Source organism: Hylobates moloch, unplaced genomic scaffold (assembly GCF_009828535.3).
Source record: "Hylobates moloch isolate HMO894 unplaced genomic scaffold, HMol_V3 SCAFFOLD_12, whole genome shotgun sequence".
NCBI lineage: Eukaryota > Metazoa > Chordata > Mammalia > Primates > Hylobatidae > Hylobates > Hylobates moloch.
In genome coordinates, this window is record NW_026652287.1 from 76,627,809 (window position 1) to 76,699,897 (window position 72,089).

Consider the following 72,089-nt stretch of genomic DNA (forward strand, 5'->3'; position numbering starts at 1 on the left):
AATAATGCAAGAAGCTGCTGTGATACTCTGGTCTTTGCAGCACATCAAAGAGGTTAAGAATATGGTCTTTGGAGTTAGACAACCCAAGTTCAAATTCCAGTGCCTTTGTTAGGACCTGGAGCCAGAATGTCCAGATTAAAATCCTGGCTCTACTACTGATCAACCCTGTGATCTTGGGCAAGTTCCTGAACTTCTTTGTGCCTCTGTCCATCTGTAAAATGAGGACAATCTGTGACTATCTCATTGGCCTGTTTGTGAGAATTAAATGAGTTAGTACAGTTAAGGCACTTAGATCATGCAGGGCATGAAGTAAGTGCTGGATAAATGTTTGGCTTCTCCTTTCTGCCAGCTTAATTTAAACACCTTGTGTAAGTGGCAGAAACCATGCACAGCAAGCTGAAGCAAAAACAAAACAGGTGGTGGTGGTGGTGTTTATTATAAGAATATAGGGATGACTCATGGAAATCTAAGAAGAGGAATGCAGATGGGCCTCGGATGAAGAGACAGGGACTGAGTTGCCATTAGAATGCTTTTCCCCAGATGCCTTGAATTCTCTAAAATGTTGTCTGAACCCATAAGTTTTTAATCTGTAATTGACTTATGTGTGTAATATGATCCAGTAAGATTTTTCTCCATTTGGATTGTCTGAGCACTACTTATTGGATATCTTATTCTCCCACTAAACTATAATACTACCCCTGTGTTATGTTAAAAACATATGCATGTGGGCCAGGAATGGTAGCTCACACCTGTAATTCCAGCACTTTGGGAGGCCCGAGATGGGTGGATCACCTGAGGTCAGGAGTTCAAGACCAGCCTGGCCAATGTGGCAAAACCCCGTGTCTACTAAAAATACAAAACAAAACAAAACAAAACAACATATGCATGTGTACCTACGCCTAGGTTTTTTATTTTATTTAATTGATTGTCTATCCCTATCCCAATATCACATTGTCTTAATTATACTGCTTTATAATAATCTTGATATCAGGGTGGAGTCAGGGTAGGGGGCAAGGTGGCTCACACCTGAAATCCCAGCACCCTGGGAGGCCAAGGTGGGAGAATTGCTTGAGGCCAGGGGTTTGAAACCAGCCTGGGCAACACAGTGAGATCCCATCTCTAAAAAAACTTTTTTTGAAAAATTAGCCAAGTGTGGTGGCACATGCCTATAGTCCTAGCTACTTGGGAGGCTGAGGTGGAAAGATCTCTTAAACCCAGAAGTTCAAGGTTGCTATAATCACACTGCTGCACTCCAGCCTTGGTGACAGAGTGAGACTCTGTTTCTAATCATCATCGTCATGGTCGTCATCTTGATATCTGGAAGTACAGATTTCCCTAGCTGTTCTTTTTTCAGAAATATCTTAGCTATTATTGGATCCTTATTCTTTGGGATAGTTTAAAATAAGGCTGTAAACTCTGACATTTCTCATTGAGAGATAGGGTCTCTGTCCTTTCCCCTTGTTATGTAGCATTACTTCAACTGTATTGGCTGAAGTAGTCACAAGCCCATTGTTATGAACAGAATTGTTCCCCTCCGCCTTTCATATTTTGAAGCCGTAGTCCTCAGTGTAACTGTATTTGGAGATGCGGCCTTTAAGGAGATAATTAAGGTTAAATGAGGTCATCAGGGTGGAACCTTAATCTGGTAGGACTGGTGTCCTTATAAGAGAAAGAGACATTACAGATTCTCTCTCTCTCTCCTTCTACATGCACGGAGAGGAAAGGCCATGTGAGGACACAGCAGGAAGGTAGCTATCTGCAAGCCAGGAGGGGAGAAGCCTCATCAGAAACCAAGTGTGCTAGAACCTTGATCTTAGACTTTCAAATTCTGGAACTATGAGAAAATAAATTTCTGTTGTTTAAACCACTCAATCCATGGTATTCTGTTATGGCAATCCAAGCTGACTAATGTACCCACCCATGCAATGTATGATCCTGGATTAAAAAGGGGACATTAGTGGGACAATTGGTAAAATTGAGCAAAGTCTGTACATTAATTTAATAAGACTGTATCAATATTAATTTCCTAGTTTTAATCATTGTACTGAGTCTGTAAAATGTTGATATTTGGAGAAATATGAGAACTTTAGAACTCTGATCACCTCCCTCCTGATGTCCATTCATTTTTTTGTTCATCATTTTGTCTATTTTTTAAAAATTTACAAATTAATGAATAATATTTTTATAGACAATATTTGTTTAGATTTACTAGTATAAATATATACTGGTTTATATTTACTGCTATAAATATATACTGGTAAATCTAAACAGATATGGTCTATAAAATATATACCAGTATATAAATATATACTGGTAAATACTATATATTTACCAATTTGTTTGTTTCTCATTCTTTCTTACATCTCAGAATTTCTTTCTAGGATCACTTTCTTCTTTTTAAAGAACATCCTTTAAAAATTCCAGTGGTGTAGACCACTCATCCCCAGTTTTTGTTATCATTGTCTTTATTTCATCCTCATTCTTGAATGATAGTTTTTCTGGGAGCACATTTCTAAGTTAGTAATTAATTTCTCTCAACATTTAAAAAATGTTTATTATGGCTTTAGTTTTATTGTTGAGATGTCTGTTGTCAGTTTGTCATTTTTTGTAGGTTATCTTTTCCCTCTGAGTGCCTTTAAGATCTTCTCTTGGTCTTTGATGTTCTGCAGTTTCATTCCATACAAATTTTCAATTTATCATGTTTAGTTTACATTGTACCTTTGCAATCATATCTTCTCTTTTCTGAAAAAAAATGCAGCCATTGTGTCTTTAAAAATTTTTTATTGGCCGGGTGCGGTGATTCACGCCTGTAATCCCAGCACTTTGGGCGGCCGAGGCGGGTGGATCACAAGGTCGGGAGATCGAGACCATCCTGGCTAACATGGTGAAACCCCATCTCTACTAAAAATACAAAAAATTAACCGGGCGTAGTGGTGGGCGCCTGTAGTCCCAGCTACTTGGGAGGCTGAGGCAGGAGAATAGCGTGAACCCAGGAGGCGCAGCTTGCAGTGAGCCGAGATTGCACCACTGAACTCCAGCCTGGGCGACAGAGCGAGACTCCGTCTCAAAAAAAAAAAAAAAAATTTATTTTATTTCATTAGTTGTTTTCATTCTCTTTATTCTTACAGAACGTCAAGTGGACACCTCCTTTTGTTGCATATCTTTTACCATCTCTTTACTTTTTTTTCTATCTGCCGTGCTGCATTTTTCAGATATGTCTTTTAATTTATTAATTTTCTTTTGTGCTGTGTATAGCTTCTATTTAGCCCATCCATTGAGTTTTTTATTGTACAATTTTATGTTTCATGTCTGTTTAGTTCTTTTTCAAATCACTTTTGGAGATTTAGTTCTTGCTCAATTTTGTGACCCCTTTCTAATTTTTTCAAATATTTTATATATGGCTTTTAAATTCCTTGTCTGATATTCAATATATGTAGTTCTTATATTAATATAGTATATTATAATATAATATATTATATATTATAATATTGAAATACTATATTATAATATTAAAATACTATATTACAATATTAAAATACTATTTACAATTTAAAATATATTTACAATTTAAAATATATTTACAATTTAAAATTTATTTACAATTTAAAATTTAATTACAATTTAAAATTTATTTATTTATTTAATATTTATTTATAATTTAATATAATTTAATATTTATTTATAAAATTTATTTATTTTTAATATTTATTTAATTATAATAATATAATATATAATATTATTTATAATATAATATATAATATAATATTTATTTAATTATAATAATATAATATTATAATAAAATTTATTTTTTTTTATTTATTTATATAATAAAATATAATTATATTATATTATAATATTAATATAATATAATAATATAATATATTATAATATAATGTATATTATATTATTATATTATATTAATATGTTATAATATTAATATAATTATATATAATATATTATTATATTAATTAATATAATATTATACTAAATATAATATATAGATAATTATATTGCAATAATATAACATTATTATACTATAATATATATTATCTATGTTATAATATATATTATATATATTATCTTATGTAGTTATTATATTAGGTCCAATGTATATGTGGTTTCTGCTGACTCTTACTCATGGCGTTGTGTTTATTTTGGGTTTGATGAACCTTATTGTGAGTTAATACTTGAGAGCATGCATTGAGGATTTCCCTCAGAGAGGATTTGCAATGTTCTACTTGGGATCCAGAGGAGTTACTTGACCCGATTCATGTTCCCTTTCAGGGTCTCAGTTTGGCCTGAGAGTCTCAGCTCACTGCTCCTACCTTGCTGCTATTCCACGGCTACTCCCTTGCAGTGCTGATAGTGGCAGGTGCTTTCAGGGTATCTAGGTTTCCTTCTGTAGCAGCCAATCTTATTTGTTGTCTCTCATCTCTGTCATACCCTATAAACCCAAGAGGTCTATTTTTTATGCGGGATCTAGTTGTTTTGTAGAGGGAAGTTCCCTTAGAAAATTGTACTTCTTCATTTTGATTCAGGGGACTTTTCACTATCCAACATTTTCTTGTATAATTAGTTGTTTATTGTTTTATAGTCAGTTTACCTTAGTGGAATGTAAACTTCCTGAGGACAGGGACTTTGGTTTGCTGGTATATCTCCAGTGACTGAAATATAATGCTTAGTACATAGTAGAGCCTGGAACTTAATAAATATTTCTTGAATATTAAAATGAATGAATCCCATCTATAAATTCATGTGTATCAGGTATTACATCAGGTTCTCTAGATACAAAGATGAACCTGACAAAATGTCTTTCGTAGAGGTACTTACTAGAATTAGTGTTGAAAGTAATTAGATATGAAAGTAAATACATTATACAAAGTACTATGGTCTCAATGTCTTTGACTCCCCAAAATTTACATGTTGAAACCTAATCCCCAATTTGATAGTATTAAGAGGGGGGCCTCTTTGGAGGTAATTAACACATGAGATGAGGGTGGAGCCCTCACTAATGGAATTAATGTTCCTAAAAGAGTCCCGAGGGAGCCTATTCTCCCCTTCTACCATGTGAAGACACATAGAAGGCACCATCCATGAGGAATGACCCCTCACCATACACCAAATCTGCTGGCACCTCAGTCTTGAGCATCCCAGCCTCTAGAACTGTGAGCAGTAAATTTCTGTTGTGTACCAGTGCCCCATCCAATGTATTTTGTTCTAGCATCTTGAAAAGACTAAGACAGTACTGTAGTGCACACATACAAACACAAACATATGAATAAATAAGATAATATCAAGGCATATACAGCTATCTATATCCAGAGCCTATATGCCGTGTTCAGTAGTTCTCACCTCATTATGTAAGTTATTATAAGTCATACCTAGGGAAAGCAATGTGATTGATTTTATTCTTTGGATACACTCTGGCAGAGAGTGGTGGGTGATCAGAGCAAACACAACTGAAGGCAGGGAAAGAAGATAAGAGATTACTGCAGTTCATGCTTCATCTATTCAATATGGTAGGGTTTCGTTTTGTTTTGTTTTGTTTTTTGAGTGCCGGCGATAAACCAAACACCTTTCTAGGCACTGAGGAAATACCTAGAATAAGACAATTAAGGTCCTGCTGTCACAAAACTTACATTCTGGTTGACTAAAAATAAATAAGTAAATGAATTAACACGTAGATAATTTCTCTCTCTCTCTCTCTCTCTCTCAATAGGGCCTCACTCTGTCACCCAGGCTGGAGTGCAGTGGCATGGTCTTGGCTCACTGCAACCTCCACCTTCTGGGTTCGAGCAATTCTCCTGCCTCAGCCTCCAGAGTAACTGGAATTATAGGCACCTGCCACCACGCCTGGCAAATTCTTGTATTTTTTGATGGAGACGGGGTTTCACTATGTTGGCCAGGCTGGTCTCACACTCCTGACTTCAGGTGATCCACCCGCTTTGGCCTCCCAAAGTGCTGGGATTACAGGTGTGAGAAGACATAGATAATTTCAGATAGTAGTAGGTTTTGTAAAGGAAACAAAACCAGGGTTGTTGGAAAACAGAGCTGTCAATCGGGCAGGGTGGTGGCTACCCAAGGAAGGCCTCTTGGAAAAGGTAGCATATGAACAGAGACCTGAATGACAAGAAGGACACAAGAACATTTTGGGCAGAAAGAATGGCAAGTGCAACCCTATGTTTTGTGCTTTCAAGGATCAGAAAGTAGACCGGTGTACCTGGCACCAAAGTGATAGAAGAGCATTTGTGGAGTCTGGAGAAGTAGGCAGGTGTCAGACCACCTAGGTCCTTATATGCCATGGTAGGGAGTTTAGATGTTGTTCAAAGGGCAATGGGAAGCTGCTGGAGGATCTGGAGTGGGCAGGGAGTTGGGGCGTAATACTACTTAAATCTTTTTTTTGTTGTTGTTGAGATGGAGTCTCACTCTGCCCCCCGGGCTAGAGTGCAGTGGCGCGATCTCGGCTCACTGCAAGCTCTGCCTCCTGGGTTCATGCCATTCTCCTGCCTCAGCCTCCTGAGTAGCTGGGACTACAGGCGCCTGCCACCACACCCGGCTAATTTTTTTTTTGTATTTTTAGTAGAGACAGGGTTTCACCGTGTTAGCCAGGATGGTCTCGATCTCCTGACCTCATGATCCACCTGCCTCGGCCTCCCAAAGTGCTGAGATTTTAGGCGTGAGCCACCACTCCCGGCCTCTACTTAAATCTTTAAAAGTTTATTCATGTGACTGCTCTTTGAGGAAAGGTCAGCAGTAGTCCAGGAAAGAAGTGTATGAACTACTAGATTGGGCAAGATATGAAGAGGCCCAGGCTCAGGCACGGAGACTATCCAGGCTGACCTCTCCCCTTCCTGGACTTAAGTTCTTCTGTAGCTTATTTGCCTCTGAATCCCTAATGCAACCTAGTGCCTGGCACACAAAGGAGATGAAGAACACTTCAAAAAGGGCTTGAGTGCACAAATGGCTACCAGAGGATTCTGTTCTTAGATGGCATCAGCTGGTAAACTCAGTTACTTAAAAGATAATGTTAAGCTGTGTGCCCAGTTACAATGTGGGTCAGTTAAATTTAGAGATGCTCCTTGGTCACAAATCATGGTTACATTGTAATCATGGCAATTAGGGTAACATTATTATTTGTTTTTGTTTTTTTGAGACAGTCTCCCTCTGTTACCCAGGCTGGAGTGCTGTGGCATGATCTTGGCTCACTGCAAACTCCGCCTCCCAGGTTCAAGCGATTCTCCTGCCTCAGCTTCCCAAGTAGCTGGGATTACAGGCACATGCCACCATGCATGGCTAATTTTTGTGTTTTTAGCAAGGATGGGGTTTTGCCATATTGTCTAGCCTGGTCTAGAACTCCGGACCTCAGTTTATCTGCCCGCCTTGGCCTTCCAAAGTGCTGGGATTACAGCACGAGCCACCATGCCCGGCCCATTATTTGTTTTGCAAATGCCTTTTGCCACAGCAAGTCTGGGTAATTCTGTGTATATAATCCAATACAAATCTTTCACCACTACTAGAAATTAATTGCAAAGAAATATGTACTGTGTTTGTTTTGCCAGTAACATTATCATCACATACAAGAAGATAACATATGTTTGGGAATTTTTATGCTAATAAGTATCAGGCTTTAGAGATGACTTCATTTAGAATTGCCAATGGAATATTCTATTTATGTAAAGCAAACTAGTCTCATTTAAAAAAAAATACTTCCAGGAAACAACTACTCCTCTAGAGAAGTAGAGTATAAAATTCTAGTTAAGAATATGGCTTTGGAGACAAACATGGCTGAGTTCGAGTACTAACACTGCCACTCTTGGGTAAGGAATTTCCTCAATTTTGATTTTTGGAAGATAATTCCTGTGTCCAGAGTTGTTGTGGAGAATGAAAAAGATAATACCATTTCTTTAGACTTCTCAGCATCTAAACTCTTTCTGTGTTATAGAATTCCCCATTTATGAGTAATGGGTGGGACAAAGATCCTTCTACTTTGTAGATGTTGAAAGTGCTTAATACTTATTTTCTTGGGTACTTTATTTTCCTTGCAATGAGGACAGGTCCATGTAACCTTGGGCTTCATCATTCAGCTGTAATAAAACCAAATTATGATGCAGGAGCTAATGGTACAGGAGGGAAGGATCTGGGAGCACTCTCTAAAGGCAGCAGAGGTGGTTGCTGCAGTGGCGACCAATTGGGTTCTTGGTACAGAAGTAACATCAGTGTGGGCAGCATTAGCTGCATTAAAACTGGTTCTTGGTGCAGAAGTGGCATCAGTGCAAGGTGTACCATCTAGTGCTTGGTGACAGTGACAGTAGTTTCCTCATTGGCCCAGTTCTGTGGCATTACTCCTGGAAATCCAGCCAAAAGCCTGTTTCTCCAGACTGCCCAGGCAAGTCTATGAGCATTAATTAAGCTCTTCTACAGTGTAGTCAGCTGGAGTTAGCCTCGGTTGCTGGAACCAAGAACTGTGGTTGATTTGGATTTTATACCTGTGCTCCCAGCACAGTGACTAACAGAGAATACTCAATAAGTGTGGCTATTAGTAGCAGTATTTATAACAACATATTCCTAACTTCACCTGTAAAATGTCAAATTTTATAATAAATTTTAGTGAATTTGATCCAAATTTAAGAGCTATATTTAATCTTGTCTTTATTGGTTCATCTCTTTGAAATCTATATTCTGAATTATACTTTGATTAATATAAGATTATTTCCTAGACTGTAACATTCTTGAAAGCAGAGATTGTCTTTTTCACAATTGAATTATTTCCCGGCATAGAGCCTGACACAGGTGGACCCTTAGTAAATATTTGTGGAGGAAGTACATGGAGAGGTAATTGATGAAATAGAAGCACCATCTCAGGAGCATAGCTGGCAGACCTCTTAGGCAGACCTCTAAGTTGGCATTATCTCAGTGAGGTAGTTTGGTCCAGGATTGGTTCTCAGATCTATAAACCTAGAAACTTAATATTACACCTTAGCCAAAGGTGATCAGAGCACTCTCTTGGACATAGACTCAGACTAAGCAAACTCATAAGAGACAGATGTATAAGATATAGTTGTTTTTGCTAAGAAATATAACTTTGGGGTGTTCTGGAATGCTGCTCACTTACTCATTTAATAACTATTGATTTTGATAAGTGTTTAATATGTGTCAGCTACTATTATGTAACTGTATAAACAGTGAACAAAACAGACAAGATTGCTGCTGTCATGCAATTTGCACAGTTGTGTCAACAAAGAAATATTTAATTGTAGATAATGGTAACTGTCATAAAGAAAAATATAGCAGAATAAGGCGACGAAAATTTTTGGGAAGAAGTGTGTACTATTTTAAATTGGATGACCAGGGAATATGCCCCTCAGAAGGTTACATTTAAGCTGAAACCTGAATGAAGTGGAGGAGACTGTAGCAGGTAGGGAAAATATCACATGCAAAGGCTCTAAAGCAGAAATAATTTGGGGGTGGCGGGGATGTTGAAGAATAAAAAGTAGGCCAGTGGCCGGGTGCGGTGGCTCACGCCTGTAATCCCAACACTTTGGGAAGCTGAGGTGGGCGATCACTTGTGGCCAGGAGTTCGAGACCAGCCTGGCCAACGTGATGAAATCCTGTTGCTACAGAAAATACAAAAATTAGCCAGGCGTGGTGGCACATGCCTGTAATCCCAGCTACTGGGGAGGCTGAGGCACAAGAATCACTTGAACCCAGGAAGCGGAAGTTGCAGTGAGCCGAGATCACGCCACTGCACTCCAGCCTGGGTGACAGAGCAAGACTCCATCTAAAAAAAAAAATAAAAGAAGTAGGCCACTGTGGTAGGCAGCCTCTAAAATGACTCCCAATGAACTCTGGGAGAGTGAAATTCCCTCCCCTAGAGTGTGGACTGGATTTAGTCACTAGCCTCCAATGAATAGAATGCTGTAGAGATGATGAAATGTCACTGCCAATGTTAGGTTAAAAATGTTGGCTTCTGTCTTGAGCATTTTTTTTTCTCTCTTGTTTTCTTGCTGTGCAGAAAAAGATTAATATAGCAGAACCGAGACTGCTATCCTTAGAAATGCCAGCTTATAAGGTTGGCCATTGGCTGGCATCTTGGAACTTGACAGGTAAATAGATCCCTATGCTAATATAACTATCCCTAAATGATGAGGGAGGCTCACTATGCCTAGACTGTTTGTGCAAACAATATGGCTTATGCTGAATACCTGCTTTCTTCCCAGAAATCTGGAATTTTGGCATGAGTGAGGCAGAGGGTGCTTGTGCGACCAGCCTATGACAAGACTTTTGGTTGCTGAGTTTTAATAGGCTTCTTTGGACAGAAGCATCACACAAACATTTCTGCATTTTTGTTGCTGGGAGAAGAATGTGATTTTTGTGAGCCCTTGTGGAATGTGAGAGCATAAGGGAGCCTGCAAATGGATCCCTGCAGACTCTTCTGGGGCCTGCTTCCTTTGTAATCTGGCTGTTTATCTTTACTATACTGCTTTAATAAATCCTAGTGTGAGTGCAACTTATGAGGACTCCTATGAGTCCTAGCTCATTTCTTAATGTGAGAGTGGTCCTGGGGACCCCAGACACACTTGTTCTGATGAAGCAAGCTGCCACAAGCCATCTTGTGGAGTGGTCCACACAGCAAGGAACTGAGGGAGGCCTCTGGCCTACAGCAAGCAAGAAGGAGCTGGGGCCTTCAGTCCAAGGGCCATATGGCAAAAAGGTCCACTTAAGTGAGCTTGGAAGTGAGTCCTCCCCGTGTTGAGCCTTCAGATGAGACTGCAGTCATGGCCAACACCTGGTCTGCAGCCTTGTGAGAGACTTCAAGCCAGAGGCACTACCTAAACTGGGCCTGGATTCCTGGCCTATAGAAACTGTGACAGAATAAGTGTTTGTTGCTTTTAAGTTGCTGTAAGTTGAGGAGTAATTTGTTATGCAGCAATAGGTAACTAATACAACCAACAGGGCTAGAATATAGGGGATAACGGGAGTGTGATAGATGGTGGCCACAGAGTGGTAGACAGGGTCCAGATCATATATGGCCTCGAAGTTTATGGTAAGGATTTGGATTTTCTTCCATAGAAGGATTTGGAATAGGGAAATCTGGTTAGCACATTGTCTTCTTTAGACCACAGGTTTTCAACCCTGGCTGCATTTTAGAACCGCTCAGGGAGCTGTTTAAAAATACCTATGCCAGGCCCCACCCTCAGAGATTCTGGCTCCGTTGGCCCTGAGAGAGGCTCCAGTGTTATTATTTTTTAAAAGCTCCCCAGGTAATTCTGATGGACAGCTCCAGCTGAGAATGAGATGTGCTTTAGGGTAGCAAACCTATGTGGAAAACCAGAGAGGACTGCTCAGAACAAAGGGAGAGAGTCACATATTTTCAATACTGAATTATTATATTAAATTAAGCAGGCCTGATATATCTTGGATGGCGTGCTCTCCTGTGTTCAGTGCTGGAGAAATAGTCACAATTGCTAACCCTTGGATTTTCCCTTTCTGCGATAACTGTCATCCATCTGTTCTTTTCACACAAGGTACAAGACTGTGGATTAGGCTTTAGTTTTAAAGATACCAACACAGTCATACAAATATAAATCTTTGGCCTTCAACTCTTTTGATAAATTCCAACCAGTGGCAACCGAAAGAGTCTTTTGTCCTACATTTCCCCAAAAAGGGGGAACAAAATTAACTTTTTTTTTTTGAGACAGTGTCTTACTTGTTGCCCAAGCTGGAGTGCAGTGGCATGACCTTGGCTCACTGCAACCTCCACCTACTGGGCTCAAGCGATCCTCCTGCCTCAGCCTCCTGAGTAGCCGGGACCACAGATGCACATGACTATGCCTGGCTAATTTTTTTGTATTTTTGGTAGAAACGGGGTTTTACCATGTTGTTCAGGGTAGTCTTGAACTCCTGAGCTCAAGCAATTCGCCCGCCTCGGCCTCCCAAAGTGCTGGGATTACAGGTGTGAGCTGCTGCACCTGGCCAATTCTTTAGCCTACTTAACTGTCTTCTAAAATGACCAGATCTAATAATCTATATTACATGAATCTATAATCAATATATGCATACAAGAACAAATTAAAAGACATGCAAATGCTTCAAAGAATCTCAATTTCTTGAAACTTCAAACCCCATAGTGAGAAGTGTAAGTATTAACATACCAAAACAGAACAAAACAAACATTTTCATGAAACTACAATTTTGGACTTTCAGGTGTATTATATTTGTAATCAGTTATCTTTTATATTTTTGGCTAAAGAAATGTGTCTAGGCCGGACATGGTGGCTCATATCTGTAATCCCAGTACTTTGGGAGGTAGAGGCAAGAGAATCGCTTGAGCTCAGGAGGTTGAGGCTGCAGTGAGGTGTGTTCATGCCACTGCACTCCAGCCTAGGTGATAGAGTGAGCAAGACCTTGTCTCAAAATAAAAAAGAAAAAGAAATTCATCTGAATCTTAGATTTTGATCAACACACTAACATTCTGGACTGAAATATAATTTAAAATGTTAATGAAATTTAATCCAGTTGAAATGTAAATGTAAACATCTTGATTTGTAAGGTTTAATATTAAAAACTGTGTAGCTTTTTGAGGTAGAGAAGAAGATAATTATGTTTGCTTCTCCTTCCCTGTCAGTTTGGGGCCTGACTGGAAAGGAGATTCACTTGGGGAAAGTGCTGATCATGGTCTTGGGACTGGGGGAGTGAGGGAGTACCCTTACGCTCATATTGAAAAGAAACAAAAATGGCATGTTCAAAAGCATTAAAGCCCAATTACTCATTCACTCAACAAACATATCGAGTGCATTGTATGCCAGGTGCCCTTCTAGGTGCTAGGGATATCTCAGCGAGCAATTTATACAAGCTCCCTATTTATGAAATTTCTTTATAGTGGGAGGTCGTGAACTGTCAGATACTAAACAAATGTCAGGTAGTAATAGGTGCTATTATTATAATAAAACAACATAATGTGACTGGAAAATGGGACAGGATAGAGGATGTCACTTTTGTTCATTTTAACGGTCTGCTAGATATCAAATTTACTTTAGAAGAAAACTGTTTGACCCACAGTGTTCCAAGTATTTTTTAATTGCCTATTTTTATTATTTGGGAGATTTCACATAACAATCTGGATTTTTGTCTTCTCTTGAAAAATCAGATGATTATGCTGAACAGGTATTTCTGCATGACAACAGTGTTCTTTCAATAGGGCATGTCATCTCCTCTTCTTCATAATCCCTCCTTTCCTAACAGAACAGCTTCCCTCATTTACAAGATCTGCCTGGCTTCTGAATTCTGAAGAATTATCAACTTCCGGGCTAGTAAAAGAATAAGGGCCAAGATACAGTGTGCAATAGGATTCAAGGCATGCAGAAAGCCATGAGCCAAGGAGCCTAGGGGAGCAGGCATAGATACCTGTGTAGACATCCGAGATCACATTTTGCTTGGTACCAATATGGCAATATGGGCTTGTAATGGCATACAGAGTCCTTTTTATTTTGAGACAAGGTCTTGCTTTGTCACCCAGACAGGAGCACATTGGCCAGAACACAGCTCACTGCAGCCACCACTTCTCGGGCTCCAGTGATTCTCCTGCCTGAGCCCCTCAGGTAACTGAGACTATGGGCACACACCACCATGCCTGGCTAATTTTTGTATTTTTTGTAGTGACAGGATTTTGCCATGCTGCCCAGGCTGATCTCCAACCCCTGAGATCAAGCAATCCACCCACTTGGCCTCCCAAAGTGTTGGATTACAGACATAAGCCACCACGTCCAGCCCAGAGTCTATTTTTTGAAAGTGTCCGGAGTGGACTAGAAACTTTAGTATGATGGAATACAGCAATGAACCAGTGGTCAGGGTCTGAGCTAAATAGCTATATAATTTTACATAGTCACATGTTTTTACATGACTATATGTTTTTCTAAAATTTGCAAAAGTAGGATATTTTCAGATTTCCCATCTATTAGACATTCTCCAATGTCAGATGGCATTGAAATGGCAGTGGGCATTTTAAGAATCCAGCTAAAGAAAGTTGAGTTGGGAATATGCCACATTTACTGCAATTTGGAAAACCATTTTGGAATGTTCCAGTACAACTAGCTAGAAATTATCGACTGCTAGTTTGGAAACATGTGAAGGGTGCTTTCTTTTATTAACTTTAAATTTAGTTACTAAATAATTGAGAAAAAATTCTGATTAAAAACAGTAATGGAATATGAAACAAAAGACATACAGGAGAACAGTACAGTTAATGGAGATTATTCTGACATTGAGAGGCAAATGGCAGCAATTTTTTTTTCAGAGTATAACAAAAGCAGTAACTCAAAAAAAGGAAGAGACAAGGTTATTGGATTGTTTGATACTCCAACCTGTGAAGAAGAGTTTATCACATGGAAAACGATGTAAATTTCTCACTGATTTGACATATGTGTGGTTACTATGTATTGCCTTTTTGACTGCTTTTTGAAAAATGGATGAAGGCCCTTTAAATAATTTTTCTTTGCCAGCTGGCACTGAAGCTTTGCAAATAGAGGGTGCTGGAGAGACATTGCAGGAGGAAACGGGTTTGCTTCCTGCTTGCAATGGGCTTGGATAGGTTCCTGCAGCACACAAGATTTCAGCTTAAGCCTTCTCCAGCATCAGACTCCTGCAGTGTATAAGGTTTCTCCAGCACGGGCTCCTGCGGTGCTTGCAGCTTCTCCAGGGCCCAGCCTCTGCAGCACACAGGAGCCTGCAGCTTCCCCTGGCAGCACCTTAGGCAGTTGTGTGAGAGACCTCTCCATCATCAGCTTTCACCAGCACTACATAGGGCAGTTTCCTGGCAAGTTCCACTGCTGAGCACCACACCAGCCTCTCTGCATATCAGCAAGTCAATGTCTGTTCTCAGTCCTGGTTGTGGAGGAGGAGGTCTTGGTGGCTCTATCTTAGCCTTGGGGATAGTAGCTGCTCCTGTTATCTGTGATTTCTGTATTTTCTTGATTTGTTCTCTTTACTTCTTTTTATTAAACTTTATCTATTATCTATCAAATTACTGTGTGATTTTTCTCTCCCATTTGGACCCAGACTGATACAGCATGAAATTCCAATATCTATTAATATAACACACATTTACTATATATAAATACGAGAATATTGATGACAAACTGGTTAATGGCTGTCATTAACTTAAAGAGTATTTAAAATTAGCCAAAAAAACACAAATGCCTCAAGAAGTTTACAGCTCATACATGAAAGAAACTTGATAGAGGTTTTTCCAAATTTGACCATTTTTAGGATTCCACAATCCTAAAAATTTATAAAGCCTTACAAGTAAGAATTATAAGCCTAAAATAAATTTTTCTAAACTATAATAAAAAACAAACTTTGGTCCACTATGCTGGAGGAAAGACCAAATTGCCTTTCAATTCTCTTCAATTAGGAAATATTATGAAATTATCACATGAAGTTGTGATTGAAGAGTATGCAGTCAAAAAAGGCAGGAAAGAATAACAGAGGTGTGTCAAGCAATAGATTAATTATGATATTTTCTAGATTTTGTAATGTTTATGGTGTTTGTCAGCTTTTTAAAATGTGTAATGTGGCTAGGAGTGTTACAAGAAAGCAGTCCCGATCCAGACCCCAAGAGAAGGTTCTTGGATCTCACGCAAGAAAGAATTCAGGGCAAGTCCACAGTGCAAACCAAAAACAAGTTTATTAAGAGAGTAAAGTGGTCAAAGCACAGCTACTCCACAGGCAGAGTAGGGCCTTCCCCAAAGTAAGAGGAGGAACGCATCCACCCTTTGTACAATACTTGTTTATATATAGGATAAAAAAAGGTCATGGGGAGATGTGCTGTGCTACAAGGGTTTGTGATAAAGGGTTAATTTCCTTAATTACTGTATTTTGCAAGAATCGTTGTTATTATTATTTTTAAATCAAAATTAGGAATGCATCTGTTCTCAAGCTATCAGGATATCTATCGGGTCCCTCCCAAGTCTGTTTAGTAAACATTATCAAGCTGTTCCTTAATTGTAAACATCTAGAGGCTAGGAATACCCAACTTTCTGGGAATGCAGCCCAGCAAGTTCTAGCTTCATTTTCCTAGCCCTCACTCAAGATGGAGTCGCTCTGGTTTGAACACCTCTGACAGGTGTGGTGGCTCACACCTGTAATCCCAGTACTTTGGGAGGCTGAGGTGGGAAGATCACTTGAATCCAGGCTGGGCAACATAGCAAGACCCCAGTCTCTACAAAAGAAAAATTAAAAAAATTAATTTGGCATGATGTCACGCACCTGTAGTATCAGCTACTCAGGAGGCTGAGGTGGTAGAATCACTTGAGCCCAGAAATTCGAGACTGCTATAGTGAGCCAGGATTATGCCACTGCACTCCAGCCTAGGTTACAGAGTGAGGCCGTATCTCAAAAATAAATAAGTAAATAAATAATAAGATTTGCAATGTGTGGTGATTTCTTTTCTTATTATAGACACTTCTTTGCATATCTAATATTTTATTAATAATTGTGTATTCTTTTTCTTAAAGAAGATCTGCCCGTTGTATAAGGTTGTCCTCAAATCTGGATTGGGCCCAGATTTGGATGGTGACCAGCTAGCTCTCTGGTCTCCATCTTGTACTGAGGGGGTTTGTCTGGATCAGAGTCTCCACCAGGAGACTCCCTCCCCGGAGAGGTGTTACTGATAAGGCAGTCTGTGCCTGTGGATGGCACGAAACAGGAGCAAAATGTCAACTCCTGGTTTGGATGAATTCAATTCCCAAATTCTAAGATCCCAATGACATAGTCTCTGCAGAAATGTCCTCACCCAATATGCAGGAGGAAAAAAAAAGTAACCCCCAGCCCCCAGAGGTTGGGGCAATTCAGCTTCTGCTTTGATGTTAAACATAGAAAGAGCAGGGCTCTGCTGGCTCTGTGTGCCCACTGATACCATGTTGGGATGACCGACATTCCCCCACCCAGAGGTCCAAACAACATTTTAAAAGTCTCATCCTACACATTGTTCTGATGCCTGGAATTCAAGACATCAGAAGATGTCATCATCAAAGAGACAAAGCCTTTATTTCTGCAATAAAAAACAAAGCTGAAGATATAGATACCCTCAGGAAATGTAATCCTGAAGTTCACTCCAAAATGACTGCAATTATTTGCTTTTCTTCACAGTTTTGTGTGAGGAAAGGAAAAGGGGGGAATGATTGGAGAGCAATTTCAGAAAGAAGAGAGTTCCTTTTCCATGTCAAAAGGAGCAGTACGGAGACAAACCATTTCCACATTCAAGTTCTGCCTGAAGCCTGGTTGGAAAAGCTGGCTAAAAAACAGGGGAACATTTTTAATAAGAAAAATATACATGAATGTATTCATAGTGGATAGAAATAGCCTTAAATATGTAAAGGAAGAAGGAAAACCATCAGGAAATACTGCCAGCCCTCCAAGAAATATGAGATGGAAAATTACAATGAGCTTACCACAAAGCTGCTCCAACTGGAGGGCGTGAATTTTCTGAGTCCTTTTTCATATTTAACAGCATGTCTGGTAATGTTTCAGGGAATCTCATTACTCTTTATTCCTTATTTCTCCTTATGGGAAGATAAATTTGGCTGCATTTTCTTTTTTGGAAATGCACTGTTTTAGTTTTGCTTTTGTCATTTTTGAGAAAATACATATGTTGTAACCTTTGCCCCCTTTATATTTGACAAATGTTTTTACATGGATGATAGATCTCTATAAGAAAATGTCTAATGCTGGGATATCCATTAAATATCTTTCATTTCTATAATTATAGGAAGAGTCCAAGTTATGATATGTGTCTCTCCTGTTGCAACTGTCCTTTTTGGGAGGAAGTTGCACGTACGTGATAAAGACAGAGGATCAATACTTTTATAACAAAGTTTTGTCTGTGAGCGTCATTTTACAACTAGGAAGCACTGTGGTGATCAACTACTTTAAGCTTACGGAAATAGAGGCCCACGAAAGTTAAAATATTTAATATTTGACCATTGGTATGAAAGCTGAAACTGGAATTTAAATTATTTTTTCTTCATACTGGAGAGTCTCATAGCATGAGTACTTCAACAGGGGGCCCTCTCAAGTAAAGTGGCCGATGGATATTGGCTGATTGCAGGAAGATCAGAAGGCTGAGTTTTTTGTCTTAGGTCACTGCAACATAGTCCAAAAAATAATACTGACTATCTGGTGTCACATGTTCTTTTTTCTTTCTTTCTTTCTTTCTTTCTTTCTTTCTTTCTTTCTTTCTTTTTTTTGTTGTTGTAGCTGAGACAGGGTCTTGCTCTGTCACCTAGGCTGGAGTGTAGTGGCACGATCATGGCGCACTACAGCCTCAACCACCTGGACTCAGGTGACCCTCCTACCTCAGCCTCCCAGGTAGCTGGGACTAGAGGCATGCACTACCATGCCTGGCTAATTTTTTGTATTTTTTGTAGAGACATGGTTTTGTCACATTGCACAGGCTGGTCGCAGGCTCTTGGGCTCAAGCAATTCACCTGCCTCATCCTCCCAAAGTGCTGGGATAACAGGCATGAACTACCACATCTGGCCTTTTCTTCTTTTTAAAAACAATATTTTTAACTTTTATTTTGATACAAGGGGTACATGTGCAGGTTTGTTATATGGGTATATTGCATGATGGTGAGGTTTGGAGTATGGATCCCTTTACCCAGATAGACAGCATAGTACCCAACAGGTAGTTTTTTCAACCCCTTCCCTTCCTTCCTCTGTCCCCACCTAGTAGTTTGCAGTATCTACTATTCCTTTCCTTGTGTGCACGTGTGCTCAGTGTTTAGCTTCCACTTATTAGTGACAGCATGTGGCATTTGGTTTTGTTTCTGTGTTCATCTACTAAGACTTATGGCCTCCAGCGGCATACATGAAAAGAATGAAATTGTGTCCAGCTGCAAAGGATACAATTTCATTCTTTTTCTGGCTATGTAGTATTCCACGGTGTATATGTACCACAGTTTCTTTATCTGATCCACTGTTGATGGGTACCTAAGTTGATTTCATGGCTTTGCTATTGTGAATAGTGCTACAATGAACATACAAGTGCACATGTCTTTTTGGTGAAACAATTTGTTTTCTTTTGGGTATATACTCATTAATGGGATTACCGGGTTGAATGGTAGCTGTGTTTTTAAGTCTTTTGTGAAATCTCCAAACTGCTTTCCTGATGTCACATTTTCTTCTTTTAATAAGCCACCACCTAATGTGCCTGATTATTTTTGAGGTCTTCACTTTATCTTCAGTGAACTCCCGAATGTCTTTTTTTTTTTTTTTAAGTTCTATACCCTAGAATCTAGAAAGTGGGATTAGCATGGAAAACCAGATTACAGGAACAGTAGAAATTGTGGGCTGAAAGCATACTTATTTCAGAATGTCTCTGGATCATAGTTTCTGTCTGTATTACATCAGCAATGACAATGTTTTGATTAACTTAGGAAAGGTTGAGTTTTTCTTTTTTTTTTGACTCACTGCAAGCTCTGCCTCCCCGGTTCATGCCATTCTCCTGCCTCAGCCTCCCGAGTAGCTGGGACTACAGGCGCCTGCCACCACGCCTGGCTAATTTTTTGTATTTTTAGCAGAGACGGGGTTTCATCGTGTTAGTCAGGATGGTCTCGATCTCCTGACCTTGTGATCTGCCTGCCTTGGCCTCCCAAAGTGCTGGGATTACAGGCATGAGCCACCGTGCCTGGCCAAGGTTGAGTTTTTCAAAGTTCTTTCTCAGGAGCATGATTTGATTGGCTACAGTTAGTAGTTGTGGGTGATGCTCAAAGGCCTTCTTCATATACTCTCTAGGCCCAGGTGGGTAGATGTACAGGTTGTGGCCTGCACAAGAGCACCAGGCCTGGCAGGATGGAAGTGGAGGCTGAGGTAGAGCCCATGCTCTGGTCATCAAGCTCTATACCCTGAAAGGGGTTGCAACAGCTAAAAGAAAGGGATGCCAAAGCCTCTCCATAGTCCTGCATTTGACTTCACTTTAGTACCAGCATGATTTGTGTAGACTCTTGTGTAGGATTAACTAGTTTAAGAAGCAGACCACCACAGTGAAGAAAAAGACATCAAAGGAACTAAGAAACATACTGAATCACAATATGTATGCCCTGGCAAACATAACTCCCTCCAAATGCCTCTTTGTATATTTATTCTTTATTGGTTCAAATCAGACATCAAAGAGTGCATTTAGGGCAGTGACCACATTCACATAATGAGAGTGGAAAAATATTTCAATCAAAAATCAGGTCTTGATTATGGAAATCATACAGGAGTGAAATATTACGAATGTAATGAATATTGGATGACTTTCAATTCTAGGTTTACATGACACCAGAGAATTCATGCTGGAAAGAAGAGAGAAGGAATTCTCTAGATGTGGTAAGTCCTTTGGCTGCTGGTCAAATACCTTTCATCACCAGAGAGCTCATACCCAGGTAAATATGTGGTGCAATCAATGCAGAAATATGAGGATTTAATAGAATGGATGATCCTCATTTGATTCAAGATCCTTAGTAGATTTTTAGCTTATTAAGAACAAATTCCATGTTTTTCTAATTCCATTTTGATTTTACTTGACAAAATGTCACTCAACAAGAGTTATTAGTTGAAGCGTTGAAGACATATGAGAAGCCTCCTGCCGCTCCGAGATTTTTGCTTTTCCTAAATGTCTGTTGCCCAAGGCACAATCCCTTGTCTTTTCTTATGTTGTTTTCTATGCCAAGAAATCTTTCTCCATCTCTTCAACTTAACACTCTAAAATGTCAGTTTCTTTGTCCAGCTGTCTTTGACTTTTCTAAGATGAGTTAGTCACCGTCTCCAGCCCTACCTTCATACGTTATTCATAAATGTACTACAATTCCTGTCATTATTATGGTTTGTTTATGGCTTGCTATGCCAGTGGATTGTGAATTTTCATTGTTGTTTTAGTTGTTGGATGAATGGATAACTTGGCAGTGCTAAGAGAAAATGCTTTTATGTAGTTTGATGTTCTCAGAAACATCTGTAGCCAGAATTTAAAAAGAGAAGAGAGTTTAAATCAGTATTTTTTTAAATTGTGCTCATACTATAATAAAAAGTACTACTGAGAAAGAATGAGACACAGTCCTTTTCCCTAAAAGTAGTAAAAACATGCTGGGTGTGGTGGTTCACACCTGTAATCCCAGTGACACAAGAGGCTGAGGTGGGAGGATCACTTGAGCCCAGGAGTTGGAGGCTGCAGGGAACCAGGACTGCATCATTGCTCTCCAGCCTAGGTAGTACAGCAAAACCCCCACTCTAACAAAATAAAAGTAGTAACAACAGTCTAGCAGGGGAGATAAGGCATATAAATAAACGACCACTGGGTGAGGCAGAAAAAGTGTACTGAGTGTGTAACGCCAAAGGTTGTTTTGTTTTTGTTTTTGAGATGGAGTCTCGCTCTGTTGCCCAGGCTGGAGTGCAGTGGCGCAATCTCGGCTCACTGCAAGCTCCACCTCCTGGGTTCACACCATTCTCCTGCCTCAGCCTCCTGAGTAGCTGGGACTGCAGGCGCCTGCCACCATGCCCAGCTAATTTTTTTTTGTATTTTTTAGTAGAGACAGGGTTTCACCGTGTTAGCCAGGATGGTCTCGATCTCCTGACCTCGTGATCCACCTGCCTCGGCCTCCCAAAGTGCTGGGATTACAAGCGTGAGCCACCGCGCCCGGCAACGCCAAAGGTTCTTGCTTTAGCCACACAAAAGAATTGGTGTGGCAGCTGCCTGTGGCGAATGATGGAGACACTGACCAAGAGAAAAAAACTGTAGGCTTTATTGAGCAGAGTGACAGTACAAAGCTTCCACAGCATGCAAGGGGTCCTGAGCGGGTAGCCAGAGTTAGACTATGCAGTTGCCTTTTAAACTCTTTAAGGTGGGAAATACGTGCAGAGGGAAGATGTTATCAGAGCAAGAAAAAAAGGCAGTAAATTATTTTGTGACATGTCTTAGATTTTGAGGAAAACCGGAATTGTAACTTAGGTTTTATCTACTTTATGACCTTCAGTGGCATGGCAAAGAAGACAGGAATTTACAGGACTTTACAAAGTATGTTTACAAGGAATTGGAATTGGGAGCATAGATGAGGTCCACTGGTCACAGAAAAATGGGCAGTTAACATTCTTTTTAGTTTCAGGGGAGGGGGAAGGGAGACAGGGAGAGAGGACACAGGGAAGCTTACAGCAAAATATTTGCTCTTTATAGCTTTCTTGGGGAAGAAAACACATGCATAAATCCTGGTGTCAGGAATATTTTAAGCATATATTTTCAATATTATTCATCCAGGACCGAAGGAAGTCCTGATGCAGGAAATGAGTGAGTTTCACAACTTTCTGAGCGCCTACTGGACCCAGGAAGCCTGGCTGGTCCCTCTTCTCAGTCCTCCCTCTAGTCAGGACACCCCAACTGCTGTTGGGAACTGGGCAGCAGTCGTTCTGGCTACTTTTTGCTGGTTAGGGGCGAAGAAGGGGCCCTGCAGTTGTGGTGTCCTCCAGAGGGGAACTTTTTAGGCTAGTCGAGGGACCAGCAGATTGATCCAGGAATCCTCGACAGAAGCCGTGAATTGAGCTCATTTGAGGTTCCATTTGTAAGACCATTTGTAGCTTAATGGCCTCGAACCTGGAGGAAACAAATTGGACAAGGAGGTTAAAAATGCAAGGCCCAAAGGCAAGTAATAGTAGGATGGCTGTCACAGGGCCTAGAAAGCGAGGAGCCAAGGTATCTATTGGTTAAACATATTCCAACGTCTTGAGTGTTCAAGCTCTTTTTTCTTACTTTTTATCCGTTCTTTTATTTTTTTGACCTTTTTAGTAATGATTTCTGACTGGTTAATGAAATAGCAACATTCTTTTCCTAAGAAGAGGCAGGTTCCTCCTCTTTCAGCTATTAATAGGTTTAGGGCTCTTCGGTTTTGAAGGACTACCGCAGCTAGAGAATTAAGCTGGCTTTGTAGGGTCACTAGGGAGACAGAATGCCAGGGAATGCAGAAAAAGGCATCTTTGAAGTCTAGAACAGAACCATTCTGCTTTCTCTGGTATTTGAGAGAGCAGTGTATAGGGGTTGGGTACAGCAGGATATAAAGGAAACTGCCTTATTGACAATTCTGAGGTCTTGCACTAGTCTCCACTGATCATTTGGTTTTTGTATTCCTAGGACTGGGATGTTGCAAAGACTGCTATATTTTCTTACTAAGCCTTGAGCTTTTAAATGTCTTAACAATATCCTGTAATCCTTTGTGAGTTTTAGGCCTTAAGGGATATTGCCTTTGATAAGGAAAAGTGGTGGGGTCTTTTAGACTGATTTGAACTGTATGGGCATTCTTTGCCTTTCCAAATTGTCCTTCCAAGGCCTAGACTTTAGAGTTGATTCCTTTTTCAAGTAGGGGACAACAAATGGGTAAGTTGTTCCCCATATTCATGTAGATAATAGCCCCAGTGTTGGCTAATATGTCCCTCCCTAATAAGGGTGTGGGACTTTTGGGCACAACAAGAAAGGCATGTGAAAAAAGCAAAGTCTCCCAATTGCAGTGGAGGAGGTGAGAGAAATACCTGGTTACAGGCTTTTCTAAGATTCCTCAGGTAGTAACAGACTTTGAGGGCAGTCGTTCGAGGCAGGAGATTGAAACTGAGAAGGCCGTGCCAGTGTCCAGGAGGAAGTCCACTTCCTGGCCCTCAATGGTCAAACTTACCCAGGGCTCTGTGAGGGTGATGGCATGAGTTGGTGCTTGCCCCAGGCACCCTCAGTCCTGTTGCTGAATCATCTGGTTGTGCGCTTCTGGCCCAGAGGGCCTTTGTTCTCTGGGGCAGTGTGCCTTCCAGTGATTGCCTTGGCATATTGGACATGAGCAAGCGGGCGGTTTATTTCTGGTTGGACAATTTTTCTTAAAGTGTCCTTGCAAACTGCACTGATAACAAGCCCTACTAGGCAATTGGCCTGCTCCTCTCTTGGTTCCCTCTTAGCCACCAAGGTTTGCCTGTATGAGGGCCATGACTAAGGCTGTAGCCCTTTTTTTATCTCGCTTTTCCCTTTTGGCCAGCTCTTCTTGGTCCCTGTTACAGAACACCGAGGTTGCCAGATTTAATAATGTTTCCAAATTTTGTTCTGGGCATAAGGCAGACTTCTGGAGTTTTCTCCTAATGTCAGCCACTGATTGGGTGATAAATTTATCCTTTAAAATGAGTTGGCCTTCTACAGAATCTGGAGTTAGGGAGGTGTGCTTTCTTAGGGCCTCCCTTAGCCTTTCTAGAAAAGCGGAGGGGTTTTCCTCTTTTCCCTGTGTGATTGTGGATAGCATTGAGTAGTTCACAGGCTTTTTCCTAGTCTTCCTCAACCCATCTAAAAGGCAAGTTAGCAAATGCCTGTGGCTCCAATCTCCATGATCTGAGTCAGTATCTTAATGAGGGTCTACAGTGGGGACTGCCTGTTGCCCTGTGGGGAATTTTTCCCTCTCCTCCAGGACCATTCGATCATTTACCTGGCTAAGGTACCACAGATCCCCAAATTGCCGGGCTGCTGCTAAAGCTACTTCTTTTTCAGCAGGACTTAAGGTCTGATCAAGAAGTAACATGATATCTCTCCATGTTAGATTAAAGGACTGCCCCAATGCCTGCAGGACATCTATATAGTTATCAGGATCATCCAAGAATTGCCCTAAATCTGCCTTTATTTGTTTTAAATCTGAGAGTGAGAAGGGGGCATGCACGTGAATGGGCCCAAATTCTCCTCCTACTGCTTGTAAGGGACATAGTTTGGGTGCCTGGCTCGCGGAGTTTATGTTCTCTTTCCGGTGCGCCTTTAACACTTCTGTGGGGCCAGATGGAGGAGAATCAGTTGGGGAGGAGAGTGGGGCAGAGGGAAGAGGCCCTGAGTATGGAGGCAACTGTGGGCCTCTGTCATTTGGGCAAAGCTTGCAGGCTTGGCACAGGGCAGTATTGTCGTGAAGGACAAAGAAAGCCTGTACATAAAGGACTTTACTCCATTTACCTTTCTGTTTACAGAAAAGATCTAGTTGTAGAAGGGTGTTATAATTAATACTTTCTTCAGAGGGCCAAGTTTCTCCATTTTGTAAGGAATACTGTGGCCAGGCAGTGGTACGGAAGAAAATCAGCTGCTTTTTTTTTAAGGTTTCAGGGTCGAATTTGTCCCAGTTATTCAGGATACATCTTAAGAGAGTGTCTGGTTTTGAAGGTGTGGTGCCCTTCTGGAATTTTAAACACAGGGATGCCCTCACCCCTGGTTAGTCCTGGGACTTGTCTTCCTTTAGTGCATCCCCCAAGGGTCAGGTCCAATTGTGCTCAAAGCTCATGGCCACTTTTCCTGAGCCCTCCATCTACCAGATTTAACCATGCTTACCGGCGGGATGGAAACTTCCCTTGCCCCTGCTGTGTGCCCATTGACCACTGAATGGGGCACAAGGACTGTTGGATTTATTGTGGTCCTTTTGCTAACGTGTTCTACCTGTTCCAGAGTGGCAAGGCCTGGGTTGGGGGCACCACTGATGCTTACATGCTAAGGCTCAATTTACGTGGGCCTGGCCATAAAACTGTCGTTTAAGGAGAAATCTCTGAATTGGCGACAGGAGGCTTAGTAAGCTTAAAGGGGGTGGTGCATGTCCTCTAGACCAAGGCCGAGAGAACAGCTGCTGTACTCTAGCCTTCTGTCCCCACTTGCCATCAAAGGAGTAAGCTCCTCTCTCAAGGCAGTACCAGTATCCTGTGATCCAACTGACTATATTTTCTTTCATTCAGTACCAATTATCGAATGGTTGAAATAACAATTCAACGGCTCTAAGAGCTGTACCCATGCACCACAGATTGTACTTGAGAGGCCCCAAGGAAGGGGTAAGTCTCTTTGGGGAGCAATGGAGGAAATGCCCTAAGACTTCTATTATCCACACAAAAATTACAGACCTGTCTTTAAATTGTCCTGATGGGGGGGCCCATACACTATGGTGGGGAACTGGCCCTTTAAAATAGCCATCAAATGGTGACACCTGCCTAAACCCTGAAGGGCACCATGAACGGGGATCTTCTGGGCACCACCCCAAGAATTTAAGACTTTTAAATAGGGAATTTTGATCCTGCCTAGTGGGAATAACCTTGCTTGCGAGATGAGAAAAGAAGTCTAGCGGGCGGACATTAGGACCCAGGAGGCAGGAGTCAGAAGATGTGGCTGTCTCAAGCTCAGTAACCCGTGCAGGGAGAGCCTCCGGCAGGGCCATGGTCTCAACCAGGAAATCTGGGAAACTAGGAAGTTTGCTGAGCACTCCTGGGTGTACTTTGGGACCACCAGGGAAAGCAAAAGAGTTAGAACTGGGTCCAGGCTAACCAATGCTCCCAACCCCGAAGGGTCGGGGTTTGTTAGAGAGCCCTTTTCCAGACAGCCTGACACCTGTGTCTTTAGTCCAGTGGCCACACTAATCGCCTTTAAGTGGCCGACAAGTGCCCAGTTTTTAGCCTCCTAATTCTAAGGAAGGACAGGACAGAAAAGCAAGTGAAAGAGGTCCAATCATACTCACCGCGTGACAATCTAGATGCCTTTCCTGGATCTCCTGGCTGGCTTGCCAAAACGTAACACCAAAGGTTCTTGCCTTAGCCACACCAAAGAATTGGTGTGGCAGTTGCCCCCAGCGAGTGATGGAAACACGGACCAAGAGAAAAAAAGCTGTAAGCTTTATTGAACAGAGTGACAGTACAAAACTTCCACAGCGTGGAAGGGGTCCCAAGCGGGTAGGCAGAGTTAGACTATGCAGTTGCCTTTTAAACTCTTTAAGGCGGGAAATACATGCAGAGGGAAGATGTTACCAGAGCGAGAAACAAAGGCAGTAAATTATTTTGTGACATGTCTTAGATTTCGAGGAAAACCGGAATTGTAACTTAGGTTTTATCTACTTTATGACCTTGCAGTGGCATAGCAAAGGAGATGGGAATTTACAGGACTTTACAAAGTATGTTTACAAGGAATTGGAATTGGGAGCATAGATGAGGTCCACTGGTCACAGAAAAAGAGGCAGTTAACATTCTTTTTAGTTTCAGGGGAGGGGGAAGGGAGACAGGGAGAGAGGACAGAGGAAAGTTTATAGCAAAATATTTGCTCTTTATAGCTTTCTTGGGGAAGAAAACACATGCACAAATCCTGGTGTTAGGAATATTTTAAGCATATGTTTTCAGTATTATTCATCCAGGACTGAAGGAAGTCCTGATGCAGGAAATGAGTGAGTTTCACAACTTTCTGAGCACCTACTGGACCCAGGAAGCCTGGCTGGCCTCTCCTCTCAAGTGTGTCAGGAGAAATACAAGTGAAGTGCTATGGAGGAGCAGAAAGGAAGACCTTACTTCCTGCTTTGAGTTGGGAGTAGGGGTGTCAAAGAGAAGATATTGGCTTTTTGTCAATATCTGGCAGCGTGGTTGGATGGTGGTGTTCTGGGTCTCGTTCCTGGAGGCCCAGCTTAGAGCTTGCTCTTGGAACCCTTTCGATAAGTTTATAAGCACTCAGATTCTCTGAATCAGGTCTCTTTTAAATTAAATAATGAGAATATTTTATGGCTCCTGTGACTGACCTTACTGATACACTTCCAAGTCACATTCAGAATCAATCTAAAGTCCTTACCAAGGCCTACCAGCCCAGAACCATCCAGCCATAGCCACTCTCTTACTGTCTCTTTCACTGACTCTGCTTAAGCTACATGTCACTTTTGCATTTTTGTTCTTCCCTGAACACACTAAGCTTGTCTCTACTTAGGGCTCTGGGACCTGCTGTTCTTATCCTTGTGGATGTATGGCATGACTCATTCACTTTTTTCTCATGTCCCTGCTCAAATATCACTTCTTCATGGAGATCTTCTCTGACTACCTATCTAGAATATCACTCCCTGTCAGCTTGTCCCTTTACCTTCCTTTATTTTTCTTCATTATACCTATTATCTATCATAATTTATATGTGGTTAAAGCCTGTGTGCCCCCGTTGAACAATAAGCTTTTTGCTAATTGCTCTATTCTCACAGAGTCAAACAATTCTTGGCATACAATAGGTGTTTCATAAATATTCTCTGAATGCCCATTTTACAGAAGAGGAGACCTGAGGCAAAGAATGATTAAGTGACTTATCCAGGTTTACACAGTGAGTGGCAGAGCTGGAGTCTGAATTCAGGTGGTCTGACATGGGAGTGTTTGTTCTTCTGCAGGACACCGCACTGCTTCCCCAGCATAGCCAGCCTTTCTTCAAGCCCGTGCGTACCCCATCTGAAGAAAAACTGGTACTGCTGTTAGAAAAAGAAAAGAAAAGAAAATGCTTAAGCATTTGCCTGTCCAAGAGAGGGATATCCTGACCCACAAACACAACTGCCTGCCTGTGGGGCAGCAGATCCCTGTGGTGGAGACAGGTGGCAGAACAACAACAAAAAAAGATGTGGCTCAACACCCTGCCTGTGAGATCCCGCAAGTAACTCCACCCTCTCAGCCTGATTCTAAAACCATTCCTCCCGCTGCTTCCCAACCTGCAAATATACACAATGCTCTTAAAATTACCCCCTCTCTATTCTACACCTGGATATTATTGAGACAGTTGTGGGATTTTTAAGTCCCACGGGGGCTAGTTTTTACTCTTGCCCCATTTTTCTCATTCTTTTCTTCCTTTTTCCCCCTTCTTTCTGTTCTTTTTTTTCTTTTCTGTTCTCTCCTTACGGTTTAACAAACAAATCCATTCAATGATAATTTTACGCATTTAAACATACTAACTTAAATACAGAAATAACAAAAAGTGTTAACTTGTTAATAGTTCCGCTTTAGGCCACCAGAGAAGGAGGTTGATGGCTTTGTGTCACTGGGCCCTTTTGTCACCAGCCTAGGGTTAGGGTCTCTGTCATTTTCTCTCATGCAATGCTGTGTTGTAGCTCCCTGTGAGTCTCCATGGTGTAGTGAAATGAGCAAAGCTCTGCTGTAAGACAAGTCTGCGCTCAAGCACTGGCCTACCTCTTATTGGGGTGTCCTTTGCCAGCTTTCTTACCTTTCTCAGCCTCTGATCAAAGTTCACTGCAGCCTCAACCTTCTGGGGACAAGCGAGCCTCCTGCCTCAGCCTCCCAAAGTGCTAGGACTACAGGCATATGCGACTATGCCTGGCCCCAGCCTGTTTTCTTATCTGTAAATTGGAACAACAACAAAAACATATTCTTTGTAGAGTTGTGTGAGAATTAGAGATAATGTATGTAAAAAATCTGGCACAAGTAATGAAACACAGTAAAACTACAAAAGGAAAGCAAGTTTTTCCTCTTTTTTCCCTACATTAAAACATAATAGGCCAGGCGCGGTGGCTCACGCCTGTAATCCCAGCACTTTGGGAGGTCGAGGCGGGTGGATCACGAGGTCAGGAGATCGAGACCATCCTGGCTAACACGGTGAAACCCCGTCTCTACTAAAAATTCAAAAAAATTAGCCTGGCGTTGTGCGGGCGCCTGTAGTCCCAGCTACTTGGGAGGCTGAGGCAGGAGAATGGCGTGAACCCAGGAGGCAGAGCTTGCAGTGAGCCGAGATAGCGACACTGCACTCCAGCCTGGGCGACAGAGCGAGACTCCGTCTCAAAAATAATAATAATAATAATAATAACATTAAATGATTATTCTGACTGTATGTGGAATCAATTTGCACAATTCATTTTCTGTACATATATCCTACCTATGAGAGATTGAACTACTTTTTTTTTTTCCTAGACAGAGTCTTGTTCTGTCGCCCAGGCTAGAGTGCAGTGGTTGCGATCTCGGCTCCCTGAGACCTCTGCTTTCCAGGTTCAAGAGATTCTGCTGCCTCAGCCTTTTGAGTAGCTGGGATTACAGGCACGCGCCACCGCACTGGGCTAATTTTTGTATTTTCAGTAGAGACAGGGTTTCACCATGTTGGTCATTCTGGTCTCAAGCTCCTGACCTCGTGATCTGCCTGCCTCGGCCTCCCAAAGGGCTGGGATTACAGGCATGAGCCACCACGCCTGGCTTGAACTACTTTAAAAAATTTTTGTTCAAGTACCTGTTGCAAGATATTTTCATTTAAATGTGATTTAAATTAACACTCTATTTTGTTCTATATCTGAGTTTTCTAAAAGCTAAGACTTTTATAAAGATAAAATAGATCTTTTGTCTGAATTTAAATTTAATCACATAATACTGTGCTATTATAGTCCATTTATATTTAGACTGATATGTCTTCTCCAATATGGAAGGCAAATTGTATAAGGAGCTATCCTATTCTAATTATATGACTTCAGTGTCTTCTATAACAATTTTTAGTTGTTAACACCCAGAACTTACTAGGGTGCAAGGAAATGGGTGCTTTTAAACATTCTAATGGAAGTTAAATTGAAGCAGTCTTCTTGAGAGCTACTTGGCTTACAGAGTTCTTTAAAAGTTCACACCCTTGATTCCAATAATTCCACTTATAGGAATCTGTTCTAAGAAAATAAGGTGTACGTAAGCTATTTTTGAATAAAGATGTTCACCAAAGCATCACTTTAAAATAGAGAAAAATAGTAAACCTCCTGAATGCTCAACAATAGAAGAATGATTAAGATAAATTATTAGCTCATGAAAAATCATTTTGGGCTTAATGGCACTGGAATATTTTGGGATATAATTATAACTTTAAAAAGCAGAAAAATGTATAATAATATATAACAAAATATAAAACAATACATAACAATATAAGCATATAATACATATAAAGTAGTATAAAAATAATTATATATGCTGCAATCCCAATTTTGTGAAGAAAACACTTTGTTTATAGATGCATAGGAAAAAGAATGAAAGGTCGGGCATGGTGGCTCACACCTGTAATCTCAGCACTTTGGGTGGTGGAGGCAGGCAAATTGCTTGAGCCCAGGATACATGGCAAAACCCTGTCTCTACAAAAAATACTTAAGTTAACTGGGAGTGGTGGCACATGCCTATAGCCCCAGCTTCTCGAGAGGCTGAGGTGGGTGGATCACCAGGAAATCAAGGCTGCATAAGCCAAGATTTCTTCACTGCACTCCAACCAGGGCATCGGGTGAGACCCTATCTCAAAAAAAAAAAAAAAGGACAAGATATATAGGAAAATGTTAATGGTGTTGAGGGCAGTAAGAATTTTATTTTCTTCTCTGCAATTTTCTGTATTTTCTGTATTTTGTACTATGATGAAAATATATTATTTTGATAACCAAGAAAACCATTATAAAACAAGAAAAATAAATTTAAGGGATTTAATTTCACCCTTAACTGTAGACTTCAAAGCACCAATCAGCAGGTTGGAGCACCCCACAAGCAAATGGTAAGCTATATGTAAGTCCCACACTCACCGTAGGTACTTCCAGTCACACCTTTCTGGTGCCTAACCCTAACTAGTTCCTGATGTTACCAATTGTGAAGCAAGATGAGAAAGGCAGGAGTGCCTGTGGAGTGAGTGCCAGCCTCTTCCAGTCTCAGTGCCCAAGAACTATCCCTCACCATGCACACTCCAGTGAATGGTCTGCTTTCAAATTTTCACTCACTCTTTCCTTACACTTTCCACTTCCCTGGGAGGCACTAGTGTCAGGCACCTGTACTAGGTACTGGAAATACGCAGATACGTGTTTTGCTTTCCTGGACTTCTGGCAGGAAAAAGAGAAGGAACAATAAACCAACATGCCAGCTGCCACAAAGAGCTGCAAGGGCACAGACACCTTAGCCCAGACTGATTACCAGAACAGGCTTCTTGGAGGAGTTGATGTGTATTCCATATTTACTCCAAATACACACATATCTGTGACCCCTGTGGTGCCACAACTTAGCTTCAAAATTCTTTTACTTGTTCTTAGTGAATTCCATCTCCCATTCTGCTCAGGGAGTTCCAAATCTCCCCCACTTTCCTCACCTAGCTCACAACCTCCTCCCCTCAGCAGCCAAACCCACCCTTCCAGAAAAACTTGCAGTCTTCTTTTTTGTGTGCCAATCAGAATGACATAATTGCCATTTTTCCATTTTTCCCTTCACTACCAGGAAACTCAGTGTCAAAATTAGAGCTCAATTGCTATTTTATCCCAGATTCTCTGGAATAAAATCTCTCCTAAAAGATTTGCAATTTTTAACAAAGATAACACAATTTCATTATCAAGACTGGGGCTATCATATATCAAATACTTCAACTCTTTCCCAACCCTACTTTTCTATTTCTGTACCTTCTTTCCTTCCTTCCTACCCTCCGGTCTCAGAGGAATTAACTCACTTATTTATTTATTTATTTATTTTTGATATGGAGTCTTGCTCTGTTGCCCAGGATGGAGGGCAGTGGTGCAATCTCAGCTCACTGCAATCTCCGATTCCTGGGTTCAAGGGATTATCCTGGCTCAGCCTCCTGAGTAACTGGGATTACAGGTGCCTACCACCATGCCTGGCTAATTTTTATATTTTTTTCTTTAGCAGAGATAGGGTTTCACCATGTTGGCCAGGCTGGTCTCGAACTCCTGACCTCAAGTGATCCGCCTGCCTTGGCCTCCCAAAGTGATGGGATTACAGGCATGAGTCACCACACCTGGCCGGAATTAACTCAAATTTGTAAGTACTGCAGGTGACCTCCAATGGAGTTTCTTGGCTTGACTTCCTTGCCTATCTATAACCTTGCTATTTGCATAATTATTGTCTATAAACATGTGAATAACTCTGTCTAGTGGGCAGACAACCATTCTCTTCCCCACCCTAACCATTCCCATGGAAAAAGCCAGTTTTGCAGTTGTTTATTAAATTCCTTTCAACATTCCTTTACAATATATAAAGTTATGGTTCTCTGACTTCAAATCCCTTGCACCATCTTTGCAATTTCCTCACTAAATAATATACAATAATAATCTTTAACATGTCTTATCTTTATTTCTATAAGAGTTATGATTTTCCTTTTTAAAAAATTATTCTTGGCCGTGTGCAGTGGCTCATGCCTCTAATTCCAGCACTTTGGGGGGCCGAGGCAGGCAGATCACCTGAGGTCAGGAGTTTGAGACCAGCCTGGCCAACGTGGCGAAACCCCGTCTCTACTAAAGAATACAAAAATTAGCCGGGCGTGGTGGCAGGCGCCTGTAATTCCAGCTACTCGGGAGGCTGAGGCAGGAGAATCGTTTGAACCCGGGAAGCGGAGGCTGCAGTAAGCCAAGATCGTGCCACTGGAATCCAGCCTGGGTGACAGAGTGATACTTTGTCTCAAAAAATAAATAAATAAATACATACATACATACAACATAAAAAATTATTCTGACACTTAGATAAGCTTTTGGAAGATGAAGTCTATATTTTCTAGTTCCACTTTCTCACTTTCTATTTCAATTTTTAGTTACCCACTGAAATCTATCTGTGCAGCCCATTCCCCGCAAGCAAACCTCAATAGTGTACTGAAACCATTCTGGAAAGGGTCAAAAATAGCAAATACTTCTCTATTTTATCTTTCTGTCATTTGGTGCATTTGATACTATAAAATCTGAGTAATATACCAGCAGGAAAGACAAAGACTATCTCTCATGGCCTCATTTGTACAACCAAAATTATTCCAGCCACAGATGTTTCTGACCTGTTCCTGTTTCAGTGTTTTACGTGAGTTCTTTCTTTTTGCTTTTTTTCTAAATCCTGGGGGAGGAAGCTGAAATTAAACAGTGCAGATGTCTGTGTAATCACAACCTTCTCTCTCTTTCTAAAGTTATAAAAGTGCCTCATCCTGATAGGGAGAACTTCCCAGTTATGCAGCTGAACAACTTGAAGCTTTATATTTTCTAAAAATAATATGGTCTTTTCCCACAAAATCTTGCAACATTGTCCTTTATTAAAAACAAACAGACAAAATACTTCCTTTAGGTTTTTTTTTTTCTTTTTGGACGGAGTCTTGCTCCGTCACCCAGGCTAGAGTGCAATGGTGTGATCTTGGCTCACTGCAACCTCCGTCTCCCGGGTTTGAATGATTCTTCTGCCTCAGCCTCCTGAGTGGCTGGGATCACAGGCGTGCACCACTATGCCTGGCTAATTTTTGTATTTTTAGTAGAGACGGGGTTTTACCACACTGGCCAGGCTGGTCTCGAACTCTTGACCTCAGGTGATTCGACTGCCTCATCCTCCTAAGGTCTCAAATCTCTTCCCTATCTGTACGCACTCTTAGAGGATTTTGTCTCATCTCAAGGCTTTAAATCTGGGCCCTATACTGAAGACTCCTAAATGCATATTCCAGCTCAGACCACTCTTTGAACTCCAGATTTGCATGTCTGATTACTACTCAATATCTCCTTGGACATCTAAAACCACCTGAAACTCAACATGTCTAAAACTGAGCTCCTGATCTTCTCCCACCACGTCCTAAACCTCATTCCTTCTGCAGATTTACTCATCTTAGTAAAAGGCAGCTTCCTTCATCTTTCTGGTTGCTCAGGTCAAAAGCTCGAGTCATCCTTCCTCCCCACCCCACCCCCTTCTCTTACTCATCATATCCCATCCCTCAGCAAATCCTGTTGGCACTACTTCAAAATGTGTCCGGACGCCACTATTCTCACCGCTGCCACTACTACCACTCTGTTTCAAGCTGCCATTGTCTCTTGCTTGGATTGTAGCATCTTACGTGGTTTCTTTACTTTTTACCCTTAGCCTGAACTATGTATTCTTAACATAGCAGCCAGAACAATTTTTATAGAACACAAGTCAGATTGTGTCCCTCTTTTGCTCAAAACCCTCCAATGACGGCCCACCTCTTGCAGAGTTAAAGCCGGAGTCCCCAGAATGTCTTTAAGGCGCTACGGAATCTGCCTCGATTTTCTGGCAGGGATCTGGACCTTATCTCCTACTTCTACTTCTTTACCACTCCAGATCAGGGACTCAATTTTGGACATGTTGAGTTTGATGTGCCTTTCAGATTTCCAAGGGCCTCCTTGCTCTTCCTTTAATACACTGAGCATGCTCTCACCTGGAGGTTTTTGTACTCCTGATCTCTCCACATGAAAGGCCATTTGCCTGGGTATCTGCAGGGCTTGCTTTCTTCCCTTCTTTCAGGCTTTTGTTCAAATATCACTTTCTCAGTGAAACCTGCCCTCACTACCTTGTGTAAAATCACAACTGCCCCCCCCCCCCCAGCCCTACACTCTAGCCCTCACTATCCAACTCTGTGCTGCTCATTTCTCCATAGCACTTGTCATTGCCTAACATTCTATGTATTTTACTTTTGTTTATTGCCTTTCTCCGCAGAGAAGGCTATCTAAGCTGCAAAGTTGACCATATTCCTCCTCAGTGAAAGGCAGCACAATGTCATGTTCATGATCCCAGGTTATGGAGTCTGACTGCCTGGGTCTGAGCCCTGGTTCTATCACTTAACCTTTCCCTGCCTTTTAAAGTACAAGTATAAAATAAGAATAAATAAAATGAAGATAATAAAAGAATCTATCTCACAGCCTTGAAATAAGGACTAGATATCACAGTGCATTTGAAGTGCTTAGAACAGTGCCTGACACATAGAAATTGCTCAGTAACCGTTACCTATTGTTGTATGTACTGGGTACTGGGGTCTCTGTTCAAAACTCCCTCATCAAGCTTATTCCCCTATCCCAACTGCTGAGAATATCAGCATTCCAACCAGGGAACTGCCCTTAGCATCAAATAACCACTTCGGAGAACAACTTTGCTTAAGCTCCAGTCCCTCTCAGGTAATGGCCAATAGTAAATGACTGGCTCATGCAAAGATACTAATACAAAGGTGTTGCCCCATTGCCTCAATCTGGGACAACTCTAAAGGTCATCTCACATCTCCTTTTAGAATGAGCTGAGGCTTCAGAGACAACTGCATTACAAGTCAGCTCCTCCTTCTGCCCAATCCTGCCTTCCTTACAGATGTATCTCACAAGAACACTCCCCAGTAAGCTTGCTGCACACTACTTCCTGTCTCAGAGTCTGTTTCCAGGGAACCCAATCTAAGGCATTATATGAATCTCTCAATGATCCTTGTAGGATAATCATCTCAATCTTTAGGATAGTATATGAGGTTTTCATGAGCTGGTCCCATTCTCTCCCTCTCTACCTTCAACTCTCACAATTCCCCATCTTGTACTTTTTCTGTAAGGCCCCCTCCATGGTCTTCACTGCCTTGATCAAGCATGTTATACACTACTTATAATGTTATAATGTGCTTATAATTTCTTCCTGGCCAATTCTTCCTCATTCTTGCAGACTCAGCCCCTGTCTTCCAGAAAACCAAAATCCAGGCTTAATCCAGTCTGAAAGTCCCTCCTGTATATTCTTATGGCACTTTGTTTATATTTTTTAATCAAACCACTTACTATATTAAACTAAAATTATACAGAATATTATTAATATAGCAACAGTTTGATAGTTATTATAAGGAGGTTTACTAATTCAGCATATGAAGAATTACTTATAGTTTTACTATAGTTTTAGGGAGAGGAAGGAAGAAGGATAAGGATCAAATTTGTTTATCAGCTACAAGTCTAATTTTTTTTTTAATTAAAGTGAAGTCTTGTACTGGTCTTAACCACAGGAATGTTTTGGCTCTTAGTATTACCAAGCACTGTTCCCAAAGCAAAATAAAGTAGTTTCTAATGAGTGGATCTTGGAAATAAATACATCTTTGCCTCTGGTGTTGGTGGGGCCAAGGGGGTGTCAGATGATGAGATTCAGACCCCTGCTTTTGTGACAAGAATAAGGTGAGGACAATGTACGAGGATGGAGTCTTGATCATTGGTTTGGACAAAAATGGGATGAATACTTACTGTTGACGTGCTATCTTCTTCCTCTTCTGATAATGCTCAAAAAAAAAAAAAACAAAAAAAAACCCCAATCTCTGTGTCCTGTTCAGAAGATATGGTGACGATCAAAGAAAAGGAGCCTAATATTGTATCTTTTGCCAGCCCATCCAACCTAACAAAGAATGTACAAATGGTACTTTATTGCCTTGGTTCCAGGGGATGGGAGATAGTGCAGGAATTTGGTAGTGCTTCCTTCTCTTTTCCTTTTTTATTCTCTTTTATGTTTCATTCTTTCTACATGTCTGGTATTAATTTGGTAATTTGGGTACATAAGGGGGGATGGGCTTGAAGAGCTTCCCCCACCCTAATGCTCTGGCTCAAGGGCACTGCAGAACATTCAAGCAAAAATGTGGCCTATTCTGCTTTTTGCTCCAAAAGACAAAATACAGCTAACAGCAAGTTCTGATTTTATACATTTATAATCCAGGCACTGAGAGGCTGACTTAAATCTCATGGTCCCTAGTCCACTGGCCCATGGGCTGGATGCCCACCTCTGGTCCAGTCAACCATGGCTAGGGCATTGAGTCGTGGAGTATTTACGGGGCAGCTCCCACTGTCATAACATGGAAGTCAGAAGAGACAATTTCTGAAATAAAGGGACAAGGATCAGAGAATGTATTGTTAGAATTGTTCTTGCAGAAAATGTTTGAGATTTTTCCACAATGTTTACCAGATACGAGTTAAATGGGAAGATGTACACATTCAGCCCTGTGTATTTCTGCTTTCTCAAAGAGACTCCATATTTTGAATATTCAAAGAGACTGTTACTTCTTGCATATTTAATTTACATGGCAAATCTTGCCCTCTGAGAAGGAATACATGACTTGGTGAGTTAGTGGGGTGGGGGGTTGTTTTTGTTTCATTACTCTATGTTTAGATTAGAAGAAAGTTTCACCTACATCAGGAACGCATGCTTTGGCAGTTGACATTTCTGTGTCTTTCTGCTGATTAATGAACTTTCATTATCTGAATTTTTGGTAAATGTAAATTATAATTTACTAATGTCTTTATGAAAACACCCAATTAATGCCTAAGCCAGCCTGGCAAGTAGTAGAGAAGCATCACAACCATAAGTAAAACCAAAACATAAAACAGCCAGGTTGCTGCTTTCCTGCCAGGAAGTCCATAGAAAATAAAATAGAATGATTTATTTCATCTTGCTCAACATGAGCTTGTGTATTCTTCCTTAAAGAGTGCCAGACTGGGAGTTGTAAGTGTTTATAATCTAAGTAGCTGCTAACTTGCTGTGACACTAGACCAGTCACACCAGTCACAATTGCTCTGGCTTCAGTTTTCCCATCTGTGAAATAAACTGATTAGAATAGATGTTTAAGGGTCTGCCCAGCTTCAGAAATCTCATTCCACTAATTGTGAGTTTCAGAGAAGCTCTTTGCAGAGAATAGTTATTTGCAGGATGAACATCTATTAGAAAAGCAGAAGAAAAAGTTGTAAAGAATATTTAACTCTCCAAAATACAACCAGGCAAACTTAACAAGGCAAAACTCAGTTTATTAGAAGTCACTGCAGTCAGGGAGTAGAGCATCTTGACAGAATCAAGGAAGAGGAATCAGAGAATTGTATAGGATTTAGGGGATCTGGGCTCAAGGGTCTTATGGGAGATATTTCAAAATGGGGAATACACATGCCTATAATCCCACCACTTTGGACGGCCCAGGTGGGAGGAGCTCTTGAAGCCAGGAGTTCAAGACCAGCCCGGGCAATGAAGTGAGTTCCTGTATCTACTTCTCCCCACAAAAATTATTAATTAGCTGGGTGCACTGACCTGTGCCTATAAATCCAGCTACTTAGGAGGCTGAGATGGGAGGATTGCTTGAGCCCAGGAGTTTGAGGCTGCAGTGAGTTGTGATTGCATCACTGCATTCCAGCCTGGGTGACAGAGTGAGAGCCTGTCTCTAAAAACATAAAAATAAAGTAACAATAATAATAACAAACAACAAACTGGGGAACAGATCGGGATTGGGCAAGTTTATGAAATAATAGTTTAGGGTTGGTAGGCATAGTGAGATGAAACTTTTGAAGTGACTCTTGATATATAAACCATGGTTTGATAAGGGAGCTTTATCCAGGTAAGCAGTCTTCTCTCAGATAATCTGATTTGCAGGGATTTCCTGAAGCAAACAGTGAAGTTATTTATTGGTTTATGGTCTTATCTTCTCTGGACAAATTTTCCTGGAACAAATAACTAAGTTATGTTGACACAGGTGGTCTCGGTTCTTAGGCCTTATAGTTATATCATACTGATGCAGGTGGCTGCCATTCTCATGAATTTTGAGTTAATATGTAGAAGATATGTATAGCTATATATAGAGAGAGAGATATATATAGCTATTATAGAAATAGAAGAAAATAGCCTGTAGCAGAGAAGTGTTTGATGAAAGTGACACTTCTGGCCTATTTTGAGTTCCATACTCAAATATTCTACTTTCTGCTTGATATCTTTCCTTGGATGTATTATATATTTATCAGATTACAAATGGAACAAATAACAAATTGAAAAGAGAACTCCCCCAATATTTTCCATCTCAGTAAACAGTACCACCATCCACCCAGCTATTTAAATAAAAAACCTAGGAGTGGCTCTTTCCTCATACCCCCACGTGCCATAACAAGTCTTATTGGTTGGACCTCCAAAATATATATCCATCTCAACCACTTAACATCTTCAACGTTAAAACCCTAGTTCAAGCCATCATTATCTCTTGTCCAGGCACAGAGTCATTATATTATGATATTCCACACTACTCTTTATTTTTCTAGAATATGCATGTTTATTTCCATATCAAGGCTCTTGTGTTTGTCTACCCTGTCTAGGTCACTGTTCCTCTAGATCTTCCTGTGGCTCCTCCTCATTGTTAAAAATGCATCATTGAAATCCTTTATTGAATCACCCTAACTAAAATTGACACCTCTCCCCTGTCACTTTATCCCATTGCCACATTTTAGATATTTTAGAGTAGCTAGCAATTTCTGAAGCTATATTATTCTTAACTTTGCTTCTTTGTTTCATGTTTGTCTCTGCTCAGCAAATATAAACTCCATGAGGGGACAGAGCTCACCAGCCATATAAGAGACACTATATCCCCCACTGTCTTGAACAGAAGCTGGCATATAGTAGATTCTCAGGAAATAATTGAATGAATAGATGGATGAAAGTATGGGTGAGCATATGAATTATTTAAAAAGTAATAACCAAAGATGCTAAGTATATAATCTCTCCAACATTATTAATGGCTTAACTTGCTTATCTCATCATTTAAATTATATTAAATGCCACCTCTCATCCAGTGAATCCCAATGTTAAGTAATGAGATTCTTTTCATGATGAAATTGAGTGCTATCAAATTCATAATATGTATTTTTATGGAACTACTCAAAGAGGCAGGAAAAGGAGAATGGTTAGTTATGAGAGATTCTGGGAACATCTGAATGTTTAACTATAATGAGTGGTTTAGAGCTAAGACCAAAATCACTGGGATAGCTTGCCTTAAAATTTAAGAACCTCTCTCACTTAATAGTAATTATTTGTTTATTTACACAGACACTAAATGATAAAATAACTTTCTGGGGGTTCACATGTACATTTAAAATACCATTTTAAAATCTCAGAATGTAAATTGAATTTTAGTAGTTAAAATAAAATATACTAAGTTTTATATGCACTCTACTCATGCAACTTAAAGAGAGTTGGTTTTCACCTGCTGAGGGGCTCCCCCAGGCTACATCCTCTGGGATGTAGCCCTTGGCTGTGGTCTAATGTCATAGAGTTTCATAAATCAAGAAAGCATAGTGCCACAGTGCCAGAAAGTGAATACTAGTGAAGGTGAATCTCAGAGAGCTGATGGAGAATTTGGGAAGCCTGTCAATTTCATATAAGTTTCAATAGATTGAGAGTATATTTTTCACACTATAGAACTAGGCCAGAAAATTTTTAACAAATATTTATTGAGCACCTAGTACCTTCCAGACACTGAACTGGCAATGAGAACATTGGTATTTTTTTTAAGTCATAGTCCTTGCCCTTTGGGTTTGCATTGTCAAGTGATCATACATTTGGGGACCTAAACAGGGTCTAAATCACCTAGGGCTTCATGTCTCAACATTTGAAGTTTGAAATTGGTTCTGAGAGCAATCAGAAGCTGTTGAAGGATTTAAGCATCAGAGTAGCAGAGTGGCATGATTTGATTTTCATTTTACAAAGCATAGTTGCTGTGTTGGAATTGTAGAGTGTGAAATTCCACCAACGTGGGAGGTTGGTAGTGGAGGTCAGAGGCAAATAAACTGTAAACCATTTAAAAGACTATTGTCATAAACCAAGCCAAGAGATGATGATGTCTGGAATTAAGAGAGTTACAATAGAGTGATACAACCATGGAAATACTAAGATTGAGAATTTATAGAACCCAGTGAATACTTTCATTTTGTTATTATTATTTTTTTAGAGACAGAATCTCACTCTGTTGCCCAAACTGGCCTTGAACTCCTGGGTACAGGTGATCCTCCTGCCTCAGCCTCCCAGGTAGCTAGGACTGCATCCTGACTTCCAGTGAATTATTTGATAAAAGGGGGTACATAGCCGGGGAGAAGAAGGAGTCAAGATTGAAGGCTGGTTTGGCAGAGAAAAGAAAAAGCTCATCAAAAGGATTTTGGCTTTTGCTTATTATTTTTGAAGCTTTACATACTATAGTTTTTGGAGGTAACTTTTTTTTTTTTTTTTTTAGATGGAGTTTTGCTGTTGTCACCCAGGCTAGAGTGCAGTGGCATGATCTCGGCTCACTGCAACTTCCACCTCCCAGGTTCAAGTGATTCTCCTGCCTCAGCTTCCTCAATAGCTAAGATTACAGGGGTGCACCACCACGCCTGACTAATTTTGTATTTTTAATAGAGACGGGGTTTCACCATGTTGGCCAGGCTGGTCCTGAACTCCTGACCTCAGGTGATCTGCCCGCCTCAACCTCCCAAAGTGCTGAGATTACAGGTGTGAGCCACTGCACCCCACCTGAAGTTAACAGTTATTACAAACAAGCATTTAAAAGAAATTGTTACTGTATTAATTTCTTCCAAAAAAATTTAGTGCTGTAAATTATGCTTGTGGTTAGAAATCAGCAAATAGCAAGAAGGGAACTACTGTTTATTACAAATTTCCTTATTGTTCCACTTTTTAACATTTTAAGTGAGGTAATTAATATATTTAACAAAAAGACTGGTAAAAATACCCATACTTCACATGTGTACACTAAGCAAACTCTGTGTGGTTGGCAAATGTATAGTTCCTAAGTTTTAAAAGGATGCTCTGCATGTGAACTCAGTGGTAGCGGTGATAAGACCACCCACATTGGTTTTATACAGACAAACTAAATTTTCCATATTAGAAATGTTCTAACCATAAACTTTTCTAATTGTTATGTTTCTAAAAAAGCACCCTTCAATTAGACAAATAATTGCATTCAGTCAATTCTTTCAAACGTCATCTATACAGCAATTTAAATAGTCCCTGAAATTAAAAAAAATTATGACTCTTCTTTTATAAAAAGCAAATAAGGGAAACAGACCTTTCTATTTTATCCATAGGCATAAAAGAGTGATCATTATTACTGTGTTAAGTATTTCTCAGTGGACCTTCTACATCAAGACATGATTACTCAACATAAACCTGTGGTTGCATGTACTTACATTTTGAGCAGAGTTTTTACAGTTTATGAATTATTTCAATTGGTATTTTATAATGCAATTACTTTATAAGCCTTTGCTCATTAAAAAGATTTTCTAAGTAAATATTCAGATATTTATGTAATTTGTGTATAGGCAATACATTAGGGTAGTCATGAAGTGAAGCTCATAAACTTAGAAATATGATTGTCAGATAGGTATAAATGTATGAAATGTATAAGAAATGGATGCACTTATACATATGCAAAATAAGTTTTAAAAGACTGTCTCATTGCCTGAGGAAGCCATGGCTATGGTCTAATTGATTACGTTAATATTTTCAAAAGATAGGAATCAATAAACTACAAAAACATGACAATAAAGGTGAGCCTTATCCCCAATATTTAGTTTGTCTCAGTCCATGGACAGTGGGAGCCTGACAAAGACTGTCCTGTTGGGCAGCTCCGGAATTCCTGTGGGAGGGACTTATGGGGAGACAATCTCCGCACCAGGAGGAGCTAGAAGGCTGTCTTGAAACTGCATTTGCAAATAGGCACACTGTTTTTATTTCAATCTCGTTGTTATTTGGGTTACTTTAGGGGTGCTGAAGGAGATTTGGAAGAGGCCAAAGTGCTGTCAGGCCATCTTTTGGTGCTACCATTGGCTAACCCTCTATTGTATTACAGAGCTGCAGCTCTTAGGTCTTAGGATATCCTGGGAGCACTGGGATTTAGAAGAATGTGTCTTTCCAAGATCTTTTTGGATAATTTTAAAAAAGGAAAAAAAGAATTTTCCTTTGTTTACCATACCTGCTATAACATTTATTGGCGTGGCACTTTCATAAAATTATCCTACCTATTTGTATTTTAGTTTGCTCCTCTGCAAATGAGTATAATCATAACTTGATGGAAGGTTTAGTTTTGAGGATCCAGACTGAATGTCTAAAAATGTCTAGTACATAGCAAGCAATAAATAAATGATAGCTATTATTATAAATACCTCAATAGATTAAACACAAATCGTTTTGTCAATCAACAAATATTTCTTGAATACTTTATTTTTTCTATCACTGCTTTAACAAATCACCAAAAAACTTACTACTTTAAAACAGCATAAATTTCTTATAATTCTGGAAGTCAGAAATCCAAAGTGAGTCTTGCTGGGAAAAAATTAAGATGTCAACAGGGCTGCATTCATTCTGGAAGTTCTATCTGGTTCCTCGCTTTTCCAGCTTCTAAATACTATACTTGATTTGTAATCCCCAGCCAGCAATCACATATTTGGACCTCTGCTTCTGCCATCAATCTTGTTCTCTGACTCTGACACTTCTGCTTCCATCTTATCTTTGTGATTACATTGGGCCTACTGGATAATCCCAGATGATCTCCCAATCTCAAGATCCTTAACTTAATCAGGCCTGCAAACTCCCTTTTGCCATGTGAGATAATATACTTATAGATGCTCATGGTTCTTCAGAGAAACAGAACCAATAGGATATATATGGGGGTATGGAGGTGTTAGAGGGGGAGAAGAGAGAAGAGAAACTATAAGGAACTGGCTAACGTGATTATGGAGGCTGGCAAGTCCAAAATCTGCAGTGTGTGAGCAAGCAGGCTCTAGATCCAGGAGAGCCAGTGGTGTAGTTTCAGTCCAAAGGCCAGCAGGCAGAGAATCAGGAAAGCCAGTGGTACCAATGACATCCAAAGCAGTCTGCTGAAAAATTCCCTCTTGGTTAGAGAAGCCAGTCTTTTTGTTTTATTCAGGCCTTCAACTGATTGGATGAGGCCCACTCACATTATGGACAGGAGCCTGCCTTACTGTATGTTCAATGATTTAAATGTTAATCTCATCCAAAAACACCCTCCAATTTGACACGTATAACTAACCATCACAACAGGTTTCAAGGATTAAGATGTAGACATCTTTAGGAGGGGCTCATTTTTCTTTCTATCACAAATATCTGTCCTTTGAGATCTATATATTGAGCCTGTGCTCACCACTAAGACTACAAATACAGGGTTGCTCAGTTTCTGCTTCTAAAGAACTCAAATTTAGTGCAGAGGACTTATAAATGATAGCTCCAATACGGTAGAGTAGGTGTAATGATAGTTATGCACAGTATGCCATGGTAATATAGAAGAGAGGCAAGTAACTCAGCTAAGGCTGGGAGGTGCAGGTGTGGATGGAGGGAGTAATAAAGAAAGCTTTCTAGAGGGGGACGATGCTTAAGCTGAATTTTCAAGGACACGTGGGAGTTAAAAAAGGGAAAAGCACTGAAGGCAGAGGAGACAAGGAGCACAGAGGAATAACTACTCCTCTAGGTCTGATTCCTCACTCACCTCGCAGCTTTCTTATTATAATTTAACTTCCTGTCTTAGTCTGTTTTGTGTTGCTATAACAGAAGACCATAGACAGAGTAACTTGTGAAGGAAAGAAATTTATTTCTCATAGTTCCGGAAGCTGGGAAGTCCAGTATTAAGGTGCCAGGATCTGGCAAAGGCCTTTGCATCACCCCATGGTGGAAGGCGAGAGGGTGAGAGAGGGAAAGAGTGAGGCAGAGAGAAGCAGAGGGAGAGAGGGAGAGAGAGAGAGGGAGAGAGAGAGAGATAGCAAGAGAAAGCAAGAGCTTGAACTTGCAGCCTCTAAGCCCTTTCATAATTGACATTAATCCGTTCATAAGGGTGGAGTCCTCATGACCTAAACTTTTCCCATTAGGCCCCACCTACCAACACTGTTGCATTGGAGATTAAATTTCCAACACAGGCTTTTTGGAGGAGCACATTCAAATCATAGCACTTCCCTTGAAAACTTTTAATGAGAAAAGAGTATGTTGGCCATAGAACTCAAGTGCCCAACTTGTTTGGCAATATTTCTCAGTGTAAATGAATAAATTGACATTCAGATGTATATACTGGTCTGTGTGGTGTGGTAGGCATTATTGGTTTCAGACCAAACATCATCTTACCCTTATTCCTTGCTAACAGAATCCAAGTTCATTAAAAGATTTGGTAACAATGTACTCAGCGAAAGTTGACACCTCTTTTAGCCTCATGGGACAAATTGTGAGTGTTCTAATTCAATGGATATATTCATTTCTTTTGTTGTGATTGGGTTGGGGAGGTGGATAAAAATAGTTGTAGTCATTGAGACAAAAGAGAAAACGGAAGTCAGCTGGGGAGCTTCTGGAAAATATTTTCCTCCTGATAAAAAGAGAGATACATGAGGAGAAGCTCTCAGACCTTCTTTCTTGCTTGCTTTTTGACTTTGTTGTTTGAGGATGTGATGTCTGGAGCTGAGGCAGCAATTTTGTTAGCATGAAGGGAAACATGCCATTCACAAGAGCAGAAAAATTAAAAGAGGCTGGGGCCTGAGTGACATCTTTGAGCAGGACCAAAGGTGCCAGAGAAAACTCAATGTGGAGTGCCCTCAGAGATTATCTGCAAAATAATCAAGACTTTCCATTATATTGATTATCCCCCTTTACATTATTTATGTGAAGGCAGCCTCTGTCTGTTGATCTTGTCACAGTATAGTATGCCAGGCTCCAGAAGGATGACAGGAGAAGAAAGTCTATTCTGAGAAAACATGGATTTATTTCAAACAATTTCTAAACTTTATCTACAAGCTAGTAAACTTTGGACTTAGCAATTGAGGAAAATTACCTCCTCTAACACACTATACACATCTTCCTTCAAAGTTTTGGAAGTTTCTTGCTCTAATTAAGTTCTAAGAAAAGTTACGGCCAGGAGTAATGGCTCATGACTGTAATCCCAGGACTTTGGAAGGCCAAGGCAGCCGGATCACCTGAGGTCAGGAGTTCGAGACCAGCCTGGACAACATGGTGAAACCCCATCTCTACTAAAAATACAAAAATTAGCCAGGCATGGTGACGCATGTAGTCCCAGATATTCAGGAGGCTGAGGCAGGAGAATCGCTTGAACCTGGGAGACAGAGGTTGCAGTGAGCCGAAATTGCACCACTGCACTCCAGACTGGGTGACAGAGTGAGACTCTATCTCAGAAAAACAAAAAACAAACAAACAAAAGTTTTACTTGCAGTATTTTAGCATCATACTCCCTTTATACCTGAGAGTTCAACTGTGCACAAAATTGTTTTTAAAGACATGCAAAGGTTTTTAAATTTAGAAACAATGGACTTTAGTTTTCCTTTAAATTTTGGTTCGTACTTAATACGTATGAAATTATATCCTCCCTGAGATTATCTAAAAGTAAGTTTCAGGTTTATACACACATACTAAAATCATGGATTTTACTGTTTAGAGTATCACATTAACAAATAGTTAAGAACTAGTTAACAAATAAAGAACTAGAGAATATATCTAAAATGGGTACTCCTTTTCTCTTTTTGTTCTGGCCCTTTTCTATGAGAATAAAATGAGCATTCCATTTAGCATCCTCCCCCCTTTTTAAACTATTTTTTATTACTATTAAAGTATGGTAAATGTTCTGCACCATTATTGTGTATCTTTGCATTATATATTGATTTATGGCATATTTAAGTAGCAATTATTCTCACTGTTGTGACGTGCTTGTGCTCTGCTCATTCAACATGCAAAAAATTTAAATTACAGTACATTAAGATGTCAATGATAAAAGGGAACATTCTAAAAATAAAGTGATTTTTAAGCATATTATAAAATGACTAACTCTTTACCAGCGAGCACATACTCTACATTCCCTTGAATGCTTCTTAGAATCCCTTATGAAACAAAGAGGGCAAAGAGGCATACTAACTATTTTATGTTGGTGGGATCGAGAAATTGCATCTCCTGATTCTTTAGCACTGGTTATCATAGGATTAGACTTACTTTTCAGGCAAGGGTGGGCCTTGTTATAGCCAAAGATAAACTAATGTACATTTTGTTGATCTTTTTGATGACCTTTCCTTTCTATTTTTAGCTAAAGCAGCACATTGATTCAGTATCTTTAGGCAAGACTCATGGCGATTCTCTGTTCTCATGAATGAAGGAAATGTTAAAAAAAAAATTACTACTTCTATGTGTAAATAAAATTAATTTGCCTCTTATTTGCTTCCATTGTAGCCTTGAAAAATTTCTTTGAAGTGCCTATGTGTGAACCAGGAATTTCACTATCATTTTTAGAGTCTTCTGAAGGCTAATGGATTTGGTAACACACTCCCTTTTCTGTATGGCTTCTGAAAATATTGTTCGGCTGTATGTGGTGGCTCACATCTGTAATGCCAGCAATTTGGCAGGCCAAGGCAAGAGGACTGCTTGAGGCCAAGAGTTCAAGACCAGCCTGGGCAACAGAGTGAGACCCTGCCGCTACAAAAATAAATAAATAAAATTGTTTGAAAAATGAAAATATGGTTTAAAGCAAGTCTGATCCCTGCAGAGCCCAGCTTTCTGAATTGCTTTACTCAGAGGAAAGATTTGTTAATTTATTCTTTCAACAAATATTTACTGAGTAATTGTGATGAGATGAATGTTAGAGATACATCATTGATCAAGACAAAACTGATTCCCTATTCTTCTGAGTTTCAGCCTGGAGGAAAGAGGATGAGGATGAGGCAGGGAAGAAGTAGGAAAAGAAAATAGCATTAACTGAATGGCCACTCTGTGCTAGCTACTGCATTGTCTGGGTATGATCCCATTTAAACCTCGCAGAAACCCTATAGGGGAGATATTTTTACAATTATCCACATTTTACAGATAAGAAACTGGGATTTAGAGAAACATATGACTTGTTAAAGACTGCAGAGCTTCAAAGTGACAGAGGCAGAAATTCAACTCAGGTTTGTCTGAATCCAAACTGTATCCTTTTAAACACTACACCAAAATGTCTCTCTATTCTCTCATGGTGAAAACAACTGACAAAAGACATGACTTTATTTTGCTTACTTGAAAATAACATGTTTTCCTTATAGTTGAGTTTAAGCAATTAAATGTCTATGGACGTAAATGCTACCCTTTCTCATGCATAGCAGGTGAATTGTCATCTTCAACTAAGCCAACCAGAGAGGCCTCTTGGAGCAAGATGGCCAAATACAGCCCTCCAGCATTTCTCGCCCCCTGCCCCAACAGGAAAACAAAATTGAACAACTATCCACACAAGAAACCACCATCATAAGTACCAAAAATCAAATGCGTGATCGCAGTACCTGGTTTTAGTATCTTATCAAGGAACGAGGCACTGAAGAGGGTAGGAAAGACAGTCTTGAATTGCCAACACCACTACTCCCTCATCCTTCGGGAGTGCCACTCGGCAAAGAGAGATAGTCTGTGTGCTTAGGGGAGGGAGAGGGGAGTGAGTGTGGTACTTTGCATTGGAACTCAGTGCTGCCTGTCACAGCGGAAAGCAGCACAGAGCCAAATTCAGCTGGTGCTGTGGAGGGAGAATTTAGAGCAGCCTTAGCCAGAGGAAATCATCTATCCCAGCAGTCAGAACTTGCTAGCACCACCATTGCCTGGTAAAGTGCTCTAGGGTCCTCAATAAACTTGAAAGGTGGTCTAAGCCATCAGGACTGCAATTATTGAGAAAGTTCTGGTGCGGCCCTGGGCTTGGAGCCAGTGGACGTGGGGTGCATGCCACCTAGTGAGACATGAGCTGGACCAGCCAAGGGAGTGCTTGCATCACTCCCCATCCCCCAATTCCAGGAAGCACAGCTCTCAGCTCTGGCAGACACTGCTTCTGCTTGAGGAAAAGAGAGAAGAGAGTAAAGAGGACTTTGTCTTGAAACTTGGATACCAGCTCGGCCACAGTAAAATAAAGCACCAAGAAGAGTCCCAAGGCCCTCATTCCAGGCCTTAGCTCCTGGACAACATAGCTCCCTTCCTGGGCCAGAAGGAAACCTGCTGCTCTGAAAGGAAAGATCTGGTCCTGGCGGGGTTCATCACCTGCTAAATAAAGAGCCCTTGGACCTGAAATAAACAGCAGTAGCCAGGCAATGGTTGCCACAGGCCTCAGCCAAGACCCAGTACCATGCTGGCTTCTGGTATGACCCAGAGCAGTCCCAGCGGTGGTGCCACAGTGCTTGTGTCACTTCACCCCTAACTCCAGGTAGCTCAACACACACAGAGAGATTCCATTTGTTTGGGGAAAGGTAAGAAAAGAGAACAAAAAACTCTGACTGGTAATCCAGGGATTTTTCCCAGATATTACCCAGGACCACCAAAGCGGTACCCCTATGAGTCTGTAAGAATCACAGTGTTACTGGGTTTGATTGCCCCCTAATGCACACATGGCTGCAGTGGCCAAAGACTTAGATCACAGCACTCAATTCCCTTTGAATACTTGGAAAGCTTTCTCAAGAAGGGTGGGTGCAAACAAGCCCAGACTGTGAAGATTAGAATAAATATCTGACTCTTCAATGCCCAAACAGTGATGAACATCCACAAGCATCAAGACTGTCCAAGAAAACATGACCTCACCAAACAAACTAAATAAGGCATCAGTGACCGATCCTGGAATGACAGAGGTATGTGACCTTTCAGACAAAGAATTCAAAATAGCTGTTTTGAGTAAGTGCAACGAAATTCAAGATAACACAGAAGGAATTCAGAATCCTATCAGATAAATATAATGAAAATATTGAAATAATTTTTAAAAATCAAGCGAAATTTTGGAGCTGAAAAATTGAACTAACAAACTGAAGAGTGCATCAGTCTCTGAACAGCAGAATAGATCAAGCAGGAGAAAGAATTAGTAAGCTTGAAGACAGGCTATTTGAAAATACACAGGGAGAGGAGAAAAAAATAAAAAGGAATTAATTTGCCCTCAACCGGGCAAATCTAAGAGTTATTGGCCTTAAAGAGGAGGTAGAGAGAGAGACTGGGGTAGAAAATTTATTCAAAGAGATAACAAGAACTTTCCAAACCTAGAGAAAGATATCAATATTCAAGTACAAGAAGGTTATAGAACACCAAACAGATTTAACCCAAATAAGACTAACTGAAGACATTTGATAATCAAACTCTCAAAGGTCAAGGAGAAAGAAGGGATCCTAAAAGCATCTCAAAAGAGAAAAGAAACAAATAACATATAAAGGGGCTTCAGTGTATCTGGCAGCAGACTTCTCAGTGGAAATCTTGCAGGCCAGAAGAGAGTGGCATGACACATTTAAAGTGATGAAGAAAAAAAAAGTTATCCTAGAATAGTATATCTAGCGAACATATCCTTCAAACACGAAGAAGAACTAGACTCCCAAACAAACAAAAGCTGAGGAATTTCATCAACACCAGACCCGACCTACAAGAAATGCTAAAGGGAGTTCTTCAATCTGAAAGAAAAAGATGTTAATGAGGAATAAGAAATCATGAAGGAACAAAATTCACTGGTAATAGTAAGTACACAAAATAACACAGAATATTATAACACTGTAATTGTGGTGTATAAACTACTCATATCTTGAGTAGAAAGACTACAGGATGAACCTATAAAGATAATAACTACAACTTTTTAAGACATAGACAATATAATAAGATATAAATAGAAACAACAAAAAGTTAAAAAGCAGGGAAGGATGAAGTTAAAGTGTAGAGCTTTTATTAGTTTTCTCTTTGCTTGTTAGTTTGTTTTTGCAATCAGAGTTAACTAGTCACCAGTGTAAAATAATGGGTTATAAGATGTTATTTGCAAGCCTCATGTAACCTCAAATAAAAAAAACCTACCAGTTTTCCTGCTGGAACCATGGAGGATATCAAAGAGAAGAAGAAGTTTCCTGCTGTGTTAGAATCCACTCAAAAAAATAGTGAAGGAATTTTGCAGAGCTGAAGATAAAGCACCTGAGAAAGAAGTTTGCCCAAAAGATGCACTGAAATGCAAGGAGGAAGCTCATCTATGAAAAAACTAAGTACTATCACAAGGAATATAGGCAAATGTACAGAACTGAGATTTGAATGGCTAGGATGACAAGAAAAGCTAGCAACTTCTATGTCCCTGCAGAGCCCAAACTGGCATTTGTCAGCAGGATTAGAGGTATCAATGGCGTGTGCCCAAAGGTCTGAAAAGTATTGCAGCTTCTTCACCTTCTTCAGATTTTCAGTGGAAGCGTTGCTAAGCTCAACAAGGCTTCAATTAATATGCTGAGGATTGTAGGACCATATATTACATGGGGGTACCCAAACCTGAAGTCAGTAAGTGAACAGTAAGGAAGTCAGTAGATGTCAGCAATCTACAAGTGTGGTCATGGCAAATTCAATAAGAAGTGGGCTGTCTTGACAGATAACACTTTGATTGCTTGATATTTTGGTAAATATGGCATCATCTGCACGGAGGATCTGATTCATGAGATCGATACTACTGGAAAATGCTTCCAAGAAGCAAGTAACTTTCTGTGGCCTTTCAGATTATACTCTCCATGAGCTGGAATGAAGAAAAAGACCACCCATTTTATAGAAGGCAGAGATACTGGCCACAGAGAAGACCAGATCAACAAGCTTATTATAAAGATGAATTGAGGTGACTATCATGCTTAGGTTTGTAATCTGATTAGTTAATAAATAATGACTACTTTCAAATGGAAAAAAATACTACAATAGGTACACAAAAAAATAAAAAACAAGAAATTAAAACATGCCACCAGAGAAAACTGCTTTCACAGAAAGGAAGAAGGAAAGAAGGAAGGGAGGGAGGGAAGGAGGGAGGGAGGGAAGGAAAGAAAACCAGAAAGCAAATAACAAAATGGCAGGAGTAAATCCTTTCTTATCAATAATAACGTTGACTATAAATGGACTAAATTCTCCAATCAAAAGACATACAGTGGATAAATGGTTAAAAAAAAAAAAAAACCCAACAAGACCCAATGATCTGTTGCCTATAAGAAACACACTTCACCTATTAAGACACACATAGACTGAAAATAAAGGAACAGAAAAAGATATCCCATGTCAGTGGATACCAAAAAAAGAGCAGGAGTAACTATACTTAGATCAGGCAAAATAGATTTCAAGACAAAAACTGTAAGAAGAGACAAAGAGGTCACTATATAATGATAAAGGAGTTAATTCAGCAAGAGAATATAACAATTGTAAATATATATATACACTCAACACTGGAGCATCCAGATATATAAAGGAAATATTATGAGCGCTAAAGAGAGAGATACATTCCAATACAATAATTGTTGGAGACTTGAACACCTTACTTTCAGCATTGGGTAGATCATCCAGACAGAAAATCAACAAATAAACGTAGGACTTAATCAGCCCTATAGAACAAATGAACCTAATATATATTTACAGAACATTTCATCCAATGGATACAGAATACACATTCTTCTCCTCAGTACATGGACCATTTTATTTTATTTTGACACAGGGTCTTGCTCTGTTGCCCAAGCTGGAGTGCAACAGCACAATCATAGCTCACTGCAGCCTCTATCTCCCAGACTCAAGCCATCTTCCCACCTCAGCCTCCCAAGCAGCTGAGACTACAGGTACATGCCACCATGTCCATTATTTTATTTTTGTAGACATAGCATCTCACTTTGTTGCCTGGGCTGGTCTCAAACTCCTGGGCTCAAGTGATCTCCTGCCTCAGCCTCCCAAAGTGCTGGAATTGTAGATGTGAGCTACCATGCCTGACTTGGATCATTCTTAAGGACAGATCATATTTTAGGCCATAAAACAAGTCTTGAAAAATTCGAAAAAAACAAAAACAAAAAATCCCAGAGAGGCCTCTGATACACAGATTAGATACATACATACAAGATATAAGATACAAGATGTGTGTGTGTGTGTGTGTTTGTATAATTATCTATAAAATGAAAAAAATTGACAACATGTGAACTGGAGATTTCAGCAGATAAATGAAAACTAAAAAAAAAATCAAATGAAATGCTAGAAATAAAAAATATGACATCAAAGAATTCATTCCATGGGCTTAACAGCAGTCTTGACACAATAATATCAAGGATTATTGATAGGCCAAAGAAAGGATCACTGAATTTGAAGACATTTGGGTCAATAGATAATAGACATTACCAAATTAAAACACAAAGAGGAAAAAAGATGAAAATAAAGACTATAACATCCAAGACCTTTGGAACAATATCGATGCTCTAAAACATGTAATTGGAGCCCAAGAAGGATAGATGAAGGAGTGTAAGAATTTCCAATGATTTCTCAAAAATTTTGAAAGATATCTTACATCAAGAAGCTTAACCAACCACAAACAAGACAAACACAAAGAAAACACACGTATGTATATTACAGTCAAACTATAACATCTTTAAAGTGTAGAAAGAGGCTGGGCATGGCAGCTTATACTTGTAACCCCAGCACTTTGGGAGGCCAAGGCAGATCACCTGAGGTTAGGAGTTCAAGACCAGCCTGCCCAACATGGCAGAATCTCATCTCTACTAAAAATACAAAAATTAGCCTGGAGTGGTGGCACAGGCCTGTAGTCCCAGTTGCTTGGGAGGCTGAGGCAGGAGAAATGCTTGAACCTGGTGAGTGGAGGTTGCAGTGAGCCAAGATCTTGCCACTGCACTCCAGCCTGGGTGACAGAGTGAGACTCTGTCTCAAAAATAAATAAATAAATAAATAAAGTGCAGAAAGAAAAAAAGTCAACCTAGAATACACCAAAATATCTCTAAAAAGTAAAACAAGGTCGGGCATGGTGGCTCACACCTGTAATCCCAGCATTTTGGGAGGCGGAGGAGGGTAGATCACTTGATGCCAGGAGTTGGAGACCAGCCTGGCCAACATGGTGAAACCTCATTTATACTAAAATACAATAATTAGCCAGGCGTGGTGGTGCACATCTGTGATCCCAGTTGCTCAGAAGGCTGAGGCAGGAGAATCGCTTAAACTCGGGAGGCAGTGATTGCAGTGAGCCAAGACTGCACCACTGCACTCAAGCCTGGGCAACAGAGTGAGATCCTACCTCAAAAAATAAAATAAAATAATAATATAAAACAAAACAAAATAAAGACATTTTCAAATAAAAAGAGAGAATTTGTTGGCAGTTGACTTAAACTACAAGCAATGCTAAAAGAAATTATTTGGTTTAGAGGGGAATCATATCAGATAAAAGCCAGACCATCTATTTATATTTCATATATGCTTATATATTCGTGTAATATAGATAGATAGATAGATAGATAGATGATAGATAGATAGATAGATAGATAGATAGATAGATAGATAGATACATAGATAGATACATAGATAGATACATAGATACACAGAGAGGGAGAGAGTGCAAGAGAATGAAAGAGAGAGACATAGACTGACTGATAGACTTCTGGAATCTGCAAGAACTGGCAGAAAAATATTATAGAAAATAAGTTCCCATTTATAAGGGCAAGAAAAAAAAAACACAAAGTAATTTACAGAATCCTCCTAAGAGTGGTATAAAGTCATTATAAATTCAATTTAGGTGTCAGCAGGGGTCCCCCTATCCTGGAATACTGAGTTTCAGATATGATTGGCTCAAATTCTCATTCCCAGGCCCTGAATTTTTGTTCTATTCTCTGCACAATTGTGTGTATTCCTTTATCTCAGCTTGGCACAAGCTGGGTTATAACCCGTGCTTTCTGTTCCCTTCTCCCTTCCGAAATTAACCTTGAATAAAAAAACTGTACCAAGTAGCAGAAATTTTACTGATGATTTCAAATAACTGAAAATTAATTGTAGAACATTCTTGTTATAAAAAGTCTCTTGTTCATCCCACCAAGGTTTTCTCACTGGCCACTTCGCCCATGTGCCACTCATCCTTCCACCATCACACAAGCTTCTCTTTTGGCTTTACCATCTTTCTGATTATTTTTTCTCTTCTGTTCTCATTTAAGAAATAAAGCAAACTTTTCTGATGTTCTCATACAGAGCAACTTAGCCTCCCTTCTCATTGCTTTGGCTCCTGGGAACAGTTTCATGTTCCTCCCAGAGTGGCTTCAGTGCATAACTTCGGAGGACTTGTTTACATTGCAGCCCATGTAAATGGTGCACCAAGAGTTGTGCAGTGCACAGACTGAACAACACTGTGTAGAGGCCCTACCTCTACCTTATTAAGGTATTTTTCTAATCAAAGACTGTTTCGGTCCTAGCTATTAGGCAAATAATCTCTCACTTATATTACATAAAAGATCTACAAAAACATTTTGGGATATTGAAAAAGACTGAATGAGTGAAAAGCTATAAAGCTATGCTGTACATTTGGACAGGAAGTCTAATATTATGAAAATGTCTGTTATTTCCTAATTACTCCTGGATGTCATAAATTCTAATGAAGATGTAAACAGGTTTTTCTATTTCTTTGGTTTATGACAACAACTTTATAATATATTTGAAAAAATGAATAGGAGAGATAGCAAAAATAAATCTTAAAAAAAGAGAATATTAAACCCTATAATGAGCACTAACACATCTGTTTGTCAGCTATATAGTTAGCTAATTAACCTGCTTCCTCTGTCTATCATCTATATATCTACCTACCTGCCTATCTATCTCTTTTTTGTCTATTTTTGTGGACATCTGAAGCATTTTTTTTTCTTTCCCTTCCTTCAGGAGAAGGGCATCATCGCCCCCACCACACATCCCGTGTGGATTTTGCGGAGCTGCCAATCATAACACTTCACTCCCTGGCCTAAGAGTGGACTTGCCATATAGGCTGCCCACTCCAAAGTAAACCATCCTTTTGATCATAATGATTGGTCCAGGGATAAGTACATAACAAGTCATTCAGAAAATTTTCCCTGGAAATCTTCAAAATGAAGCTGAGAATATATACTCTCTTTTGGAAAAAATGACTGGGATGATATAAGCCCAAGCTGCTGGCAGATAGGTTTTCTATCAGTGGAAAAAACCCATCTGTTATAGGAGAGAATGAAGTCAAGCAGAAGTAAGCAAACATGAGAGGGCGAGAGAGAAAATCCTAGAGATATTGAATCCCAGCTTGAATTTCTGAAGCCCTACAATCTCTTGGGTCTTCTTTAAAGTTCTTTTCCCAATTCTTGAAACTTCCCTAATATACTTTTAGTAATATAAACATAGATCTATAGATAATAGATATAACTAAAGGGAAAATTCTGTCTCTTTTCTGCTCACCTCCTCCTGTTTAATACCCAAAGAAAGGAAGAGATACCATTCTGATTGGCCAAGATCCCAGACATGTTTTAGGATTCTGATTTACTGTTGGATGGTTTCACTCTCGTCTAATGGTAGTGGTTGTGCTGTTCATGATAATAGAGGTGATAACAGTATTGGTATTTGTTATAGTGGCAACAGCAGCAATTCTGCTCCTGAGTGTGCCAGAAGGTGCTTAGATATCCTGAAGTTTCTTTAGGTATTAAAGTCTTCTGGGCTTGAAGTGGGGCTCATGGCTCAGGAAAGAAGATGGTGTAGAATTGGTAGGGAATAATATATTCTGAGCAGGCAAATGGCATGAGTTATTTTATGCAAACTCTCCAAAGTTCTCCTCAACCAGGAATAATGGAATTCCCGCTCTTTGGAGGAAATCCAGATGCACCCCATCTTGGCTTTGAACTATGTGACTTCTACAGTTATGTATTTCTCTAGGTTATCCTACGTTAGCCAAGTATATAAGGCCCCCCCAGTGTACCACACATTGAGACAGCTCAAGATTCCCATTCTTATTCTCCCTGGCATGGTTTTCTGCTATTCCCTCTGATTCATGTCACCAGAATATTTTATCCTCTCCATTTAGGGAGTTTGTACAAGTCGCTAAGGAGTCTTTCTTCTGTCACTCGTCTATCGATCCATCCATTTAACCAAATCTGTATTTAATGAGAACCTACTATGTGGCAATCACTGCAATAATTGTATCCCAGGAGCTTTTAGCTTGGTAGGAAGACAGACATGGAAACCAACAACTGCTATACCCAGTTATTTGCAGGGCCTTGATATGGTTGGTCCAGAGATCCTTCCTCAGTATCTCAGCATTTCCAGCATCTTCTTTCCTGTGTTCTGTATCCAATACCCTTTTAAGGATATAGCAGAGGACACAGTTTATTCTTCTAGTCATAGGCAAAATCTAGCAAGTAAAAGAAATAAAAATATTTTACCTCAGGATACATTTCTCGACTGGGCATGGTGGCTCACACCTGTAATCCCAGCACTTTGGGAGGCTGAGCCAGGTGGGTCACTTGATATCAGAAGTTCGAGACCAGCCTGGCCAACATGGGGAAACCAAGTCTGGAAGAAATATTTTTGTAAAAATACAAAAATTAGCTGGTGTCGTGGTGCATGCCTGTAATTCCAGCTATTCAGGAGGCTGAGGCAGGAAAATCACTTGAACTTGGGACATGGCGGGTGCAGTGAGCCGAGATCACATCACTGCACTCCAAACTGGGTGACAGAGTGAGACTCCATCTCAAAAACGTATATATCTATATCTATATGTATATCTATATGTACTTATATGTATTATATATACTTACATATATTATATATACTTACATATATTATAAATATACTTATATATATTATATGTATATACTTATATATATTATATATGTATATATGTTATATATATACATATATATAATATTCTGTACCAATTATGGCTTCTATACCGTCTTCTTTCCTGAGTCATGAGCCCCACTTCAACCTCAGAAGACTTTAATACCTAAAGAAACTTCAGGATGTCTAAGCATCTTATGGCATATATATATATATATATATTTGACATATTTTGAGATGGCTGTTCAGAGGGCCAACAAACAGAAGTAGTTAAGCTGTCTTCTGCAGGGCAGATTTGCATCTGTAGAGAATCTGCATTGATGTAGCCGGGCCTTCCCTTGTTCAGATCTAGGAAAGATTAATGGAGAGTCTGACACCTTTAAAAGTCTGGAAGAAATATTTAGCATCATTTACCCTCTCTGAGGGCTGTTACCTGTGAGGTTTCATCTACGTAGCAAGACCACCTTTGCTGGCCAAGCCTCCTCTTCTTTCCCTCCCATAACCTGTCTAGCCACCATAACCTGGTTTGCCATCATAGCCTGTTTTTGATCATGCTCTGAGCCCTCATTCTTTCTGTAACCTCAAGATGGTATATAAGCTTCTGCACCCCATTGAGGATTGGGAATAATCACTCTGTGTTTCTCCACCATGAGTATGTTAATAAATTTGTATGCCTTTTCTCCAACTAATCTGCCTTTTGTGAGTTAAGTTTTAGTGAAATTTCAGGAGGGTAAAGGGGAAGTTTTTCCTTGGCCCCTATACAACTTATACTCCCCTTATTTCCCTGCTTCCCATGCAGGAGAAGTACAACTGCCCCCACTATAACACGTAAAGTTTTCCTCTGTACACACAGCATACATAGTACCAAGACTCCTGTCCATTACTCCAAATGACCCAGCTTTCTGTAGGGCAGAGACAGGAAGTGGGGAAAATTCCATAGCCCTGGCCCTGCAAAATAGCTTCTACTGTCCTTTCAAAGATGGCAATAGAAGAACAATGGGAGAATATATGGAACTGGAGACAAGGTATAGAAGTAGCTTCACTGTTGGCTTTTAAAAATAAATTTCCAGCTGGGCTCAGTGGCTCACACCTGTAATCCCAGTACTGTGAGAGGCCAAGGCAGGCTTATTGCTTCAGCTCAGGAGTTTGAGACTAGTCTGGACAACATGGCAAAACTCTGTCTCTACTAAAAGTACAAAAAAAGAAAAAGAAAAAATAGCTGGGCATGGTGCCGCATGCCTGTAGTCCCAGCTACTAGGGAGGCTGAGGTGGGAGGATTGCTTGAGACCAGTAGGAGAGAGAGGTTTCAGTTAGCTGAGATTGTGCTAATAGCCTGGGTGACAGAGTGAGATCCTGTCTCAAGAAAAAAAAATACATATACATACACACACACACACACACACACACACACACACACACACACACGTATATAATCACATACAATAAACCTTATCTCATAATATAAAACTGAGTTTAGTAGTTCATTTATATTACTACTTGTATTATCTATATAGACAAAAAGTGACCAAGCTTTACATTTCACTTTTTTTTTGAGACAGGGTCTCGTTCTGTCACCCAGGTGGAATGCAAGAGTATGATCTCGGCTCACTACATCCTCAACCTCCTGGGCTGAAGCAATCCTTCCACCTCAACCTCCCGAGTAGCTAGGACTACAGGCATGCACCTCCACACCCAACTAATTTTTGAAAATTTTTGTAGAGATGGGGTCTCCCTATGTAGCCCAGCTACCCTTGAACTCCTGGGGTCAAGCTAACCTCCCGCCTCAGCCTCCTAAAGTTCTGGGATTACAGGTATAAGCCACCGTGCTCGGCCTAAATTTCACTTTTCTAGACTTTTATCTGTGCTACGTTTGTACCTCAATTCATTGTCATCTTAAAATACCACCCACAGTGACATGTAAGCTTTAATTACCAGTTAATTTTACAGTAGAGTTTAATTGTATTTTAGATTGTTTTACAGATTGTGTAGTAATGCAAAATTATGACTGAATTAAAAATATTTTATTATAAAAGTAGTGTATGTTTGTATAAATAGAAATAGTTGAGAATAAAAAGAAATTGTCCTTTTTTTTTGTCTCATTTAAATTCCACTCCCAGGAGTCACAACAATTTCATATGTATCATTACAGATGTTTAGGCATGTATAATATTTCCCCACAAATGGACTTATGGTACACACACACACACACACACAGTCTTATAACTATCTTATAACTAGCATTCTCTACTTAACAATCTGTCGATTCCATGTAGATATTTCACAGTATGAAACACTGTAATATATTTCATTGTCTCTGGACTACAATTAAAATGATTTTAGATTTTCACTATTACAAATACTGCTACAATAAATAACTTTGTAATATATGTTCTTGCATGCTTGTGTGATATATCTGCACGGTAGATTTATAGAAATGGAATTGCTGGGTCAAAGAGCAGGTGTATTTGAAATTTGGATAAATACTATGAGAATGCCATCCAAAAAGCTTGTGCCAACCTGTGCTCTTACCAGCAGCATGTGTTGGAGAGTGTCTGTTTTTAATCTTTGCCAATCTGGCAGTAAAATATGACATAACATTGTTATTTTAATATGAATTTATTTAATCAAAAATGTGATCTAGCACTTTATCAGATATTTATATTCATTTTTTTCTGAACTGTATTCTTTTTGTGGCTGGATTTTTTCATACTGCAGATAATTTCCAAGAAAGAATATATAAAATTTTGAATTTGACATTACAATGCCTGAATTTTTTTTTTTCAAGTTGGAGTCTCGCTCTGTCGCCAGGCTGTAGTGCAGTGGCACGATCTCAGCTCACTGCAACCTCTGCCTCCCAGGTTCAAGTGATTCTCCTGCCTCAGCCTCCCGAGTAGCTGGGATTACAGGCACATGCCACAACACCCGGCTAATTTTTTGATTTTTAGTAGAGAAGGGGTTTCACCATGTTGGTCAGGCTGGTCTTGAACTCCTGACCTCGTGATCTGCCCGCCTCAACCTCCCAAAGTGCTGGGATTACAGGCCTGAGCCAACGCACCCGGCCTTTTTTTTTTTTTTTTTTTTTTTGAGACGTCGTCTCACTCTGTTGTCCAGGCTGGAGTGCAGTGGTGCAGTCTCGGCTCACTGCAACCTCCACCTCCTGGGTTCAAGAGATTGTCCTGCCTCAGCCTCCCAAGTAGCTGGGATTACAGGCGCCTGCCACCATGCCCGGCTAATTTTTGTAATTTTAATAGAGATGGGGTTTCACCATGTTGGCCAGGATGGTCTCAAACTCCTGAACTCAAGTGATCCACCCTCCCCAGCCTCCCAAAGTGCTGGGATTACAGGTGTGAGCCACCGCACCCAGCTAATGCCTGAAATTTTTAAAGACAGCAATTAAATTTAGAACTAGATTGTTGCCAAGTTCAAATATAATGAAATAGTGATTTTTGATATGAGAAAAGATATTCAGTTCATCTGGGTCTCTATGGAGCCTCCCCTTTTCCACAATGCAAAGTGGCAGTCTACTTGCATCTGCATTGTTACTCTTAAAACCCAGAACTAGAGTCTTAGAGATTGGCATCATCTTTAAACTCACATTATCTTTCGTTATATTTATTTTATTTTATTTTTCTGTAAGTTATTAGGGTACAGGTGGTATTTGGTTACATGAGTAAGTTCTTTAGTGGTGATTTGTGAGATTATGGGGTACCCATCACCCAAGCAGTATACACTGCACCATATTTGAGTCTTTTATCCCTAGCCTCCCTCCCACTCTTCCCCCCAAGCCCCCAAAGTCCATTGTATCATTCTTATGCCTTTGCGTCCTCATAGCTTATATCCCCCACATATCAGTGAGAACATACAGTGTTTGGTTTTCCATTCCTGAGTTACATCACTTAGAATAATAGTCTTTAATCTCATCCAGGTCACTGCAAATGCTGTTAATTCATTCCTTTTTATGGCTGTGTAGTATTCCATTGCATATATATATACCACAGTTTCTTTTTTTTTTTTTTTTTTTTTTTTTTTTGAGACTGAGTCTCGCACTGTCACCCAGGCTGGAATGCAGTGGTGTGATCTTGGTTCACTGCAACCTCTGCCTCCCAGGTTCAAGCGATTCTCCTGCCTCAGCCTCCCGAGTGGCTGGGATTACAGGTGCCCACCACCACGCCAGCTAATTTTTTTCTTTTTTTTATATTTTTAGTAGGGACAGGATTTCACTATGTTGACCAGGCTGGTCTCGAACTTCTGACCTTGTGATCTGCCCGCCTCGGCCTCCCAAAGTGCTGGGATTATAGGTGTGAGCGACCACACTGGGCCATACCATAGTTTCTTTATCCACTCATTGATTATTGGGCATTTGGGTTGGTGCCATGATTTCGCAATTGTGAACTGTGCTACCATAAACATGCATGTGCAAGTATCTTTTTCGAATAATGACTTCTTTTCCTCTGGGAGGATTCCCAGTAGTGGGATTGCTGCATCAAATGGTAATTCTACTTTTAGTTCTTTAAGGAATGTCCACACTGTTTTCCACGGTGGTTGTACCAGTTTACATTCCCCCCAGCAGTGTAGAAGTGTTCCCTCTTCACCTCATCCATGCCAACATCTATTGTGTTTTATATTATGGCCATTCTTGCAGGAGTGAGGTGGTATCACATTGTGGTTTTGATTTGCATTTCCCTGATTATTAGTGATGTTGAGCATTTTTTCATGTTTGTTGGCCTTTTGTATATCTTTTGAGAATTGTCTATTCATGTCCTTAGCCCACTTTTTGATGGGATTTTTTTTTCTTACTGATTTGTTTGAGTTCATTGTAGATTCTGGATATTAGTCCTTTGTCAGATGTATAGATTGTGAAAATTTTCTCCCACTCTGTGAGTTGTATGTTTACTCTGCTGACTTCCTTTTGCTGTGCAAATGCTCTTTAGTTTAATTAGGTCCCAGCTATTTATCTTTGTTTTTATTGCATTTGCTTTTGGGTTCTTGGTCATGAAATCCTTGCCTAAGTCAATGTCTAGAAGGGTTTTTCCAATGTTATGTTCCAGAATTTTTATAGTTTCATGTCTTAGGTTTAAGTCCTTAATTTGTCTTGAGTTGGTTTCTGTATAAGTTGAGAGATGAGGATCTTTACATTATTGTTTGGTTTATCGAAGATCAGTTGGCTGTAAATATTTGGGTTTATTTCTGTGTTCTCTACTCTGTTCCTTTGGTCTATGTGCCTACTTTTATACCAGTACCACACTGTTTTGGTGACTATGGCCTTATAGTATAGTTTGTGCCATATGAATTTTAGAATTGTTTTTTCTAATTCTGTGAAGAATGATGGTGGTATTCTGATGGGGATTGTGTTGAATTTGTAGATTGTTTTTGGCAGGATGATCATTTTCACAATATTGATTCTACCCATCCATGAGCACGGGATGTGTTTCCATTTGTTTGTGTCATCTGGGATTCAGCAGTGTTTTGTAGTTTTCCTTGCAGAGGTCTTTTGATTCCTTTGTTAGGCGTATTCCTAAGTATTTTATTTTATTTTTGCAGCTATCGTAAAAGGGGTTGCGTTCTTGATTTGATTCTCTGCTTGGTCACTGTTGGTGTATAGAAGAGCTACTGATTTGTGTACATTAATCTTGTATCCGGAAACTTTGCTGAGTTCATCAGTTCTAGAAGCTTTCTAGAGGAGTTCTTCGCGTTTTCAAGGTAAATGATCATATTGTCAACAAACAGTGACAGTTTGACTTCCTCTTTACTAATTTGGATGCCCTTTATTTCTTTCTCTTGTCTGATTGCTCTGGCTAGGACTTCCAGTACTATGTTGAAGAAGAGTGGTGAGAGTGGGCATCCTTGTCCTGTTCCAGTTCTCAGCAGGAATATTTTCATCTTTTCCCTATTCAGTATTATGTTGGCTGTGAGTTTGTCATAGATGGCTTTTATTGCATTAAGGTATGTCCCTGGTATGCTGATTTTGCTGAGGGTTTTAATCATAAAGTGATGCTGGGATTTTGTCAAATGCTTTTTCTGCATCTATTGAGATGATCATGTGATTTTTATTTTTAATTCTGTTTGTGTGATGTATCACATTTATTAACTTGCATGTGTTAAACCATCCCTGCCTCCCTGGTATGAAACTCACTTGATCATGGTGAATTATCTTTTTGATATGTTGTTGGATTTGGTTAGCTAGTATTTTGTTAAGGATTTTAGCATCTATGTTCATCAAGGATATTGGTCTGTAGTTTTGTTTTTTGGTTATGTCCTTTCCTGGTTTTAGTATTAGGGTTGTGCTGACTTTATAGGATGAATTAGGGAGGGTTCCTTCTTTCTCTATCTTGTGGAATAGTATCAAAAGGATTGGTACCAATTCTTTGAATGTCTGGTAGAATTCTGCTGTGAATCCAACTGGTCCTGAATTTTTTTTTGTTGGTAATTTTTTAATTACCATTTCAATCTCACTGCTTGTTATTGGTCTGTTCAGGGTATCTAATTCTTCCTGATTTAAGCTAGGAGGGTTGTATTTTTCCAGGAATTTATCCATCTTTTCTAGGTTTTCTAGTTGATGTACGTAAAGATGTTCATAGTAGCCTTGAATGATCTTTTGTATTTCAGTGTTGTCAGTTGTAATATCTCCTGTTTCATTTCTTAGTGAGGTTATTTGGATTGTTGTTGTGGGAAGTGAGGGACCCTGAATGGAGGGACTGGCTGAAGCCATGGCAGAAGAATGTGGATTGTGATGATTTCGTGGATATTTATTAGTTCCCCAAATTAATACTTTTATAATTTCTTATGCCTGTCTTTACTACAATCTCTGAACATAAATTGTGAAGATTTCATGGACACTTATCACTTCCCCAGTCAATACCCTTGTGATTTCCTATGCTTTTCTTTACTTTAATCTCTTAATCCCATCATCTTCATAAACTAAGGAGGATGTATGTTGCCTCAGGACCCTGTGATGATTGCTTTAACTGCACAAATTGTTTGTAGAGCATGTGTGTTTGAACAATATGAAGTCTGGGCACCTTGAAAAAAGAATGGGATAACAGCAATGTTCAGGGAACAAGAGAGATAACCTTAAACTCTAACTGCCAGTGAGCCAGGTGGAACAGAGCCCTATTTCTCTTCTTTCAAAAGCAAATGGGAGAAATATTGCAGAATTCTTTTTTTCAGCAAGGAACATCCCTGAGAAAGAGAATGCATCCCTGAGGGTAGGCCTCTAAAATGGCCGCTTTGGGGGGCGGTCATCTTTTATGGTCGAAGCTGTAGGGATGAAATAAGTCCCAGTCTCCTGTAGTGCTCCCAGGATTATTAGGACGATGAAATTCCTGCCTAAGAAATTTTGGTCAGACCGGTTGTCTGCTCTCAAACCCTGTCTCCTGATAAGATGTTATCAGTGACAATGCGTGCCTGAAACTTCATTAGCAATTTTAATTTCGCCCTGGTCCTGTGGCCCTGTGATCTCACCCTCCTCCATTTGCCTTGTGATATTCTATTACCTTGTGAAGCACATGATCTCTGTGACCTACACCCTATTTGTACACTCCCTCCCCTTTTGAAAATCACTAATAAAAACTTGCTGGTTTTGCAGCTTGTGGGGCATCACAGAACCTGCCGACATGTGATGTCACCCCTGGGCACCCAGCTTTAAAATTTCTCTCTTTTGTACTCTTTCCCTTTATTTCTCAGACCGGCAGACACTTAGGGAAAATAGAAAAGAAACTATGTGAAATATCGGGGGTGAATTTTGCCCGATATCTGGCTGAATTTCCCTCGATAGATTTTTCTCTCTTCTTTTCTTGATTAATCTTGCTAGTGGTCTAACAATTTCATCTATCTTTCCAAAGAACCAATTTTTTGTTTCATTTACCTTTTGTATTTTTTTTTTGTTTCAATTTCATTTAGTTCTGCTCCAATCTTGGTTATTCCCTTTCTTCTGCTGGGTTTGGGTTTGGTTTGTTCTTGTTTCTGTAGTTCCTTGACATGTGATCCTAGATTGTCTGTTTGTGCTCTTTCAGGCTTTTTGATGTAGGCATTTGGCCTAAAAACTTTCCTCTTAGCACCACTTTTGTTGTATCCCAGAGGCTTTGATAAGCTGTGTCATTATTGTCATTCAGTTTGAATAATTTTTTAATTTCCGTCTTAATTTCATTTTTGACCCAACACTCATTCAGGAGCACGTTATTTAATTTCCATGTATTTGCATGGGTTTTTTTTTCTTTTGGAGTTGATTTCCAGTTTTATTCCACTGTTGTCTGAGAGTGCTTGATATAATTTCCATTTTCTTAAATTTATTGAGGCTTGTTTTATGGCTTATCGTATGGTTTATCTTGGAGAAATTTCCATGCACTGTTGAATAGAATGTGTATCCTGCTTAGGATTGTAATATTTTCCTGTTGGACAAGGCCTTTTACCATTATATACTGTCCCTCTTTGTCTCCTTTAACTGCTGTTGCTTTTAAGTTTGTTTTGTCTGATATGAGAATAGCTACCTCTGCTTGCTTTTTGATGTCCATTTGCATGAAATGTTTTTTTCCACCCCTTTACTTTAAGTTTGTGTGAGTTTTTATGTGTTAGGTGAGTCTCCTGAAGGCAGCAGATAGTTGGTTGGTGAGTTCTTATCCATTCTTTGGTTCTGTATCTTTTAAGTGGAGCACTTAGGCCATTTACATTCAATATTAGTATTGAAATGTGAGGTACCATTGCTTTCATTGTGCTCTTTGTTGCCTATGTACTTTGGTTTTGTTTTTTGTTTTTGCTTTTTAAATTGTGTTTTTGTTTTATAGGTCCTGTGTGATCTATGCTTTAAAGAAGTTCTGTTTTGATGTGTTTCCAGGATTTGTTTCAAGATTTAGAGCTACTTTTAGCAGTTGTTGTAGTGGTGATTTGGTAATGGCGAATTCTCTCAGCATTTGTTTGTGTGAAAATGACTGTATCTTGGCTGGGTGCAGTGGCTCACACCTGTAGTCCCAATGCTTTGGGGGGCCAAGGCGGGTGGATCATGAGTTCAGGAGATCAAGACCACCCTGGCTAACACGGTGAAACCCCGTCTCTACTAAAAATACAAAAAATTAGCCAGGCTTGGTGGCAGGCACCTACAGTCTCAGCTACTTGGGAGGCTGAGACAGGAGAATGGTGTGAACCCGGGAGGTGGAGCTTACAGTGAGCCAAGACTGCGCCACTCTACTCCAGTCTGGGTGACAGAGTGAGACTCCATCTCAAAAAAAAAAAAAAAGAAAAAGAAAATGACTGTATCTTTCCTTCATGTATGATGCTTAGTTTCACTGGATACAAAATTCTTGGTTGATAATTATTTTGTTTGAGGAGGCTGAAGATAGGTCCCCAATCCCTTCTAGCTTGTAGGGTTTCTGCTGAGAAATCTGCTGTTAATCTGATAGCTTTTCCTTCGTAAGTTACCTGGTGCTTCTGTCTCACAGCTCTTAAGATTCTTTCCTTCGTCTTAACTTTGGATAACCTGATGACAATGTGCCTAGGCGAAGATCTTTTTGTGATGAATTTCCCAGGTGCTTTTTGTGCTTCTTGTATTTGGTTGTCTAGGTTTCTTGCAAGGCCAGGGAAGCGTTCCTTGATTATTTTCCCAAATATGTTTTTCAGGCTTTTAGAATTCTCTTCTTCCTCAGGTTCACCAATTATTCTTAGGTTTGGTCGTTTAACACAATCCCAGACTTCTGGAAGGCTTTGTTTATATTTTCTTATTAGTTTTTCTTTGTCTTTGTTGGATTGGGTTAATTTGAAGACCTTGTCTTTGAGCTCTGAATTTTTTTCTTCTACTTGTTCAATTCTATTGCTGAGACTTTCCAGGGAATTTTGCATTTTTAAAAGTATGTCCAAGGTTTCCTGAATATTTTATTGTTTTTCCTTTAAGCTATCTATTTCCATGAATATTTCTCCCTTCCCTTCTTGTATCATGTTTTGGATTTCCTTGCATTGGGCTTTGCCTTTCTCTGGTCCCTCCCTGATTAGCTTAATAACTAACCTCCTGAATTCTTTTTCAGGTAAATCAAGGATTTCTTCTTGGTTTGGATCCATTGCTGGTGAACTAGTGCAATTTTTGGGGGTGTTGAAGAGCCTTGTTTTGTCATATTATGAGGGTTGTTTTTCTGGTTCCTTCTCATTTGGGTAGGCTCTGTCAGAGAGAAGGTCTAGGGCTGAAGACTGTTGTTCAGATTCTTTTGTCCCACGGGGTGTTCCCTTGTTATAGTACTTTCCCCCTTTTTTTGTGGATGTGGCTTCCTGTGAGCCAAACTGCAGTGATTGTTGTCTCTCTTCTAGGTCTAGTCACCCAGTAAGTCTACCCAGCCACAGGCTGGTACTGGGGTTGTCTGCACAGAGTCCTGTGATGTGAACTGTCTATGGGTCTCTCAGCCATAGATACAGTGCCTGTTCCAGTGGAGGTGGCCAAGGGTGCAATGGACTCCGTGAGAATCCTTAGCTTTGGTGGCTCAATGCTCTATTTCTGTGCTGATTGGCCTCCTGCCAGGAGGTGGTGCTTTCCAGAAACCGTCAGCTGCAGTAGTGTGGAGATGGACCAGCGGTGGGTGGGGCCCTAGAACTCCCAAGATTATATGCCCTTTGTCTTCCACTGCCAGGGTGGATAGGGAAGGACCATCAGAGTAGGGTTAGGTGTGTCTGAGCGCAGACTCTCCTTGGGCAGGTCTTGCTGTGGCTGCTGTGGGGGATGGGGGTGAGATTCCCAGGTCACTGGAGTTGTGTACCTAGGAGGATTATGGCTGCCTCTGCTGAGGCAGGTTGTCAGGAAAATGGGGAAAGCTGGCAGTCATAGGCCTCATCCAGCTCCCACACAAACTGAAGGGCTGGTCTCACTCCCACTGTGCCCGCCTCAACAACCCCGAGTCTGTTTCCAGGCAGAGGGCAAGACGGGCTTGAAAATTTGCTGGAGGCTATTTGCCTCCCAGCTGTGAAACAAAAGGGCTCTAGTTCTTCCTCCGCCTGTAAAGTCTGCACACCGGATTCTCACCCTCCCCCTAGTTCTGGCCAGGAGGCTTCTCACCCCGTTCAATTTGTTACAAAGTTCAGCTAGAGATTTCCTTCTCCCTGTGCAGTTTTACTTCCTGCTCCTCTGGCCACCCTCCTGTTGGATCCCTGTGGTGCCAGGCAGGAATGGGCTGCCTGGGGACCCAGCAAGCTCCCAGGGCCTTTCTGCTGCTTCCTCTATGCCTGTATTTTGCTAGGCTCTCTAACTTGACTCAGCTCCAGGTAAAGTGGGAAACCTCTCAGAAATAGACCTTTAGCTTCTCCAGTGGGGGTGTGTGTTCAGGAGGGGAGGGTCTCCCTTTCCCACTTCTGCAGTTGGGGCACTCACAGTATTTGGGGTGTCTCCCGGGTCCTACAGGAGTAGTCCGCTTCCTTTAGAGGGTCTGTGGGTCCTTTCAGGATTGCTGGTTTGTTCTTGCAGTTGATCTGCAGCTAAAATTCACAATGCAAGCCTCCGCATACTATCTAGTCCTGCCTCCCATCCACCATGATGCCCTGAATCCCCTCACATCATCTTTCAAAAGCCATACAATAATATGGTTTTTTGTAGCTTTAAATCTCAAAAATATAAAAAACAGAGAGGATGGTTTGGCTCAATGCCAACAATATGGAAAGCATCTTTTCATAGGTTATATAAGAACATAAGAGGTAAGAAACAAAATGATTATGCCATGTGTAAAACTAGAAAGCTAGGATTGGCCTAGATCTCAGGGGCAGCTGTGAAAAAAACAAAAGATGGTAGTCACATGCAAAGAGAAAATCACTAGTTCTGGGGAGAGTTTAAGTACAGGAATACTACAAAAAAATGAAGCGAAAGACCTATTTACCTTTGTTAAAATTCAAGGTAAATTGATCTCCAACATAGAGAAGATCCTGAGTATAACAAACCAACTGTTTTAGTTTTTGTATGCTTGTGGTGGTGGTGGTGGTTTTGGTTGCAAGTATGGGGGTCAAAGGAGTGCTCATCTTGGCCCTCTGAAGTTTTATTGAAAAACCGAGTCGCAAAAGACAGATTAATAGGAGAAAAGGCATACAAATTTATTTAGCATGTACACACAGGAGCCTTCGGACCCAAAGGCACAGGGGAAATTGTTCATTTTTATGCTTAAGTTCACCAGACTATGGACAGCCAAACAGAAATACAAGTGGATAGGAAAGGTACGATCTAATGCTAACACTGGGTTGGGAAACCCAGCAAGGCCTGTCTGTCTAGATTCTTCTTGGCCTCTCTGTGCAGCACTCCTTCTCTCCGGGTATGGGGCAGGACCCTCTATAGAATGGGGGTCTTATGACCTACAGTTAAACAAACAGGTCAGAGAATTTCTCTATGGCCAGTTTTTACTCAGAAAAGGAGAGGGGGAAGTTAGAATAATATTTTTAGGTCTTATGGCTAGCTTTAGGGGAGAAGGGTTCTGGTTTCTATGACTGCCTTGGGGAAGAGGGATTCTAACTTTTATGGTGAGCCTCAGGGAAGAATGAGACTGAGAGACCAGAGGGCAGAAAAGATCAGGGAAAAAACTTTGACTTCTGAAGTCTTCCTTTGGGGATGTTGTTTTTTTGAACCCCAATATAAGCTCAAGGTCTTACTCCAACTAGTTCAGGCTAAAAAGGAATTCACCAGTTTATATAAAAGAAGCTGAGGGATTAACAATTCTCAAGTATCAATGAGACCAAGGCTGACTCTTCAGGGCTCTGTCTTACCTTCCAGCTCTCGCATGCTTTTCTGAGTGTGGGCTTCCTTCTCAGGAAAGCTCTCCCTACCTGGTAGAAGAGAGGGCCGTTGGCAATATGTACACAAATAAGACATAATCTGCGTTCTTGTTTTCATTTAATAAAAATTAAGTCCATTTCCAGAGAGTTCAATCTCTATTCCCTTTACTTAAACAACTATTCCTATTTTTTTTGGCCTATTTTCTCTCTTTCTACATGTGACCATTGTAAATTCCAGACTATACACAATTTTTTACCTTTTCACTTTATGTGATTTTATTTCCACCTGCCCAATAATATAATCTTTGTATTTTTATATAGCTGCCCATTGATTCAACCTACATTTTTAAAGCACAATTCTTATTTGGAAATTCTGTGTTAGCTTATGGTGAAAGAGCGCAAATCCTAAACAGGGTATCCTGAATTATCATCACAGGAAAAGGAAGTGCTAGGTCATCTAGAAACCTGCCCTTGGTTTGCTTCAGAGCACTTCTCTGTTGACTTCTAGAACATTTACTGATAACCTACTATATGACAGTAGGCATTGTGCTAGGTGCTTGATATGTGGATAGATAGATTCATATATATGTATATACCCATATATAAAAAAATACATACATATCCATTTCTTTTGCCTAAAATTTAAAATTTACATCTTGACGTAATTTCAGATATGTCAACCAAAAGCCCACCATGATGGCTAAACAGTAGAAAGAAGAGCTTTATTAATGATACCAGTTTGCAAACTGAGAAAGGACATTCTTTGGTGTATACCAAAGGTGCTCTCTTCAAAGAGGGAAAAGGCAGGTTGGTTTTATGCCTCACGGGGTCTATATTACACTATAGAGTCATACATGTTCAGCAGGTTTGGGGAAAAGCTATATACATTTATGAGGGGAGTTGAGCACGCATACAATGGGCAAACATGTATGTAACATATATCTCATATTCATTTTGGGGAGGGGTTTTAGAATTAGAATTAGGTAGAACTGGCTCTTTACATCAAAAGGTAAACTATAGAACACAAAGACAGTTTGTATGCAGTCTCTATAAACTGGCTGAAGCTGGCTTAAGGTCTGCAGTTGCTTATTAGGAAAGAATGTTTATAAGACAGATTCTCTGTCCAATCAGCATTGCAGTGGTCTGGGTGGCAAAGCAGAGTTAGGAGGCGTCTGATAATTTGCCTGGTAGCTCCTATTATTAGGGAGTTTAGCAAGATTATTTGTTTGTTTGTTTTTTGTAGCCATAGGGATTTAGGAAGTTGCCATAACAGCCAAGCTCTGAACCCTCAACTTGTAGGTAACTTTTGCTTCCTTAATCTTAGGGTCTATCTTGGTTGATAAAGGGGCATCTATTTTGGTCGGTCAGATCACAGATCTTTGTTGCTACAACCATACAAAAAATTGCCACAAGTCCTTTACATTCTCAGATTCCTCAAACATTAACATTTTATTATCATTTTCTCTTTGAGCGTTTCAGATATGATACTCCATTATTTTTAAACACTTCATCATATATTTCCT

General features: G+C 40.1%; 1 long non-coding RNA gene across 1 annotated transcript; it reads right to left on the bottom strand.

Annotated features, from left to right (window-relative positions):
• Positions 1-26,687: 26,687 nt before the first annotated feature.
• On the bottom strand, positions 26,688-48,693 carry LOC131380739 (uncharacterized). Its single transcript, XR_009208895.1, has 3 exons — positions 48,585-48,693; positions 28,969-29,135; positions 26,688-28,259 (listed from the first exon to the last, which is right to left on the bottom strand). It is a non-coding gene; the product is annotated as an uncharacterized LOC131380739 (long non-coding RNA).
• Positions 48,694-72,089: the final 23,396 nt, after the last annotated feature.